Source organism: Heterodontus francisci, chromosome 12, assembly GCF_036365525.1.
Source record: "Heterodontus francisci isolate sHetFra1 chromosome 12, sHetFra1.hap1, whole genome shotgun sequence".
Taxonomy (NCBI): Eukaryota; Metazoa; Chordata; class Chondrichthyes; order Heterodontiformes; family Heterodontidae; genus Heterodontus; species Heterodontus francisci.
In genome coordinates this window covers 76,482,860-76,543,807 of record NC_090382.1, presented here as the reverse complement: position 1 = coordinate 76,543,807, position 60,948 = coordinate 76,482,860, and the positions used below count along the sequence as shown (strand labels likewise).

The window sequence follows — 60,948 nt, the reverse complement described above, 5'->3', positions numbered from 1 at the left end:
TAACCAATAATGGAAAATAAAGGCGTGGACAAATGGATTTGTATTGTATAAACATGAACTGAATATGTTGATCGGTGTGCCTGCTTGTAGGACACCCGATCTTGCAAGAACGTTAAATAAACTTACTTCTTCAGAGTTTGACTTGGTGTAAATTATTATTAAGTGGGCTACGTTTCTCACAAAGGCCACTGCAATACCAAAAAAAGGAACATTTAACAGTGTTGGGGAACTAATGTGGCCGCCAAAACTTCAGTAGGCTTGACTACATCAAAAACTTTCTATTTAGTTGGCTGAATTTTCATCTTTACAACATTTTCCTTAGGTTGCAACAGACTTTTGAATCTGAGAGAAATGTCAGCATAAAAAGAGGGTTAAATGTAGCAATCTCTCAGAATCTCAGATTTGTATCGGGACATTGCTGTACAGCAGCATCGTTCAGAGGTAGTGCCACTTCCGTGCTTTGTGCTTGACCTACACTATCTGTTCTTGTTTCCCCTTTCCATGCATACTTTAAATGCCTATGAAGTGGTTTAGTTAATTATTTCTGGGGGGAGGTTATTCCAGTCTCTTATGGTATTTAGTGTGAAGCTGTTCAGATATGCTTGTGTGCGATACTGGAGAGGTACAAACCGGTTGGTGTATTCTCTCCTGCTTGTTTAACATATGGCAGATTATCAATAACTTCATGGCGAACTGCTTTGTGGAACAGTGTCAGCTGTCTTCGTTGTTGCAGTGTAGGCCACTCCAGCATCGATTTCACACCGGATGTTCTAGCCTAGTCGTCATAGACGAACCGTTCTGCATGTCTTTGAACCATTTCCAGTTTGTTTACAAATTAGGCTTGGTAAGTCCCAGATCGTTGCTGCATACTCCAGTTTAGGACGTACCAAAGCCTTGTATGCAGCAATCTTGACTGTTTTGTCGCATTTGGTTAGATTTCTTCCTCCGAACCCGAGGATTTTGTTTGCGTCATTTACAGCAGTTTATATGGTGTACCCATGTCATACCTCTTGATAGGAGGATACCAGAATACACGGTTTGCTTAAATAATAACAGAAAGTGCTGGAAATACTCAGCAGGTCAGGCGGTATCTGTGGAAAGAGCAGAATTAACGTTTCAGGTGTGTGGCCTTTCATCAGAACATCAAGCAGGCTCTGCTCGACATTTATAAGGTTGACTCCAAGTGTGCTATATGTATGATACTCACGAACAACTGATTTTTAAATATTTTCTGGGGGTTTCAGGGATTGCTTTAGAAATCCTTTACTGTTTTCTCAAATCAGGAATAAACTATGTAGGACGATAACTATATATCTATATTCTAATTAAAATGCGTATTTATTTGGACATAAGCTCAACATAACAATGAACTGCTAGTGACAATCGCAGTTTGCACCGCGGGGTTCAGCCACGTGACTGCTCCACTGGCGCCGTTGCATTGTGGGATTGTAGTTGATTAAAATAATTTATCGCAGTGTCCGTTGGGATTTAGACTACAACTCCCACAGTGCATTGTGCTTCCCACTCTGCTCCTTCTCCTCTCGTCATTGGTAACTGCTTCTCACCGGCCCTGGTAAGTCGAGACTTCTCATTGGTTAATTCATATGTCAATCATTACCAAACGGCTTTCTGAGTCAAACGTTCCATTTTGATGAAAAACAGAAAGTGCTAGAAATATTTAGCAGCTCTGGCAGCATGTGTGGAGAGAGAAACACAGTTTCTGGCAGCATGTGTTGCTACACCTGCTGAGTATTTCCAGCACTTTCTGTTTTTATTTCAGATTTCCAGCCTCCGCAGTGTTTTGCGTTTTGATTGGTTCGCGAGTTGATGGGGGTCACAGTAGTGTTATACCCGCCTATGCGGCATGTGGATTGGTTGCTCCTTTTCCAGTCCGTCTCTGAATGGCTGGTTCTCACGTCAAACAGAATGATTGACGTGGGGGTGGAGGCCGGCGGATCTGTTTAGAAGTAAGTGTAAATAACCGTTGTAAGGTGGCGCAGGATATAGGACAGTAAGTAGGAAAATAATTACTATTGTTATTAATGATAATTAACTAGTTTATGGTTTTCTAAAGGAGGAGGGGGAGGTCTTGATGTGTTAGATTCGGAAGTGCGTGTGGGGTTGGAATATGGGTTCTGGGCCTTGCGTTCTTGTAGACCCCCGACCGGTAAGAACCGAGTCGACTGCGGAGTGTGAAGCTGAAGGCTTCCGAAGAGTTTGTTGCGCAGCATATATTTGCACCAAGTTGCCTGGGTGGGCTTTGATGAATCGAAAGTTTAAATAAGCTGTGGTGTGGTTGGTAGCTACCTCCCAGCGTTGCCATGATTACTCAGGATGTCAATCATCAGACAGGTTTGTAGAGGGAAAACTAAGCTTGGGTTGTATGCTGTCCAGAATCACTAATCCTTAATGCAACCTTCATACAAACCATTTTGACGTGGTTGCATTTATTGCATTTGGGCTGGTAATGTGCCATAATCCAGCGCTGTCTCACTACTGACAAGTCTTCTATAGACATTTAAGTAGTAAAAAGATGGTGAAAGGAGGAATGGGGCTGATGAGGGGCCTAAAAAGGGAATTTATGCATGGAGGCAGAGGGCATGGATGTGGAACTAAATTAGTACTTTGCACCTATCTTTACCAAAGAAGAAAATGTTGCTCATGCCATGGTGAAAGAGGAGGTAGTTGAGACACTGGATGGGCCAAAAATTGAAAGGGGTACTAGTTGGCTGACTGTACTTAAAGTTGCTAAGTTACCAGGGCCAGATGAGCTGTATCCAAGGATACTTGGGGAAGTAAGAGTGGAAATTGCGGAGGCACTGTCTAGAATCTTTCAGACCTCTCTAGCTATAGATGTGGTGCCGCAGGAGTGGAGAATTTCGGATGTTACACCCTTATTCAAAAAAGGGTGTAGGGACAAGCCCAGCAACTACAGGCCAATCAGCTTAACCTCTGGTGATGGGAAAGCTTTTAGAAACAATAATTTGGGACAAAATTAATAGTCACTTGGACAAGTGTGGATCAGTTAAGTAAAGATAGCACTGATTTATCAAGGGCAATTAGGGATGGGTAATAAATGGCCCAGCCAGCAAAGCCTACATCTCATGAATAAATTAAAAAGAGCAAATCGTACTTAACTAACTTGCTTCAGTTTTTTGATGAAGTAACAGAGAGGATTGATGAGGGTAATGTGGTTGATGTGGTGTACATGGACTTCAAAAGGCATTTCATAAAGTGCCATATAGCAGGCTTGTCAGCAAAGCTAGAGCCCATGGAATAAAAGGGACAGTAGCAGTGTGGATATGAAATTGGCTGAATGACAGGAAACAAAGTAGTTGTTTTACAGATTGGAGGAAGGTAGGTAGTGGGGTTCCCCAGAGGTTGGTGTTAGGAAAAAAACAAGAAATGCTGGAAATACTCAGCAGGTCTGCCAGCATTTGTGGAGAGAGAAGCAGAGTTAATGTTCAGGTCAGTGACCCTTCTTCAGAACTGGCAATGTTAGAAATGTAATAGGTTTTAAGCAAATAGGAGCAAAGGCAAACGGTATGTTAGTAGTGTGCTAAAAGACAAAGAGTTCGTGCAGAGAGGGTGTTAATTGACAAAAATGAACACGAATGCTTTGTGGAAGTATTGCGAACTGAGGAGGATAGTGATGAACATAGACAAGCTGGTGGAATGAGCATGACAGATGAAATTTAATGCAGAGAATTGTGAAGTTATTCACTTTGTTGGGAGAACAAAGAGGCAATATAAATTAAAGATACAATTCTAAAGGGGTGCAGGAGCAGAGGGGTTGTATGTGCACAAATCATTGGGCGGGTTGAGAGAGTGGCTAATGAAGCGTATGGGTTCCTGGGCCTTATAAGTAAAGGCAGATTACAAGAACAAGAAAGATATGATTTATCTGTATAAAAGACTGGTTTGGCCAATTCTGGGCACCACACTCGAGGAAGGACATGAAGGCATTAGCGAGGGCACAGGTAAGAGTCACGAAAATGGTCCCAGGGATGAGGAACTTCAATTACGTGGATAGGTTTGAGAAGCTGAGGCTATTCCCCTTGGAGAAGAGAAGATTTAAAAGGGGATTTGACACAGATGCTCCAAATCATGAGGGGTATGGACAGAGTCGATAGGGAGAAACCGTTCCCGTTGGTGGAAGGATCCAGAACCTGAAGACGCCGATTTAAGGTGATCGGCAAAAGAAACAACAGTGACATGAGGGAAAACATTTTTACACGGGGAGTGGATAGGATCTAGAATGCAGTGCCTGAGAGTGCGATGTAGGCAGATTCAATTGAGGCCTTCAAAAGAGAATTGGGTAATTATCGGAGGAGAAAAAATTTGCAGGGCTATGGCGAAAAGGTGGGGGAGTGGGACTAGGCAAGTTGCACTTGCAGAGAGCCTGCACAGGCATGACGGGCTGAATTGCCTCCTCCTATGCTGGAACCATTCTATGAATCTAAGTGTCCTTTTTTAGGGAGGAAAAACATGTATGCCACTTTAATGTTTGTATCTTGAGTTTTTTCTGAATTATGTAGGTCCATGAGTTTTTCCTGATTGCAGGTCATCACTTGTTAAAATGCCCTGTCACACTGCTTACAAAAGCCAAATACTGCAGATGCTGAAAATCTGACATTAAAAAACCAGAAGTGCTGGAAATACTCAGCAGGTCTGGCAGCATCTGCAGAGAGAGAAACTGAGTTAACATTTCAGGTCAGTGTCCCTTCACACTGCTTAGCCTTTGGGCATGATCATTATCACCAGTTTGTCAAGGACATTCCGAGTAAAAAAAAAAATGAAATGAAACTACTGTGCAGCATATGCTTTTAATTGTCAAGGTGCTTAACTGGCAGATGAATCTGAACTTCCTCAAATTGAATATTGGGAAGACTGAAGTTTTCACTTTTGACCCCTGATGCACACTCTGCTTGCTTCCTTAGTGCTGATTTCATTCACCTCACTGGCCACTCTCTTAGGCTGAACCAATATTTGTAAACCTTTGGGTCAAACAGAACACCAAGTTGAACTTCAAATGCCCTATCCTGTTTATATTTGCTGGGCACCCATCCTGTACCTCACAAAATCCAACTTGTCTAAAAATCACCGACCACTGCAGATGAGATGAAACTTGGAAGCATTGTGAACTGTAAGGATAGTGATAGACTTCAATAAAATATAGTGGAATGATGAAGGTGGAATGGGTGGACATATGGCAGATGAAGTTTAGTGCAGTGAAGTGTGAAATTATACAGTTTAGTAGGAAGAATGAGGAGAGGCGATATAAAATAAAAGATACAATTCTAAAAGGGCATACTGGAGCAGAGGGACCTGACCTGAGTCTTTGCGCACAAGTCATAGTAGGTGGCAGGGCAGGTTGAAAGAGCAGTTAATAAAACATATGGGATTCTGGGCTTTATAATAGGGGCATAGAGCACAAAAGCAAGGAGCTTATGGTTAACCTTTATTAAAAAAAAACTGGTTTGGCCTCATCTGGAGTATAGTGTCCAATTTAGGAAAGATGCGTTGGAGAGGGTGCAGAAAAGATTTGCGAGAATAATTTGGGCTTGAGGGACTTCAGGTACAAGGATAGATGGAAGAAGCTGGGGCTGTACTTAAAGAAGGGAAGATTGAGAGGAAATTTGACAGATGTTCAAAATCGTGGGGGATCTGGACAGAGTAGATGGGAGAAACTGTTACCATTGAAGGAAGGGTTGAGATCCAGAGGACGCCGATTTAAGGTGAATAGCAAAAGAACCAGTGGTGTCATGAGGAAAACATTTTTGCGCAGCAAGTGGTTAGGATCTGAGCTGGATTGACCGACAATGCGATGGAGGCAGATTCAGGCATGACTTTTCAAAAGGGTATTGGATAATTATCTGAAGAGAAAAATTTGTGCAGAAAAGGCCTGGGAGTGGGAGTAGCTGAGTTGCTGTTGCAGAGAGCTAGCATGGACAAGACTGGCCAAATGGCGTCCTGTATTGTAACCATTTTGTGATAGCCTACCTCATGAATATTAGGACTGGTAATGAAAATTTTAAGGTTTTAAAGAGTGTCTGAGGTAGAGATTTAGGGAGGGAATTCAAGCCTTTAGAGCTGAGCAGCTGAAAGCACAGCTGCCAGTGGCGGAGCAGAGAAAATCAGGGGAAAAATAGGAGCAAGAGTAGGAAATTCAGCCCTGTCATTCATTTAAATTGTGGCTGATCTGTACTGTTAACGACTAGGTGAGAAAGAGGTCTAGGGTTCCCTTTCAGCCTTCACCTGGTCTTGCTGTAACAGGGTTTTATTTTTAAACACATCATGTTTTTAGCTCCCCCCTTGGTGAATCCTTGTTCACTGCTTTCCAAACAGGCTTTCTTAGGTTTAAAGAAGAAAGGTGAAATTTTATTAAACTTAAACTCTAATTCGGTTGACGCCTAAGGATGCGCGACGTGCTCACGCAAGCATGCATACGTGATACACACATGCAAATAGAGACTAAAAAGAGGAGAAATTTAGTGGAAAAGTTTGAGGCAATATCTGAAGAGTTTTTGTGACGGGTCTTCGAGCTCACTGTAGAATCCTTGATTGTAGGTAGATCTTGCTTTTCGTTGGGGCTCAGTATTCTTAAAGCTTGTTCGCTGTAGGAGACTTTTCTCTCTTGGGGTTCATGTGTCTTCAGTGGATTCAGAGGCTTTTGAGAAAGAGATGGGAGCAGGCAGAATAGATCTTCTCAGTCTAGGAGCAAACAGACACTCAACCTTAACACTCTCTGCCTAGTTCAAAAGAAAACCCTGGAACAGCTAGGTAGCCATGTGACCAGCTGCTCTAACTGGTCCTGACCCTTGTGGATTGTATCCTCAGCAGGACCTGGAATGTGCTTTCTCACCTTTCATGTCTGTTAGTAATTTTTTTTTCTCAGCCCCGGCTGATCTATTGAACAAGTCATTTCCTTGCTCCAAGAACAGTTTAAAAATCAATGTTCATGACAAAATGAATCTGCCTCGTTCTTGGCAGGTGAGGGTCTAGCATGACACCTCCACACCCAGCCGATTTGAGAAAAGCGCATTTCATTAAAAGGGTCGAGAAAAAAATGAGAGAAAAAAAAATGCATTTCTCTGAATCATTCACGAATCCTAAAACTTATTAAAACCGTCCCTTTTTTGGCATCCCAATAAACATGTGGTTCTTTTTTGGGGAAGTTTCTCTTCCGTTTGCCCATTTCCGTGGCTGCCTAGGGTCTTTGTTCCTGCTGAGGTAATTTTTTTCCCAGGAGAGTCAGTAGTGGGCGGATCTATCCTGAACTCTCTTTCAGTGCTTTGCTGAGTCGTGCAAAGGCTTTTGACTTTGGGGGAATGGGTGGTTTTCTTTGGTTCTGACTGTGAGGGAGGATTCTTTGCTAATCTCAGCTTTGTCCCAGAGGACACTCCTGCCTGCAGGTATTTGTGCAGACTCTACTGCACACTGCTGTGGCACTTTGACTGGGTGAGGCATCACCCTCATGGTTTCTGTGTCCCCTCGAGGTCTTTCTTTGTCTCTGCAGGTTCCTGTAAATGCTGTTAGCAACTCTGGTGGGGTGCTTCTTAGAGTCATAGAGTTTTACAGCAAAGAAACAGGCCCTTCAGCCCAACGTGCCTGCGCCAACCATCAAACACCCAACCTAACTAATCCCATTTCTCTGCATTTGGCCTGTAGCCTTGTATGTTATGGTGTTTCAAGTGTTCATCTAAATACTTCTTGAATGTCGTGAGTGTTCCTGCCTCTACCACCTCTTCAGGCAGTGTGTTCCAGATTCCAACCACCTGCTGGGTGAAAATTTTTTTCCTCAACTCCCCTCTAACCCTTCTGCCTCTTAACTTAAATCTATGCCCCCTAGTTATTGACCTGTCCGCTAAGGGAAAAAGTTTCTTCCTGTCTATCCTATCAATGCCCCTCATAATTTTCTATACCTCAATCAGGTCTCCCCTCAGCCTTCTCTACTCCAAGGAAAACAACCCCAGCCTATCCAGTCTGTTTTCATAACTGAAATGCTCCAGCCCAGGCAACATCCTGGTGAATCTCTTCTGCACCCTCTCCATTGCAATCACATCCTTCCTATAGCGTGGTGACCAGAACTGTACACAGTGCTTCAGCTGTGGCCTAACTAGCGTTTTATACAGCTCCATGTAAAATTAAAGCGCATGGGATTTGGGATAGTGTATTGCGATGGATAGAAAATTGGTTGGCGGACAGGAAACAAAGAGTAGTCCTTTTCTGAATGGCAGGCAGTGACTAGTGGGGTACCGCAGGGATCGGTGCTCGGATCCCAGCTATTCACAATATACATTAATGATTTAGATGAGGGGATTAAATGTAATATCTCCAAATTTGCAGGTGACACAAAACTGTTGTGAGGAGGATGCAGAGAGGCTTCAGGGTGATTTGGACAAGTTGAGTGAGTGGGCTAATGCATGGCAGATGCTGTATAATGTGGATAAATGTGAGGCTATCCACTTTGGTAGCAAAAACGGGAAGGCAGATTATTATCTGAATGGCTATAAAATGAGAGAGGGGAATATGCAGCGAGACCTGGGTGTTCTCGTACACCAGTCGCTGAAGATAAGCATGCAGGTGCAACACGTGGTAAAAAAAGGCAAATGGTATGTTGGCCTTCATAGCGAGAGGATTTGAGTATGGGAGCAGGGATGTCTTGCTGCAATTATACAGGGCCTTGATGAGGCCACACCTGGAATATTGTATGCAGTTTTGGTCTCCTTATCTGAGGTAGGATGTTCTTGCTATAGAGGGAGTGCAGCAAAGGTTTACCAGACTGATTCCTGGGATGGCGGGACTGATGTATGAGGAGAGATTGAGTCGGTTAGGATTATATTCACTAGAGTTCAGAAGAGTGAGGGGGGGGATCTCATAGAAACCTATAAAATTCTAACAAGACTTGACAGGGTAGATGCAGGAAGGATGTTCCTGATGGTGGGGGAGTCCAGAACCAGGGGTCATAGTCTCAGGATACAGGGTAAACCTTTCAGGACTGAGATGAGAAATTTCTTCACCCAGAGAGTGGTGAGCCTGTGAAATTCGCTACCACAGAAAGCAGTTGAGGCCAAAACATTGTATGTTTTCAAAAAGGAGTTAGATATAGCTCTTGGGTCTAAAGGGATCAAAGGGTATGGGGTGAAAGTCGGAACAGGCTACTGAGTTGGATGATCAGCCATGATCATAAATGAATGGCGGAGCAGGCTCGTAGGGCCAAATGGCCTACTGCTCCTATTTTCTATGTTTCCATCATAACCTCCTTGCTCTTAGATTCTATGCCTCAGCTAATCAAGGCAAGAATCCCGTATGCCTTTCTAACCACCTTATCTACCTGTGCTGCTGCCTTCAGTGATCTGTGGACAAGCACCCCAAGGTCCCTCTGACCTTCTGTACTCCCGAGGGTCCTAACATCCATTGTATATTCCATTGCCTTGTTAGACCTCCCAAAGTGCATCACCTCTCACTTCTCAGGATTAAACTCCATTTGCCACTGCTCTGCCGATCTTGCCAGCCCATCTGTATCGTCTTGTAGTCTAAGGCTTTCCTCCTCACTATTTACGACGCCACCAATTTTCGTGTCGTCTGCGAACTTAATGATCAGACCTCCTATATTCACGTCTAAATCATTAATGTACACTACAAAAATAACGATCCCAGCACCGATCCCTGCAGTACCCACTGGTCACAGGCTTCTATTCACAAAAACAACCCTCTACCATCACCCTCTGCCTCCTTCCACTAAGCCAATTTTGAATCCAATTTACCAAATTGCCCTGGATCCCATGGGCTTTTACTTTCTTAACCAATCTCCCATGCGGGACCTTATCAAAAGCCTTACTGAAGTCCATGTAGACTACATCGACTGCTTTACCCTCATCTACATATCTAGTTACCGCCTCGAAATATTCAAATTTAAATAGTAGCAATCAGGGACTGCTTCACTTTCAGACTCGGCAGCCTGTGCTAACTCTCGCAATACTGGGTTGGCTCGCTGAGCCTCAGCTGGGGACAATCCATTTAATTCATTCCCTGGGTCCCCTAACTTTCCAAAGAAAGTCTCAGACAAGCAGACCTCATGGTCATCTGCCTGTAGTGCCAGTGCAGTCGCCTCTGGGGGAGCTGGGTTGATCATTGCCTGATCCACTACGCATTCAGGGAAACTGCAGGGGTCCGTCTCCCACCACTGTCTTGTCTATCTGATCTCTTGTCGTCTTTCACTACTGAGGGGGCTTCCACCTCATCCCCACCAGATCATTACTGAGAAGCAGGTCAACCCCGTCCACAGGCAAACTAGGGACAATCCCTATGGTCATCAGTCCCGAACCTAGGTTGCACTCCAGGTATAGGCATACACTGCTCTCCAATACCATTCACCACCATTTTGGTGTTTGCTGCACTCTCTGTGGAAAAAGGGTCAGGCCTTTTCTCAGTAAAAGGGATCTAGCGGCCCCCGTGTCCCTGAGAATCACTATGGCTTGCTTGCCCCACTTGAGGGATATGGGGTTACTTTCCCTTCAGACACAAAACACTGAAAACCTTCAGAAATCCTATTAAATTTTCCTGTGCTTGCAGCCGTAAGCTTCCTTGGGTCTCGCTCCAACTGCAGTTAAAGCCACAGCTTGTTCTGCTGTGTTTTCCATCAGGTTCACTTCTTCACTGAGCGGATGTGCTCTGATTAACTCTACCGGCTTTCCCTTTAGTTTCCAGCAGTCAGCTTTTAAAAGCCCCGCTTTATTACATTGGAAGCGCACAGGTCTCCGGGTCTCACTCTTGCTCACAGCACCTTCCTTTTTAGCTAGAGGAGGGCCACCTGTGTCTGCTGCTTTCCTCTCTCTCAGGACTGCTTGGGCTCTATCACCTTCCTGCCTTTTGTCCTTTTCAGATGTGTGAGGGTGACAAGGCAGGGTTCTCCCCTGGGAAACTGACTTATAAATTAAAGCAAACTCATCAGCCAGAATGGCCGCTTGCCAGGCTCTCTGAACCAGCTGCTCCTCTGCATGTGTGTTTATGGAGAGTGGGAGAGAGTTTTAAAATTCCTCTAACAGAACTACCTCTCTGAGATTCTTATAGCTGAGCTGTACTTTAAGAGCCCTCAGCCACTGGTCAAAAGCCAGCTGTTTACTTTCAAACTCCAGATAAGTTTGATTAGCTTGCTTTTTGAGGGTTCTAAACTTTAGGCGATAGGCTTCAGGTACTAATTCATATGCTCCGAGGATAGCATTTTTGGTCAGTTCATAATTTGATGAGCTCCCATCTTGCAACAGGGAGTAAACCTCATGGGCTTTTCCAGTTAGCTTGCCTTGTAGTAAAAGAGACTAGGTCTCAGCTGGCCATTTTAGCTACCTTGCCAGTTTCTCGAAGGACACAAAAAAGTCTTCTACATCTTCCTCATTGAATTTTGGGATTATATGAGCTTTTAACAATTCAGTACCCAGTCCAGAATTATGCTTCTCCATATTGGCCATGTTTTCACTGGGGTTACTCTGCCGCCCCCAAGTTAACTCGAGCACTTCAACTGTCTTCGCATTCTTTCTAGAATATCCCCTCTCCCGCTCTCCCCTCTGTCATTTTCTTCCTGTTCCTTCTGGAAGGCTCTTTTTTTCTCCCGGTCCTATCTCTCTTTCTCTTCCCCTGTCTTTTTTTTTTAAGAGATACAGCACTGAAACAGGCCCTTCGGCCCACCGAGTCTGTGCCAACCATTAACCACCCATTTATACTAATCCTACACTAATCCCATATTCCTACCACATCCTCACCTGTCTCTATATTCCCCTACCACCTACCTATACAAGGGGCAGTTTCTAATGGCCAATTTACCTATCAACCTGCAAGTCTTTTGGCTGTGGGAGGAAACCCACGCAGACACAGGGAGAACTTGCAAACTTCACACAGGCAGTACCCAGAAGTGAACCCGGGTCGCTGGAGCTGTGAGGCTGCGGTGCTAACCACTGCGCCACTGTGCCGCCCTCAAGTTTCCTTTGTTCCAGTTGTATCTTTGCTAGCAGTACCCTGTCTGGGTCTGCTTCTAACCCTGTTTCTGCTTTTTCAGATTTAAGGGAGAGATGGTTGGCCACTACCCTTAAGAGTTCAGACTTACTAGCCTTGCCAAGTACAGTGATCCCACACTGCTCAGCCATTTTTCTCAGCTCCTCCATAGACAGTGCTCTTAACTTATCTCAAATTACTTCACCCTGACTTGAGCCACTAGCTTCAGTTGCAGACATCTTGGTATTCAAGTACACACAACCACAAGAAAACCTGTATTGAAATCTTGCTCTTTTTGATGAGGAACAGTTTGGCTTCCCACATCCAATTTCTCCCATTTGTCTGCAGGTAAAATCCTGGACGTGAGCACCCAAATTTCTGTTACGACCAGGTGAGAAAGAGGTCTAGGGTTCCCTTTCAGCCTTCACCTGGTCTTAATGTAACAGGGTTTTATTTTTAAACGTACCATGTTTTTAGCTCTCCCTTGCTGAATCCTTGTTCACCGCTTTCCAATTTATAAGGCAAAGAAACCAGCATAAACAGGATTTCTTAGGTTTAAAGAAGATAGGTGAAATTTTATTGAACTTTAATTCGGTTGATGCCTACGGATACATGACGCGCCCACGCTAGCGTTACACACATGCAAATAGAGACAGAAAAGAGCAGAAGACATTAAGTGCAAAAGTTTGAGGCAATATCTGAAGAGTTTTTGTTACGGGTCTTCAAGCTCACTGTAGAGTCCTTGATTGTAGGTAGATCTTGCTTTTTGTTGGGGCCCAGTATTCCTCTTAAACCTTGTTTGCTGTAGGAGACTTTTCTCTCTTGAGGTTCATGTGTCTTCAGTGGATTCAGAAGCTTGTGAGAAAGAGATGGGAGTAGGCAGAAGAGATCTTCTCAGTCTAGGAGCAATCAGACACTCTGCCTTCAAACTCTCTCTGTGGTCAGTTCAAAAGAAAACCCTGGAACAGCCAGGTGGTCATGTGACCAGCTGGTCTAACCAGTCCTGGCCCTTGTGGATTGTATCCCCTTAGCAGGCCCTGGAATGCACTTCCCCCATCTTCGATGTCTGTTAGTATGTCATTTTTTTTTTTACAAGTCATTTGCTTGCTCCAACAACAGTTAAAAATCAGTGTTCATGCCAAAGTTAATGTGCCTCATTCTCGGCAGGTGGGGGCCTAGCATGACAGTACTCTATTCCATTTACCCACCTTTACTCCATATCGATTGATATTATTACTTCACAGAAATATCAGTCTTGAAATTTCAGTTGACCCAGCATCTACAGCCTTTTTAAGGAAAAGAATCCCAGATTTTGTCTACCCTTTTTGAGGAGAAAAAATGCTTTTCTCACTTTTCTAAATGACCTAGTTCAAGTTTTAAGATGGTGCCCCCATTCCCCCTTAGGTTCTGGACTCCCCCCACCCGAAGAAACAGTTTCTCAGAATCTACCCTATTGAATCCCTTTATCATTTTACAGATCTCAATTAGATCACCCCTTAAGCTTTTAAACTCAGGATTCCAAACCAAGTTCAGACAACCTGCTGCCTTTATTTAAATCTTTAGGTCCTGCTACCATTCTGTTCTGTACCCAGTTCAAGGCCAATGTATCTTTCCTAAGATTTGGTGTCCAAAACTGTACAGCTGGTATCTGGCCAAGGCTGTATTATCTGAAGCATAACTTCCTCCCCTTTGTATTCAAGCCCATTGAGATAAAAGGTTAACATTCCATTAGAATTTTTGATTACTTTTTGTACCTGTGCACTAGCTTTGTGATTTGCATATGTGGACAAGTTTTTTGTTATTCATTCATGGGATGTGGGCATCGCTGGCCAGGCCAGCATTTATTGCTCATCCCTAATTGCCCTTGAGAAGGTGATGGTTAGCTGCCTTCTTGAACCGCTGCAGTCCATGTGAGGTAGGTACACCCACAGTGCTGTTAGGAAGGGAGTTCCAGGATTTTCACCCAACGACAGTGAAGGAACGGTGATATAGTTCCAAGTCAGGATGGTGTGTGACTTGGACAGGAACTTGCAGGTGGTGATGTTCCCATTCATCTGCTGCTCTTGTCCTTCGAGGTGGTAGAGGTCGCGGGTTTGGAAGGTGCTGTCGAAGGAGCCTTGGTGCATTGCTGCAGTGCATCTTGTAGATGGTACACACTGCTGCCACTGTGCGTCGGTGGAGGGAGTGAATGTTTGTGGATGGTGTGCCAATCAAGCGGGCTGCTTTGTCCTGGATGATGTTGAGCTTCTTGAGTTGGAGCTGCAGTTCCATCACACTCCTGACTTGTGCCTTGGAGATGGTGGATGGGCTTTGGGGAGTCAGGAGGTGAGTTACTCGCCACAGGATTCCTAGCCTCTGACCTGCTCTTATAGCCATGGTATTTATATGGCTACTCCAGTTCAGTTTCTGGTCAATGGTAGCCCCCAGGAGGTTGATAGTGGGGGGATTCAGCGATGGTAATGCCATTGGATGTCAAGAGGAGATGGTTAGATTCTCTCTTGTTGGAGATGGTCATTGCCTGCCACTTGTGTGATGCAAATGTAAAACCCTCGTTGCTCCTCTTCGAGTTCTTGATCTCTCACCATTGAGAACCTATTCTGCATTATCTTTCTCAGTCCAAAATGGATAATTTCGTACCTGCTCTCATTGAAATTCATCTGTATTTCACTAAGTTTCTCCTTTTTTTTCTCTTTCTCCCCCCATATTTTCTCTTCTGGGTGTCTCCTACCTATGTACTGTCTCTCTCACATTTCCCCTGTTTGTGTGGTCTCTTTCATGCTTCCTATGAAGACTTGGATCGAGACTCTTATTTCTCCGGCCATTAGAAGATCAAAAGGAAGGGGGTGAAGAAGGGGTTTGAAAGGAGAGTGATTTAAAGGGGTACTAGCTAAAGTTGGAATTCATCTGTATCCCAGATTGGATGGTCATTGTTCGACTGTTGCATTATATCTGGAACCAAAGGTTACTGCTAATGTGGCCATTCCAAGAACTAGTGCAGTATGTTCAAATGAGACAATATTTGGAGGGCTCATACCTTGGACTGGAAGAAAACTGATTTTGAGGGAAGGACCAGTGAAGTGACTGGGATGGGCTCCTGGGGTAATAGGAGGGAGCAGCAAAAACTGGGATGGTGTCCACAGAAAGAAATTTGCCTAGATTTATCCTAACAGTGCGATTGTGGAATAGTCAGTAGTGCCATTATTTCCATTGTCTAATTGTGTGTGATATATGCTAGTCGTGTGATTCCCATGTTCAGATGTTTGGAAACAACATAGATTAGTTTATTTCTCCAGACACATCACTTTACTTCTCCCATTACCACTCCCTTTGGCCTTGCACCGCTCATCCTTTTGTCATTTAATTTTTCCTGTCTTCTGCCCTATCACAGACTGTTCTTTTTCCTACCCTCTCCCTTTCACTTGTATAAAACCTATTACATTTCTAACTTTTCCCAGTTCTGACAAAAGATTAATGACCTGAAACACTGTTTCTATCTCCAAAAATGCTGCCAGACCTGCTGAGTATTTCCAGCATTTTCTGTTTTTATTAGTAATCAAGGCCACTTATTTACTTTCCATACAATAACAGAATTTGATCCTGAAGATATTCGTACTCTTACACTGCAATAGAATGATTAAGTTACATTGTCTATCACTGTAAATCAGTGATTCTGATACAATGTACCTTACATAACTTAAAAAATATTCACCAGTGAATGTACATATAATGTACAGTAAATTATCATTGAGAAATATCATGGGGAATTCATTATTATATAGATAAAATTGTATGTGTGTCCAGTTCATGCATATGATAAAGACTTTTAAGAAACCCTTCAAAAAAAATCAACTGCTAGAAAATGTTTTTTCAGGGACACCCACTCCAATATGCAGCACCAGGTTGGAGCTGGGTTAAAGGGGAGATTGGGAAGATTTTCTTTACGTAGGGCGGTTAGAATGTTTAATTCTTTGACACAACTCACTGATCAGAATCCATCAATTGCTTTAAAAGGGAATAAGAGTAAAAGAGGAAAGTGCAACAGCTTGGGGGTCAAGCAGGTGAATGGAATTTCACTAGATGGCTTAATGCAGCTTAATGACCTGTTAATGTTTCTATTGAAACTGCTTTAATGTAACTAAAGCATTATTAATTGCACTCCCTCTTGAAAGCTGCAGAGTAATTTTGTGGTATAGACTTGTGGGGGATAGAGACAACTACTGGGGATATACTGTGACTTAGAGCTTCAGTCCGATAATGACTTTTTGTGGGTGTGCTTGTGTCTTGAAGTATATGTGCATAGTAAGTTCTCTTTGGTCAGGAGGGATTTGGTGCGGGGCGGGTGGGGAAGGTTGCGGTGGTGTGTGAAACTGAAACATTACCCGAGTTGTCTTTATAATTAAAGGAAGTGAATTGATTTCATTGTGTTATTGTCTTGTGTAAATAATAACTTGCATGCAGTTATTTCATTAACATTTAAGAATTGGTAAAATTTTACAAATTTAATACCATAGTATACTAAAGATTTGAATGAGATGAACATTAATTTTAAGTTTTGGATTTTGGATTAACTGCTCTTGCTCATGATATTTGAGCCTTTTACCCTCTGTACGCCCCGCTTGAGTTAGAGGCCATTACCTGTTTTTGTTTGGCAGTGCTTGATTATCAAAGTTTGGAGGATCTGGGAGGAATTTCTTCTCCCTTCAGTCACTGAAACTGCCTTAGGCCAAAATAGTGTACTTTTATAATTTTGTCTTATAGCATATAAAAAATTCCGTGTTTAACTCACTGGCAGTCTAAATGCGAATATATTCTAAATGCAGCAGTTTAAAAAGGAACAAATGAGGAGTGTGTCCCTGTTGCAACATTGCTGATGGCACTGATTTTGTAATGTTCAGAATGGGGGTGTGGAAGTAGAAATCTATGTTATCTCTGTGACCAGTTATTAAAGTATACAATTGTTGGGGCTGTAATTTCCTGAAATTTCTAACTTTAATCCCTGCTAACAGAATTTTCAAGATGGCGGAGAATCTTCTGGAGAAAATTGAAAGCTTCATCACATAAAGACTTGGGAGGTATTAAGCACTTTAATAATAGTCCACCCTAAAGTACAGCTAATGTAATTTTTTTTGTGAATGATTTTATATCACATTAGCAGAATAAACTATAAACTATTGAATGTGGAGTTTATCTTGCTTCCAAGTACAACTTATGCCTGTAGAATTTATTTTTCTTGCTTTGTTTCTGGCATGAATCCTGTACTAATGTCTTGCTGTGGATTTTCATCTCTCTTACCTTAATTTTGTTTAGAAATTAAGTTAATTTCTTTTGTCACTTAATGTGGCATCGAATGGCATATTTTCCACAAAGTGAAATATATGTACATTATACAATACATGGACTGAGATTTAAACGTAGTTTATTTACAGCTTTAATTTTTGGGGAGGGGAACTTAATTGGCATTCTGTAGTCAGCGACTTTTGCACACCACATGTTGAATTCTGAGCTGTTTTTGTTGGTTGAAAGCTGGAAGCTAAAACATTAAACATTTTTGGTAACTTTTTTTTACCTTTTCCATTTTTTGGCAAGCTGCTCATTTGAAGTTAATCTATGCAATAACACCTTGTAGTTACAAGTTGAAGCTAAATTGGTGCTCAGAACTTTAATGCATCTTGACATGCACAGTTTTTGTTTTGAAAAAATCTTAAAGTCTGGTGGAGATAAGTCATTGATTATAAATTTATCAAGCGTCTATATTCTAAAGTTAGAATATTTTTTCTAAATTTTAAACAAAGTAATTCCTACTGCAAACCACTTGTTACCTCCTGAAGGAGTGAAAAATTCAGAAATTACTGACAGTAATAATGCTTAATACTTTGAATATTTTTGGCAGGAATCTCATTGTAGTTTTTTTTATATTCCTTGAAAGAATAAATGACTTTTATTTGATTTTTAGTTCATGTTCTAGTTTAAAAAACATACTTATGCCTAAAGTTAGACTGGCTCTGGAGCTGAAGTAACATTGTTGGCAAGATCTATATGCCTTAAGTAAAATTGTTGGCAGTAGAATCATTAACATTCTGAAATTGAAATATGTAAGCAATTAATAATTGTCTTCAGGCAGAATAATACTCCTCGCTTGTCATGGCTGTCACTCAAAGAATGGACAGATTACAGCTAAATTTTCTGTAACGTGATCCTGTAACCAGACAACCAGTGATTAAGGTAACATACACAATGGCTTGTCATTATTGACATGTTTGATTGACATGGTACTGTTCTTTGAAATAAAGTTTGATGCAGTCCTTTAAACATTTATTTTCTTGGTAGATGATGGGAAATTTGGCAAATAATGGCATGCATCTAAAATCAAGCTAGGATCTTGAGTGCAAGGATTTAAAAAAAAAAATGCCTAAGCAGATTGTGAAAGAAACTGTTTATCTGTTGGTGCTGTTGTTTTGGGGACAAGCAGTGAAGTTATTCAGTCCATTCCTATGTAGATGCATAAAAATGCCCAAGACTGACATGGTTTGATCTGTGATGTTACTACTTAATTTTCATAGTTCTGGCTTTGGATTGACCTAAAATGGTATTCAGAGAGATTTTTTTATAGCCAAACAAGTCTAGTTTTTCTATTAAGGTTCCTTCAATCAAGGATGGGAGTTAGAATGAAAAAAGCAAGTTTCTTTTGAGATTGATTAGAATAAAAGTTTTTAAAAAGCAGATCAGAGTTTGGGTTGAAAGTGGCACAAAATGTGAAGAATTTAGTTTTTTTTCCCCAATTAAAAATGTATAATTGAAGTAATGAATTGAATTCTGACCATTTCATAGTTTTATTCATATCTGCTTCAGCATCAAAGTGTGTGAACTAAAAAATTTTAAATCCTGCCGAGAACTAAGTTTCCTTGACTTGTTAAATGGAGTGTTAGATTTCAAATCTCTGAAAATATTTTTTGTCTCTTGGAAATAAATTTCACACATCAAATTTCTGTTAAATGTGGATGTGCTTAGTAATGATGCATATTGTTACAGCCAGGTGATAAGGGATGTGGGTGGTTTCCAGTGTTCACCTCCCAACTGACCACCTTCATGTTTTGTTTAAAATGATGAGTTAGCTCCTGAGTGTTTTACTTGCCAAATAAACAGATAGTGACAGCTTTTCTTGTAGGTTTAACACAGAAGATTGACTGTTGAACAATATTCCATTCCTGAAATATATTCGCAACATGCACTCTCGCGTGCACTCTCAAAGATAGATAGAAGGCAAAGGGTACAAGGTGTGGTAGATGTTCACGGTTTACGGTAAACCTGTTGAGTCTACTGAGTAGAAAAGTCTATTTTTAAAGCCGCAGGCCTGAGTTGTTTTGTAGTCGTGACTTGTTGAGGTGTTCTAAATTTCTGGTGGGTCACTTTCAGTTCTATGCTGCACCATGTTGAAGTGTAGAATTAGCAGCAGGGTTGCTTCCTTGTTTTAGCTGGATCTTTTCCACAGCTAACTGGACTGCTTTTTTGTGATGTTGCTGTGATCACTCTTCTCTCTTTCCCCCCCCCCCCCCCCTTTACAATGCACTTACAATGATTTAAAGTGGTAATTATTTGCTTCCATAAAATTTCTTCCCACAACTACATATAACCAACCCTTGCTCTCAAACCCTGTAAATAGTATAACTCCCAAGTTGGCTATTAATTAGTAAATTTGTATTCGTAACCATTGACTAATTTGAAATTTAGTTATGGCAGCAATTTCATTAAAGGAGAGCACTGTAAGAAATTGCATGCTGCTTCTGCAACTAATGGAAAAAAATGAATGCTATGGAATTTATAAGGCTTGGAGCAAAGATGTGCTGTTAACCTTGTTTTGACTGAAAATAGATTTGGAATGACGTTACACTTTTTTTTACAGTGCTGCTGTTGGAGATCTGCTGTACTTTAAATATAAATAATAGATGGTAAAACTGAAAATCTATCTATTCATTTTTTTTGTATTGTTAAAATTTAAGAAAATGTTCATTCTTTTCAAAATAAAACCACAGGATGTTGTTTGTAGATGTTGATAATGTGATGAGCATGTGTTTCTGAATGAATTCAGTGTAATAAAAAGGATAGCTTACAAATGCCTTTGGATTACAGTTTCTAGTAAATTATGGTGAGGTATAATTATTTAATAGGCTTTTAGCAGCTGTTCTATTTGCAACATAGGCTAAAAATTAGGTAAATGGTTTAATTGCAGCCATAGGCCATGCAAATGCTCATCTGGCTATAACGTGGATTTACATTGTTTGCTTTACAAATTTCCATTTCAGACAAATTTGCAGGAAATATTTAGTTGGCATTATTTAGAGATAAGACCATTATTGGTGGTGGTGATGTATTCAATCATATAGCTTCATGGACATACGAGATTGAAAGTTAAAGCAGGAAACTCTTTACATTCTTCCATGCAAGAATATGTAAATGTAAATTTGAGAGCATAGTAACAGATAAAATGTTCATACAGTTTCTAGTTTGATGTACAGATGTGTATTGAGTGCCGAGTTGGTTTCGGGTGAGTCGCTAGTCGTAAGCGTGCAAAAGTTTCAGATCAAGGCTTTTCATATAAGTTTTGTTTTTTTCGTATTTATATTCTGACGTTAAACCTGCAAGCATTATTCAACTGGTATTTGTCCTTGTTTAAAAAGTAATGAGCTTGAACAGATTAATTCAGTATCTCAGTTTGGGGTTTGATTGCTGTAGATGACGACATTTTCTAAATTCTGTTCAATGGAAGTGAAGCGGAATAGTGACTGCCATAGTACGAACTATCATTGGAGCATTGAAAAGTAGGCTGAAATGGAGTTTTGAAGTTTTAGATCTTGAGCTTGTTTTTTAAAAATAATTATAAGAGATTTATTGTACTAAATTTAAAAAAAAAGCTTTTGATCTTCACATATAACTATAGCCTTTCATGCTCCAAGATTAAAAATATTTGGTAATTTTTTTTTTGCTGAAACCAGAAAGCAGGAACAGTATAGCAACTCTCATCTGTCCATGTCCTTTAAAGAGTTACTTTAGAACAAATAAAACTTGACCTGCAGTAGTGTTTCCTCAATTTATTTGCAAACGATCACACTAAACTCAAAGTTATGTGAAGAAAATCATTCTTAAATTCTGTTTGTTTACTTGCTGATTTCATCTGAATCCAGAAGTGATGCAAGTCAAGGAGTTTGTTCTGATGTTGTCATGATGTAGCATGCCTGTATTAATTTAAAAAAAACTTTTTGTGTTTCTATTAAGATTGTTTAGTCTGAGAAAGGCTGTAGCATTTCTGGTTTATTATAGCATTCTGATTTTGGGATCATAGAACATAGAACAGTACAGCACATTATAGGCCCTTTGGCCCACGATGTTGTGCCGAACCTTTAACCTACTCTAGGATCAAACTACCTACATACCCTTCATAGTACTATCATCCATGTACCTATCCAAGAGTCGCTTAAATGTCCCTAATGTATCTGCTTCTACTACCACCACTGGCAGTGCATTCCACGCACCCACCACTCTCTGTGTAATGGGGCGGCACAGTGGTTAGCACCGCAGCCTCACAGTTCCAGGGACCCGGGTTCGATTCCGGGTACTGCCTGTGTGGAGTTTGCAAGTTCTCCCTGTGTCTGCGTGGGTTTTCTCCGGGTGCTCCGGTTTCCTCCCACAAGCCAAAAGACTTGCAGGTTGATAGGTAAATTGGCCATTATAAATTGTCACTAGTATAGGTAGGTGGTAGGGAAATATAGGGACAGGTGGGGATGTTTGGTAGGAATATGGGATTAGTATAAATGGGTGGTTGATGTTCGGCACAGGCTCGGTGGGCCGAAGGGCCTGTTTCAGTGCTGTATCTCTAATCTAATCTAATCTAAAGAACCTACCTCTGACATTTCCCCGAAACCTTCCTCCAATCACCTTAAAATTATGCCTCCTGGTGATAGCCCTTTCCACCCTGGGGAAAAGTCTCTGGGTGTCCACTCTATCTATGCCTCTCATCATCTTGTACCCCTCTATCAAGTCACCTCTCATCCTTCTTCGCTCCAATGAGAAAAGCCCTAGCTCCCTCAATCTTTCTTCGTAAGACATGCCCTCCAGTCCAGGCAGCATCCTGGTAAATCTCCTCTGCACTCTCTCTAAAGCTTCCACATCCTTCCTATAATGAGGCGACCAGAACTGAACACAATGTTCCAAGTGTGGTCTAACCAGGGCTTTATAGAGCTGCAGCATAACCTCGCGGCTCTTAAATCCCCCTGTTAATGAAAGCTAACACACCATACGCTTTCTTAACCCTATCAACTTGGGTGGCAACTTTGAGCGATCTATGGACATGGACCCCGATCCCTCTGTTCCTCCACGCAACCAAGAATCCTGTCTTTAAGCCTGTATTCTGCATTGAAATTCGACCTTCCAAAATGAATCACTTCACACTTTTCCAGGTTGAACTCCATCTGCCAATTCTCAGCCCAGCTCTGCATCCTGTCAATGTCCCGTTGCAACCTACAACAGCCTTCCACACTATCCACAGCTCCAGCAACCTTCGTGTCATCGGCAAACTTGCTAACCCAGCCTTCCACTTCCTCATCCAAGTCATTTATAAAAATCACAAAGAGCAGAGGTCCCAGAACAGATCCCTGCGGAACACCACTGGTCACCGAGCTCCAGGCTGAATACTTTCCATCTACTACCACCCTCTGTCTTCTATGGGCCAGCCAATTCTGTATCCAGACAGCCAACTTTCCCTGTATCCCATGCCTCCTTACTTTCTGAATGAGCCTACCATGGGGAACCTTATCAAACACCTTGCTAAAATCCATATACACCACATCCACTGCTCTGCCTTCATCAACGTGTTTTGTCACATCTTCAAAGAAATCACTAAGGCTTGTGAGGCATGACCTGCCCCTCACAAAGTCATGCTGACTGTCTCTAATCAAACTATGCTTTTCCAAATAATCATAAATCCTGTCTCTCAGAATCCTCTCCAATAATTTGCCCACTACTGACCTAAGACTGACTGGTCTATAATTCCCATGGTTATCCCTATTCCCTTTCTTGAACAAGGGAATAACATTTGCCACCCTCCAATCATCTGGTACTACTCCAGTGGACAGTGAGGACGCAAAGATCATCGCCAAAGGCGCGGCAATCTCTTCCCTTGCTTCCCGTAATAACCTTGGGTAAATCCCGTCTGGCCCCGGGGACTTATCTGTCCTCATGTCTTTCAAAATTTCCAGCACATCCTCCCTCTTAACATCATCCAACATCCATTCCTGTCCCTGTGATATCCAAGTCTCCGTAATGGCCACAACATTGTAGCTCCAAGTACTGATCCATGCTCTAAGTTCACCACCCTTATTCCTGACACTTCTTGCATTAAAATAGACACACTTCAACCCATAATACTGGCTGCAACTTTGCCCTGTCAACTGTCTAACCTTCCTCACAGACACTCTGCACTCTGTATCTGCCTGTTCAACAGCTACCCCATCCACTGATCCGTAGCTCCGGTTCCCATCCCCCTGCCAAACTAGTTTAAACCCTCCCGAAGAGCGCTAGCAAACCTCCCGCCCAGGATATTGGTGCCCCTCCAGTTCAGATGCAACCCGTCCTTCTTGTACAGGTCCCACCTTCCCCAGAAGGTATCCCAATGATCCACATATCTGAAGCCCTCCCTCCTACACCAGCTCTGTAGCCACGTATTCAGCTGCACTCGCTCTCTGTTTCTAGCCTCACTAGCACGTGGCACCGGTATCAATCCTGAGATTACTATCCTGCTCGTCCTGCCTTTTAGCTTCCAACCTAACTTCCTATATTCGCTTTTCAGGTTCTCATCTTTTCCTAGCTATGTCATTGGTACCGATGTGTACCACGACTTCTGGCTGCTCCCCCTCCCCCTTAAGAATCCCGTAGACTCGATCCGAGACATCCCTGACCCTGGCACCTGGGAGGCAACATACCATCCGGGAGTCTAGTTCGCGACCACAGAATCTCCTGTCTGTTCCTCTAACCATTGAATCTCCTATCACTATCGCTCTCCTATTCTCCCCCCTTCCCTTCTGAGCGACAGAGCCAGGCTCATTGCCAGAGACCTGGCCGCTGTGGCTTTCCCCTGGTAGGTCGTCCAACCGTATCCAAAACGGTATACTTATTAATGAGGGGAATGGCCACAGGGGGTCCCTGCACTGTGCGCCTGTTCCCTTTCCCTCCCCTGACGGTCACCCAGCTACCTTTATCCTGTAACTTAGGTGTCACTACTTCCCTATAACTGCTCTCTATCACCCCATCAGCCGCCTGAATGATCCGAAGTTCATCCAGCTCCAGTTCCCTAACACGGTCTGTGAGGAGCTGGAGTTGGGTGCACTTCTCACAGGTGAAGTCAGCAGGGACACAAGTGGTGACCCTTACCTCCCACATCCTGCAAGAGGAGCATGCAACTGCCCTAGCTTCCATCCCCTCTGCTCTAAATTGACAGAGATTAAGTAAAAATAAAGGAAAACCTTACCTTACCAAACCCTCCACACAAGAGTCCTTTTTTTTTGGTTAGAGGAAGAGGATGGGTGGGAGACACTACAGGTGTAGTGTTTCGGGTTTAGCCACTGCCCGAATATATAAGTTCACTTACCCAGCAGTCCCCGTGTCCGCGTCCGCCGAATCGCGAGGTAAGTACTTTATAGTGAAACTTACCTTCCCAGCTGCCTCCTGGCTCGCACTCTCACTGCTACCGCTGTTCAAAAAGAAGCTGCCGAATCGCGAGGTAAGTACTTTATACTGAAACTTACCTTCCCAGCTGCCCCCTGGCTCGCACTCTCACTGCTACCGCTGTGATCAAAAGTATTGTTTGCATAGAATTAGCTGTGCAACATGTAGTGAATTTAGACGAGTTAACTTATCAATAAAAAAGGCAGAAAAATAAAATAGAAGTGCAGTGAGATTTGCTTAGTACAGAATTGCATGATGTTGAATGTTACTGAGTGATTAGCCCTAATTGGCTTAGGCAGACCTCACTATATAAATTCCAGGTCTTGCTGCATGCAAGACCTGGACACCATCCAGGTGGTTGGGCTGATAAATGGCAAGAAACTTCCATGTCGCACAAGTGCCAGACAATGACCCTGTGCAACAAGAGAGTCTAACTAGCTTTCCTTGGCATTCAGTGGGATTACCATTGCAGGATTTATGATGATGTTGACTTTCTTTGATTAATACAGATGTAAGATAAACATTTCTCAGAAGATTATTGTGGATAATTATTAGCATGTTTCAAAATAAATGTCTTTTGTATGGACATTTTCATAATATACACATTATTACTTTTGTTTCTGGTATGAATTAATAATTTACTTAATTCAAATTTATGTGCAATAATTTTTCACTTAGCGAGAAAGCAGCAACATTTATAGTTTCCATAAGCGTATACGCTATGGCTGGTCAGATTGTGTGATGTCACCTAGCATCCTCTGGCCTCCCCAGGGCTTTGCCAACGTGTCCAAGCATGGTTGTGGAACCGATGCTTTCAGTCAGCTGCATTAAGCTGTTTACCCTGTGTTTTGATTTTTGACTGTGCTTCAACAGTTGTAAATTTTTGTGTAGATTTAATGCTTTGACTGCAACTCCCAGAATATCCCAGTTTGAAAGTAAGTTTTCTAAAAACTCAGTATTAAGAGTTAATATGAATCATTGGTTTAAATCTCGGACTCTGAAGCGCAAATCCAGCAAGGTTTGTGATAGTGTGTGTGTGAGCAAGGTGCAAAATAGTTGTGATAATGAGAATAAAGCGAGTAAGCTGGAGAGTGAACACATGTAACTTCTTTTCCATACTGAAGTTTGCTGGTTGTCGCGAGGCAAAGTACTCTCTCACCTTGAACAGTGCGAGGAGGTCAAAATCTACCTGCAGGACACTGACTGTCGAGGGTGTGACCTCTCAGACCACGTGCATGATTTCTCATGGCTTGCCCAACTAGCATACTAGGCTGATATTTTCAGCATCTTGAATGAGCTTAAACTTCCTTGCAGGGAAAAGCTGCCACTGTCTTCAATGTCCAGGTCAAAGTAAAAGCTTTACGTATAAAGATGGAGCTACGGCCACCTTGAACACCAAGAATTTGACTTTCACACTCTTACCTATTGCCTGCTTATGTCTGAGGAAGAAGTTGAAGTACAGATTGTTGAAGACTTCATCGCACATCTACAGGGCCTCCATGAGCAATGCAGGAAGTATTTCCCAGACGCAGAGATGGGATTTGAGTGGATCATAAATCCATTTGCAAATTGGGCTGCATGGAAGAGATCGATGTCAAGCTTCCATCAAAAGAAGTGGACAATCTTTGAAGCTTGTATCAGATGGCTTACTGAAGCTGGTAGTTGGCAAGAAAAGTTTGATGGACTTTTAGTTCTACGTACAGTCCAAGTACTGTGGGCATGCCGACGCAGCTCTGAAGCTCCTGCTGCTATTCCCAACAACATGCAACTGCGAGGTCAGATTTTCAACACGTGGCTGAAAACAAAAAGGAGGACCTGACTGAACATGGCACCTGACATAAGATTGAAGCTCTCCAGCTTGGAACCAGACATCTCATTGGTGTCTCATCAAAAGTAGTGCCATTCTTCTCATTAATTCAGAGTTGTTTTTGCAGTGGCAAGCAAAGTAAGTGGGATAGGACTGGTAGGTCGTCCGCGAACGAAGAAGTTTCAGAACCACTGATCTGGTCTAAATGGACAGTATGCTAAAAATTATAGTTGATAACACACTGGCCAAATGCTGAAGCTTTAATTGAAGAATTGCTGCATGGTTGCCAGGAAATGTTATGGGTCATATTGGGTGCATCCTTTTTAGAGCTGAATGTGCAACTGTTTTGTCATGTACTTTGATATCCGTAACAGAATCCCAGTTTGGATTACTCTTTGAATAACTACTCTGCTGTTCCCTGAAACAATGAAACAAAAATATATGTTGGCTAGACGTCTCTGTGATCATACTTTTTGCATGAGTCCTACACCAGTTCTCATCTGATCATAACTCTGGATGTTGTTCATCTCAGCAGTCTCCACTTCTTCCTCCTCACTGGTATCTGGTGCTCCTTCCTGATTCCTCCTCTGGTTCAAACAAAATGAATACATTTGTGTGGTTGTTTGCCGTCTGGAATGCTTGATGGATGCTTGTAATGGGAGAATTTCCTTATCTTAAGATACCTAGACGGAGAATATGTGTATGCAACCAGTGGCTCTGCACGCAGGAGAAGGCCACGATGGTGCCTTTCAGCAGAAGAGCAGATATGACTGTTTGTTTTAGGTGTTACGAAGAGGATATTTGGCATGAACTTACCTTGTTGGGCTGGCACAAAGCCACGTAACTTCCTCGCCCAATCCCTCTGTGGCTTCCTACACATAACTGGTGTATGCTCCTACGCAATTGTTGAGGCAGTCTGGGATAAGTTTATTTTATTAATTTTGTCTCTCTTGTAAAGATTATGGTTGGTCTTCTCTTGCTAAAACAGTAAGCATATCGAGGTACATTAGCTAGTGATTCCATTACTGGACTGGTGATCCAGGGTCCTGGTCTAATAACCCAGAGAGCACTATGGTAATTTGTGAATTTGAATTCAAGAAATAAAAAAAAAAACTGTTGGTGAAAGTGGCCATGAAAATGGTACATTGTCATTTAAAAACCCAACTCTCCCAGCCGATATGTAATCTCTCAGTCCTACAGCTCTCTTGAGACAAAGAACAAAGAACAGTACAGCACAGGAACAGGCCATTCGGCCCTCCAAGCCTGCGCCGATCTTGATGCCTGCCTAAACTAAAACCTTCTGCATTTCCGGAGACCGTATCCCTCTATTCCCATCCTATTCATGTATTTGGCAAGATGCCTCTTAAACGTCGCTATTGTACCTGCTTCCACCACCTCCCCCAGCAGCAAGTTTCAGGCACTCACCACCCTCTGTGTAAAGAACTTGCCTCGCACATCCCCTCTAAACTTTGCCCCTCGCACCTTAAACCTATGTCCCCTAGTAACTGACTCTTCCACCCTGGGAAAAAGCTTCTGATGATCCACTCTGTCCATGCCGCTCATAACTTTGTAAACCTCTATCATGTCGCCCCTCCACCTTCGTCGTCCCAGTGAAAACAATCCAAGTTTATCCAACCTCTCCTCAGAACTAATGCCCTCCAGACCAGGCAACATCCTAGTAAACCTCTTCTTCTGTACCTTCTCCAAAGCCTCCACGTCCTTCTGGTAGTGTGGAGACCAGAATTGCACGCAATATTCCAAGTGTTGCCGAACTAAAGTTCTGTACAGCTGCAGCATGACTTGCCAAATTTTATATGCTGTGACCCGACCAATGAAGGCAAGCATGCCGTATGCCTTCTTGACTACCTTATCCACCTGCGTTGCCACTTTCAGTGATCTGTGGACCTGCACGCCGAGATCTCTCTGCTTGTCAATACAAGGGTTCTGCCATTTACTGTATACTTCCCACCTGCATTAGACCTTCCAAAATGCATTACCTCACATTTGTCCGGATTAAACACCATCTGCCATTTCTCCGCCCAAGTCTCCAACCGATCTATATCCTGCTGTATCCTCTGACAATCCTCATCACTATCTGCAACTCCACCAACCTTTTGTGTTGTCTGCAAACTTACTAATCAGACCAGCTACATTTTCCTCCAAATCATTTATATATACGACAAACAGCAAAGGTCCCAGCACTGACCCCTGCGAAACACCACTAATCACAGCCCTCCATTCAGAAAAGCACCCATCCACTGCTACCCTCTGTCTTCTATGACCGAGCCAGTTCTGTATCCATCTTGCCAGCTCACCTCTGATCCCGTGTGACTTCACCTTTTGTACCAGTCTGCCATGAGGGACCTTGTCAGAGGCTTTATTGAAGTCTATATAGACAACATCCACTGCCCTTCCTTCATCAATCATCTTCGTCACTTCTTCAAAAAACTCAATCAAGTTGGTGAGAGCCGACCTCCCCTTCACAAAACCATGCTGCCTCTCACGAATAAGTTTGTTTGTTTCCAAATGGGAGTAAATCCTGTCCCGAAGAATCCTCTCTAATAATTTCCCTACCACTGACGTAAGGCTCACCGGCCTATGATTTCCTGGATTATCCTTGCTACCCTTCTTAAACAAAGGAACAACATTGGCTATTCTCCAGTCCTATGGGACCTCACCTGCAGCTAATGAGGATACAAAGATTTCTGTCAAGGCCCCAGCAGTTTCTTCCCTTGCCTCCCTCAGTATTCTGCGGTAGATCCCATCAGGCCCTGGGGACTTATCTACCTTAATGCTTTGCAAGACACCCAACACCTCCTTTTTGATAACTACATGACTGAAACTATCTACACTCCCTTCCTAGACTCTTCATCCACCAAGTCCTTCTCTTTGGTGAATACTGATGCAAAGTACTCATTTCGTACCTCGTCCATTTCCTCTGGCTCCACACATAGATTCCCTCCTATGTCCTTGAGTGGGCCAACCCTTTCCCTGGTTATCCTCTAGCTCTTTATATACGTATGAAAAGCCTTGGGATTTTCCTTAACCCTGTTTGCCAATGACTTTTCATGACCCCTTTTAGTTCTCCTGACTCCTTAAGTTCCTTCCTACTGTCTTTATATTCCTCAAGGGATTCGTCTGTTCCCAGCCTTCCAGCCCTTACGAATGCTTCCTTTTTACTTTTTGACTAGGCTCACAATATCCCACGTTATCCAAGGTTCCCGAAACTTTCCAAGCTTATCCTTCCTCACAGGAACATGCTGGTCCTGGATTCTTATCAACTGATGTTTGAAAGACTCCCACATGTCAGATGTTGATTTACCCTCAAACAGCCGCCCCTAATCTAAATTCTTCAGTTCCTGCCTAATATTATAATGCACCTTCACCCGAGGACTACTCTTATCCTTATCCACAAGTACCTTAAAACGTATGGAATTATGGTCACTGTTCCCGAAATGCTCCCCTACTGAAACTTCGACCACCTGGCCGGGTTCATTCCCCAATACCACGTCCAGTACGGCCCCATCCCGAGTTGGACTATCTGCATATTGTTTCAAGAAGTCTTCCTGGATGCTCCTTACAAATTCTGCCCCAACCAAGCCCCTAGCACTAAGTGAGTCCTAGTCAATATCGGGGAAGTTAAAATCACCCACCACTACAACCCTGTTAACTTTACATCTTTCCAAAATCTGTCTACATATCTGCTCCTCTACCTCACGCTGGCTGTTGGGAGGCCTGTAGTAAACCCCCAACATTGTGACTGCACCCTTCCTATTCCTGAGCTCCACCCATATTGCCTCGCTGCATGACCCCTCCGAGGTGTCCTCCCGCAGTACAGCTGTGATATTCTCCTTAACCAGTAATGTAACTCCCCCACCCCTTTTACATCCCCCTCTATCCTGCCTGAAGCTTCTAAATCCTGGAACATTTAGCTGCCAATCCTGTCCTTCCCTCAACCAAGTCTCTAATAGCAACAACATCATAGTTCCAAGTACTAATCCAAGCTCTAAGTTCATCTGTCTTACCTATTATCCTTCTCGCATTGAAACAAATGCACTTCAGACCACCAGTCCTGCTGTGCTCCGCAACATCTCCCTGCCTGCTCTTCCTCTTAGGCTTACTGGCCTTATTTACTAGTTCCCCCTCATTTATTTCACCTGCTGTCCTACTGCTCTGGTTCCCACCCCCCTGCCACAGAGTTTAAACCCTCCCGAGTGACGCTAGCAAACCTCGCAGCCAGAATATTTGTGCCCCTCCAGTTTCGATGCAACCCGTCCTTCTTGTTCAGGTCCCACCTGTCCCTGAAGAGATCCCAATAATCCAGATATCTGAAATCCTCCCTCCTACACGATCTGTTCAGCCACGTGTTTAGCTGCACTATCTTCCTATTTCTAGCCTCACTGGCACGTGGCACAGGGAGTAATCCTGAGATTACAACCCTAGAGGTCCTGTCTTTTAACTTACTACCTAACTCCCTGAACTCCCCCTGCAGGACCACGTCACTCTTCCTGCCTATTTCGTTGGTACCGATGTGGACCACAATCTCTGGCTGTTCACCCTCCCCCTTCAGAATGCCCCCTGTCCGTTCAGAGACATCCTTGACCCTGGCACCAGGGAAGCAACATGCCATCCTGGAGTCTCTTTCACGTCCACAGAAGCGCCTATCTGTGCCCCTGACTGTAGAGTCCCCTATAAATATTGCTCTTCTGCGCTTTGTCCCTTCCTGCTGAATAACAGTGCCAGCCGTGGTGCCACTGCTCTGGCTGCTGCTGTTGTTTTCCCCTGACAGGCCATCCCCCCCAACAGTATCCAAAACGGTATACTTGTTAGAGGGGGGGATAGCCACAGGGGATTCCTGCACTGACTGCCTGCCCCTTCTAGCGGTCACCCATCTATCTGCCTGCATCTTGGGTGTAACCACTTCTCTAAAACTCCTGTCTATGACGCTTTCTGCCACCTGCATGCTCCTAAGTGCATCCAGTTGCTGCTCCAACCGATCCATGTGGTCTGTGAGGAGCTGCAACTGGGTACGCTTCCTGCAGATGTAGTTGTCCGGAACGCTGGAAGCGTCACGGACCTCCCACATCTCACAGGTGAAGCACTTTACCCCTCGAACTGACATTTCTATCACTAATTAATATATTAATTTAAAATAAATAAATACTTATTAAATCCTTACTAAATTATGTTACAATTAACTATATGGTCCCTAGTGCTGGATTTATTTATTTTTTTATTTAGAGATACAGCACTGAAACCGGCCCTTCGGCCCACCGAGTCTGTGCCGACCAGCAACCACCCATTTATACTAATCCTACACTATTCCCATATTCCTACCACATCCCCACCTGTCCCGATATTTCCCTGCCACCTATCTATACTAGGGGCAATTTATAATGGCCAATTTCCCTACCAACCTGCAAGTCTTTTGGCTGTGGGAGGAAACCGGAGCACCCGGAGAAAACCCACGCAGACACAGGGAGAACTTGCAAACTCCACACAGGCAGTACCCAGAATTGAACCCGGGTCGCTGGAGCTGTGAGGATGCGGTGCTAACCATTTCTACGAGAAATATTAAATGCTAACTAAATACAGTAATCTCCTTCCTCTGGTTTAGTTACTCTACTTATTAATTAGTTAATTAGGGTTTTAATCAATTTTTATCTATGTTTTATTTTCAAATTCAGTACATATTCCCTACCAGCCAATCAGGCCACAGCTTTCCTGTGACGTCACTTTTTCAGTTTTTTTTTACCAAAGTTAAGTTTTTTTTTTAATACTTGCAGGTCCGGAACTCCGCCCAAAGAGTCTTCTCCCTGGATGAAGGCTGCGAATCCCCGAGGTAAGTTTTTTATACTTACAGGTCTGGAACTCCGCCCTCCGAGTCTTCTCCGTGGATGAGACCTCTGTGTTCTTCCAATTGTTGCTTCTTGCATGCCCCTGATTTTAATTGCTCCACCATTGGTTGCAATGTGTTCTGCTGCCTAGGCCTTGAACACTGGTATTGCCTCCGTAAACCTCTCCATCCCTTTAACTCTTCTCCTTTAAGACGACCAAAATTTTGGTCACCTGCCCTAATAGCTCCTACGTAGCTTGGTGTCACTTTTTCTCAATTTACATTCCTTGGGATGTTTTACTGTATTAAAGGCTCTGTATAAATGCAAGTTGTTGTTGGTGACCACACACTTTAATGACAGATGCCTTGGCCTTTGTTTGCTATCAAGTTGGAACTGCATTTTCGCTGACATAGTAGTGAAGGAATTTAGAATGAGTGGGTTCGACAAGTGCTTGGCAGGCTGTATTGCTAATATGGCATTGTGTTATGGTCTGTGTGCATCTGCCTCCAAAATACAGGTATTCCATTTTTTTTTCCTTTCAGTGGACAGCATTTATTGAAGCATACTGTTGCCATCTTCCTTAGTCGCATAAGCTATTTGCAGATTTACTCTTGTGACATGTTCACTTTGCTGTGTCCTGCCATTTGGCTTAAAATTGGAGCTCTCTTGTATGGTACCTGTCATCCATTGTTTTCAGATTAGCCAACCCAGCATGATGGTAGGCTTTTTTTTTGGGCCCATGGCAGAACCAATCCTAGTGCCCCAACTTCTACAGTTGATTCAGTTTTTCTCTCCTCTGCACCTCATGGAAATATTTTGTCTTGGATGAATAATTACTTTTCCTATTTCATATTATTTTCCGAGTAGTGACAGAAAATATGACATGTTTTGTAACTTTGTAATATTTATTATAACAAATGCTTAAAATATACACCTGTACAATTGTTTTATTTTTGATCACAAAATTATAGCAGGAAATCTTATCCAAGATTGCTGTCCAAATGTTACAAGATAACTGGAGTTGGGGGAATGATCAGAATTTGACCAGCAAATAAATCATTTGAACAATATTTGTGACTTTTAATTTTAAGGACCTCGGTGATCATCTTGCTTCTGGCTAAATTTGGGTCTAAGTGATAAAGTATAATGAGTTGGATTTTGTGGTCAGTGGCAAAGCAACATGCTCGCCGCTGTCCTTGAAGAAAGTTATCTACAAGATCTAGCAATCTCTGGTGTGGATTTCCTCTTACCTGATGTCAGTTAAAATCTGGTACCTAGTTAAGGGGATCTCCAGACATCCAGTAGTAGTGATGTCAGCAAGCAGGGTAAGCAGCCAATCACATTGAACTAGTCGCATAGACCGCAAAGTTAAAAGCGCTGATCGACATTCATTTTAATCTATATTAAAATGTGAAATTTCTTATGGAGAAACTTGTCATTTTAAAAATATAATATTCAGGGCCAGTGAGTGTGACCAGTAATTATGAACTTAATATGCCATTAAAAATCCAGTCAAACCTCATTCAACAACTTGTGACTTTTTCAAAGATTTTTACAGTGAGACTAAAGGGCAAGTTTTCATCAATTCAGTGATTGCACTCTGGGAGACCTCAACAGCACAAGTTGTGGAGGAGTGTAGAATTACTGACAGCAAATTCTAGATTTTTGTGTTATGTGCATGTTGGACTACAGAAATTGCTGTCAATTTCAGTGGAGTAATGATGGCAAATGGCAAATTCCGTGCTAGTAATCTTTTTATATTGGTTATGGATTTCTGTGAGTCTTTGTGTGAGATGTAAATCTGTCTCTGCATGTTTGGATGGGCTGTTGAGCGAAGGGCAATGAGTTCTTCTGCTATCCTGACCTAAGTTTCAAACAAGTTTTTAAAAAATGTGTTTCTGGGATGTAGAATATGGGGGGGAAAGCAGCATCTATTGCACATCCCTAGTTGTCCTAAGAAGGTGGCAGTGGGCCTTCTCTTTGAACTAGTGGTGATGTTTGTTTGTGGGACTTTGCTGGACCCAAATTGCACTTGCCTACAACAACAGGGATTGCATTTCTTAAAATGCTGCACTGGCTGTACAGCACATTGGGACATCCTGAGATTCTTGATAAGGGTTTGTATCAATGCAAGCAATTTTTATTGTCAAGCACATTGCAAAATAAACTGGAAACTATTAGACATGTCATTCAAGCAATAATTAATTAATCTTGAGTATTTGAAAGGTGGAAAGTCCATGTTTAGCATATTTATCTCCTTTCAGGATTTATCTTCTTATGTTGCCAGTTTCTCCGATGAGTTAAACCTTGAAATTCTGGAAACATTTATCAGATTAGTCAACAGAACAGAGCAATTGGTGTATCCAGCACAGTACTTGTTAATTGCAGTTTTTCTGGCACTAATAATATTAACAGAATGAATGCTATCTACAGATTTAAAGATAAAGTTTTCAGTATCAACAGTTTTGACAGCACCTTCCACACCCATGACCTTTACCACCTAGAAAGAAAAGGGCAGCAGATGCATGGGAACACTGCAACCTCCAAGTTGCTGGGTCAAGATCCTGGAACTCCTTTCCTAATAGCACTGTTGGTGTACCTGTACCCCAGGAACTGCAGTGGTTCAAGAAGGCAGTTCACCACCACCTTCTCGAGGGCAATTAGGGATGGGCAATAAATGCTGGCCCTGCCAGCGACGTCCACGTCCCCTGAACAAATCAAAAAAAGTTTGTTATTGCGTCAACATTTCTGCTTTTTTTCGTCTGTCCAATCCATAGTTTTAGTTGTAATGTTCTAACCTTGATCTTCGTCCTTTAATATTTGAATTCATATATCATTTAACTGAACCAATGGATGTTTATAAGAATTTGTACCCTTTTGACTCTTTCAAATGTTGATCTAGTTTTGGGTCTCGGCACTGTTTGTTGAGCCATCACTGTGAAGGGCCAAATTGTCAGTAGAGCAAAATGCATGTATTAACTGTTGAAATTTTTTCTGTTAATATTCTTTCAGCCTTATAGTAATTTTAGCTGCCTTGCAGTATTGTGAATAATTAATTCCCCCCAGCCAGTATCCCATATGAAACCAAAAGGAATAAACTTACTATTTCAATATGGCATCAGAGGGAAGAAAAATCAGACAAATTTGAAAAGATTCTTTTGAAATTACATTTTAACGTACACCTTTGGGTTGTGATTTTGTCACATTTACCCATCTTTACCTTATTAAACTGCGTAATCCCATAAACTAGTTGATTTTATTCAAATGCAGTGCTAGGTTCGAACCTGCAACCAACATTTAATAATTATAATTGCTCACTTTCAACAAAAATAACATCTCCTTTTGTTCACTGTTTTTCAGAATGAAGCAAAATAGAGTAAACCAACAAGTTGAAACCCAGTCTGCTTCAGATGTTAATAAAGGGAAAAAAAGACAGAAGACCAGTTCAGCTCAAGCCAATGAGACTTTGAGTGCTTCTAATGTAGACTGGGGAAACTTGCACTATGATGTGATTCTGCTCATCTTTCAGTACTTGCCATTGGTGGATCGGGCTTACGCATCATCAGTATGTAGAACATGGAATGAAGTCTTTCACATGCCTGAACTGTGGAGACGATTTGAGTTTGAACTGAGCCAGCCAGCCACCTCCTATTTGAAATCAACCCATCCAGATCTGGTCCAACAGATAATCAAAAAGCATGCTGATCATCTGCAGTATGTCAGTTTTAAGGTTAAAAAAAAAAGCATGAGAGTAAAAATAATAGTATACGGCTAATATTTCTTTTGATATGGGTAATTCTTCCTTTTTCTCCCACCCCACCCAACACCTTAAGAGTCAATTATGATCTCCATCTTGAAATTTCCAGTTAATCCTTTGGAGGAAGAGTTCCATATTTCCACTACCCTTGTGTAAAAGTCCCCTAGTTCCAATTTGAAGATTATTCCCCCTTCTGGAATTCCCCATCAGAGGAAGTAGATCAGGAGATTAGTTTCTCTACATTTACCCATTAAAGTCAGTTTAAAGACTTAGAGGCACAATCACAGAACAAAAACCAGGAGTGTGGTTAACTGTGCAGAAGACTAAATGACTTGAGGAGGAGAAAGGTTAGTAAATTGAACAGACAAGTATCACATAAAATGTAATGCAGAGAAATGTGAGGTGATAAATTTGGGAGAGGATGAATAAGTAAAGGACAATCACTATAATCAGACGAGCAGAAACCCTTGCAGTTGAGATATATAAAACTTCAAAAATACTGATTAAGCTGATTTTTAAAATTAAATGTAGCACATCTGGTACTGTAGGTTTTACAAAGGCCTACAGTACAACAGCGAAGAATGTCATACCTATTCAAATCATTGCAGTTAGAATATTGTGTTCACTTTTGGGTGCTCTACTAAGATGTGACGGCTGTGGAATGGTTGCAGAAGAGATTCATTTACTAAGATGATGGCATGCATCAGAGGCTTTAGCTATGAGGAAAGAGTAGAGAAACTGGCGCTGTTTTCATTGAAACAAAGATGATTACGAGGAAATCTAATGGAGGTATTCAAAATTATGAAAGGATTGATTGATCAAAGTAAATCAGGAAGACCTATTTCAAAGTTGGTGACACAGTTGAAACAAAAGCAAAGTACTGAGGATGCTGGATCTCTGAAACAAAAACAGAAAATGCTGGAAATATGCAGCAGGTCAGGCAGCCTGTCCTGTCCCACCTCCGCTTCTTCCGATTTATTTTGCCAGCATCCTGTTAGTACACGCTGATACTAAGTACTCATTAAGTATTCTAGCCTTGCCTTGTCCCTTGACTCATATTATCACTCTCTTTGTCCCTAATGGGCTGTACCCCACCTCTTCCTACCTGCTTACTATTTGCATGCGATAGAAGATTTTTGGGTTCCCTTTTATGTTAACTGCCATTCTATTTTCATATCCTCTTTTTGATACTTATTTTCCTCCACGCTTTTCCTCTCAACTTATTTTATTTGGTTGTTTCTCACTTGAAGAATTCACCTGATATACATCATTCACTGTCTTTTTTTCTGTTTCATTATATTCTTTACTTCCTTTGTCATCCAAGGAGCCCTGGCTTTGGTTCCCTTGGAATGTACCAAGCCTGGACCTGAAACAACTCCTTAAAGATCATAAAAGCAAAATACTGCAGATGCTGGAAATCTGAAATAAAAACAAGAAATGCTGGAACCACTCAGCAGGTCTGGCAGCATCTGTGGAAAGAGAAGCAGAGTTAACGTATTTATTTCTAATATTTGCTAGTTCTGAAGAAGGGTCACTGACCCGAAACGTTAACTCTGCTTCTCTTTCCACAGATGCTGCCAGACCTGCTGAGTGGTTCCAGCATTTCTTGTTTTTATTCCTTAAAGATCATGCATTGTTCCATTATGGTTCATCCCGTCAATCTTTTGTTCCATTTTACCCTGGCTAGATCCCCCCTCATCCCATTGAAGTTAGCCCTCTTCCAATTTAGAAGTTCTACTTCAGATTGTTCCTTGCTCATCTCAACTACTAATCTAATCTTATGACACCATCACTCTTACCCAAGTGTTTCTCCCAGATCATTTGGTCCGCCTCATTCCCCTGCACCAGATCCAGCAATGCTTCCTTCCTCGTTGGACTGAGACCTACTGGTCAAGGAAGTTCTCCTAATCAAAATTAGAAATTTGTCCTCATCCTTTCCCTTTACTGTAACATTTTCCCAATTGATATTTGGGTAATTTAAAGTGTCCCAATATCACCACTTTCACAGTTCTGTGATTTCCCTAAAGATTTGCTCCTCTATCTCTTTCACTATTTGGAGGCCTATAGAATACCCCCAGCAGCATGATTATACCTTTCTTCCTTCTCAACTCTAACCAGATTGATTCTGTCCTTGCCCTGTCAGAGCTATTCCAAGACTGCAATGTCTCCTTGAGCAGTACTGCCACTGCACCTCCTTTTTCTTTCCCTTTCCCATCTTTTCTAAACACTTTGTATCCCTGTTGCCCTTGTCTTTCTAGGTTGTTGAGGTCGCTGGTTTGGAAGGTGCTGTTGAAGCCTTGGTGAGTTGCGGCAGTACATCTTGTAGATGGTACACGCTGCACCAGTGGTACGTTGGTGTTGGAGTGAGTGAATGCTTGAAGTGACGGATAGGCCAAGTGGGTTGCTTTGTCCTGGATGGTGTCAAACTGCACTCATCCGGGCAAGTGAGCATTCCATCACATCTCTGACTTGTGCCATATAGATGGTAGACAGGCTTTAGGGAGCCAGGAGGTGAGTTGCTTGATGCAAAATGCCCAGTTTCTGACCTCTTATCACCACAGTATTTGTGGCTGGACCAGTTAAGTTTCAAGTGGATGTTTATACCGTTGAACGTCAACGGGGAAAGGTTAGACTCTCTTGTTGGAGATGATCATTACCAGGCATTTGTGTGGCATGAGTATTACTTGTTACTTAACAGCCTAAGCCTGAATGTTGTCTGGGTCTTGCTGCATGCATGCACGGGCTGCATTGTTATCTGAGGAGTTGAGAATGGAACTGAATATTGTGTAATCATTAGCGAAAGCCTCCACTTCTGACATAATAGAGGGAAGGTCATTGATGAAGGAGTTGAAGATGATTGGGCTTCGGATACTGCCTTCGGGACCTCCTGGGGCTGAGATGTTTGGCCTCCCAACAATTACAACCATCTTCCTTTTGTGTTGGGCATGACTCCAGCATTGGAGAGTTTTCCCCTGATTTTAGCACATTCCCTATTTTAATTTCTCCACCATTTCTGACTTTTAGCTGCCTGGGCTTTAGGCTCTGTAATTGCCTCCCTAAACCTTGCCACCTCTCCTCCTTTAAGACTCTCCTTTAAAACAGCACAGTGGTGCAGTGGTTAGCACCGCAGCCTCACCGCTGCAGGGACCCGGGTTCAATTCTGGGTACTGCCTGTGCGGAGTTTGCAAGTTCTCCCTGTGACTGCGTGGGTTTTCGCCGCGTTTCCTCCCACCGCCAAAGACTTGCAGGTGATAGGTAAATTGGCCATTGTAAATTCCCCCTAGTGTAGGTAGGTGGTAGGGAATATGGGATTACTGTAGGGTTAGTATAAATAGGTGGTTCTTGGTTGGCACAGACTCGGTGGGCCGAAGGGCCTGTTTCAGTGCTGTATCTCTAAATAAATAAAATAAAAACCTACCTCTTTGACTTAGGTTTTGGCTAACTGTCCTAAAATTTCAGGTAATTCAGTGACAAGTTTGTTTGATAATGTTCCTGTGAAGCACATTGGGACATGTTACTACATTTAGGTGCTCTATAAATGCAAATAGTTATTAATGTTGAAGTGGGACAGGATTGAAATTGATCATGCTTTTTGGACAATTAAGATTGGTGGATGATACAGTTTGCAATCAGTGCATTTTGTGGAAGTTAACATTGGGCTGCATAAAAGCCATTTGAAGCATCTCTCTGAAGGAATCAGTAATGCAATAGGCAGTTCCTTCAGACAAACTGCATGTAAAGCATAAAAGTAAATTCAACTTTTTTTCCTTGGTATCTTAATCATCTTTTCATATTCATTTGTATAAGATCAAGGTACCACAAAATTGCTAGTTCAGACAATGTATCCAGTTCATCTAATAAGCAATACTAGCAAAAGCCTCAATATTATCCAGAGAAGTGCTTCGAACATTTTTGTCCTTCCTTTAAAGATTACCAGAAACCTATCTGGTTGTACTATAAATTGCAGAGTTGATAGCAGTGTTCAACTTAATTTCCATCATTTAAATCTCCTTTCTTGCCTTTTTCAGGTTGATAGTAGCACTGAGTCAGCAGAGGCAGCCTGTGATATTCTTTCACAACTGGTCAACTGTTCCATAAAGACCTTAGGGCTGATCTCCACAGCAAGACCTAGTTTCATGAATTTGTCAAAGGTAACTTTTAAATTTTTTTTAAAAATCCAACTTAACTATCATGAAGGAGCAAAAGATTTTTTTTGACCTGAATTACACTATATTCATTATCTTATTTGCTTTCGCAGTCGCGTTTTGTGTCTGCTCTGACTGTGGTATTTGTGAATTCAAAGTCACTGTCATCAATCAAGATCGATGATACACCAGTAGATGACCCATCTCTTAAAGTTTTGGTGGCTAATAACAGTGACACTTTGAAATTGTTGAAAATGAGCAGTTGTCCTCATGTTTCACCTGCAGGTAAATCCACGTGTGCTCATAATGTAATTTGCAATTCAGCAAGAAATCTTTTAGAAGTACTGAAATGATGTGCCTAGTGTGTGTCTGTGGCAGTGTATTGATATTAGGAAGTCAATACAGAGGAGCTTATGGAATCTATGTCAACTCTTTTTCATGGAGCCTTACTAGAGGCCTACTCGGGTCAGGAAAAAAGAACCCGAGCGCGACCCCGACCCGGCCCCTCTGATTTTGTCCCAAGCCCAGCCTGACCCGAGCCCGACCCGACCATCCGTTTACTCACCTTCGGACTCGGAATCTCCATGAACCTGCAGCACCTGCGTGATGACGTCATCGTGACGTCACTCACACTGCGCAGTCTCAGTTTCATTCTGGTCTCCAAGCTCAGGTAAGTTTTTTTTTCTTTTAAATTTCAGAGCACTTACTGCGTGTGTCTGACCCGACTCGGACTCGGACTCTGCACGGCCCAGCCCAACCCGAACCCGACACATGTCGTCAGGTTCGGGTCGAGTAGCAGGCCTCTAAGCCTTACTACATCAGGTCATCTAATATTTATTGAATAATTGGAAGTTTCCATTTTCCTAATTTAGTTCATTTAAAAATTGCATTACATTTGTGCAATAATTGTATTGTTCTGAGGAGAGCTGTCATGTTTTGCGTTAGACTATGGATAGCAAACTCAAGCTATTTGAGGGGCTCTGATGATCCACAAAAATGTGTAGTTGGATTAATACAGCTTTGGAATCTTGTGTAGTTGAGTTGAATAAATTCAAGTGCGATTTTTTTTTTTACAGTGATTTGATTTTAGTTTGCCTTCAGAATTTTTGTGTCTTTAATATTTTAAGTAATGTTGGTACCGCTTTTCTGCTCTCATCTTTGTTGTTTAACAACATTATGCTAGCAAAGAGTTGTAATTAGAGTTCATTGTCTGGTTTTACTGAGAAGTAAAACTATTCTCTAGATTGTGATCTAAAAATGTTAAATGTTCCTTCTCTTGGTTTGATGCCACATTGAAAAAGCTGCAGGGGTTTGTGTGTTAGTGAGGTTTTTCACTGATGATCTCCTTTCATCCTGGAAACTAATGAAGGGCATTGTCCATTCCTGAATTCAGTACTGACCAAGTCCTACTATATGATAGAGGAAGCGACTAAATTTCTGTGTACTTTGCTGATGCAATTGAGATTATCTATGCTAATATGACTACGTTTGTCAGAATGTAGGGAAACATTCTTTAGCTTGATTACATATCTATTCCTCCCCGAACAAAACCTTTTAATTAAATCAACTTTATTTTTTGTACAAGTATTTATGAACAATGACGACTTTTGAAAAATCTTCCTTTTGCACTGAAGTAATGTTTCCATTTCTGGCCATTATTTGTATCTCAGGGGGATTGCTGATTTTATTTTTGTTTAATTTTGAAAATATGGGCTATTCCCAACCGGAACTGAATTAAAATTAGCAAAGTTCATTTCACTTGAAACCTTCTAGTTAGCAGAGAAAGGAGAATTTAATCTTGATCAATCCTAAGTCTACAAAGTAAAAAAGATGCAGTGATTCTGTCTCTCTTGCCATCCAGTTCAAATTACCAGTGACTAAATTATAAATTTATTTGTCTATTTTTGTTGGACATGCCAACAGAAAATGTTAAATAGGTTTTAAATTTTATTTCCCATGCAGGTATTCTCTGTGTGGCAGATCAGTGCTATGGCCTCAGAGAGCTGGCACTAAACTATTACCTTCTGAGTGATGAGTTGCTGTTGGCTTTATCCAGCGAGAAGCATGTTCATCTGGAACACCTTCGCATTGATGTGGTGAGTGAGAACCCTGGACAGACCCAGTTCCACAGCATCAAAAAGAGTAGCTGGGATGCTCTTGTGAAACATTCTCCAAAAGTCAACATTGTCATGTACTTCTTCCTGTATGAAGAAGAGTTTGACCCATTTTTTCGTGATGAAACTCCAGTCACGCACATCTATTTTGGCCGTGCAGTCAGTAAGGAGATGTTGGGTCGTATTGGAATGAACTGCCCAAGATTGATTGAACTGGTTGTTTGTGCAAACGGTCTTCAGCCTCTGGATGATGAATTAATTTGCATTGCAGAGCGTTGCAAAAACCTAACTGCCATGGGTCTGGGTGAATGTGAGGTATCTTGCAGCGCATTTGTGGAATTTGTGAAGATGTGTGGAGGACGACTGACTCAGCTATCCATTATGGAGGAAGTGCTGATACCAGATCAGAAATATAACTTGGAGCAAATCCACTGGGAGGTTTCCAAGTATCTGGGAAGGGTATGGTTCCCAGATATGATGCCCACCTGGTAAATTTGATGCATATTATTTAAGTTTAGAGAATGAGGAACTCAGCAGGATCAAGGGGATGGTTCATGATGCTTTCATCAATGAATAAACCATACAGATAAACAGATGTTAAATCAGAATACTGAATAACTATTAACACAACTAAACCTTTACAAAGTCTAAGCTCTATTTGATTGCACTTTTCAGTCTTGTTTGTCAGGATTCAGATGTTGATTACTGTGATTGTGACTGTGTATCTACTTACAGATAGTATCTTAACATTTTCAAAGCATGAAATGTTGGCTTATTTTTAACCACATCTTATGTGTCTTCTGTTCTTGGACTGGGCTGCTTTGAGTAAAGAATTGTGACTTTGGAGAAAGTCCACTTACTAATCACAGAAATGAACGGAATATTTTGGAGTGATCAAGTCCATGGGGCCTACAGCTTAATTTATTTTATTTCAGTTTAAGGGGACAAATTAAGCTGACAAATTAACTGTTGTTCATTTGTGACTGGTATCCAATAAATACCCTTTTAAATGTGTACATTTTTACATTGAACCAGAAACATAGGGAGGAGTTTTAACTTACCTGACCTGCTTGAAGCAGGAAGGGGTAGACTGCATAAAACTGCAAGAGGGGTCTGGTCCCGTTTTGGGGGGAGGGGTGGGAGAAGTCAGTCAGTCAGGCCTTGGGAAATCAGAGACCTTGGGTGGGTGGGGTGGAGGAGGGTTGGAGAGGTGGGGCTGTTAGCTTTATGATTGAGGGTCTCATTGTTGGGAGGTGCTGGGGAGCTGGAGTGCTTCTCAGAGGCCTCAGTGGGGATGGGGTTGGAAGGGAAGAGATTTTGGGGTGGAGCGGGGTGGTGAATTGGGAAGGTAATGGGGATGGTCAGGCAGGCAGTTTGGATCCAGCAAGTGGGTGGAAAGGCACTTGCATCCTGAACCAGCAGTCCCTTACCTCAGTTTAGCTGGCAGGTTAAATATCAAATGATGAATACAAACGAGGCTCGCAGCCTCATTGAAATATTTTAAAGTGAAAACTTGCCTCCTTGGAGCGGGTTGGTTGCCTGCCCCCCTTCCCCCCCCCCCCCCCCCCCCCCCCAAATAAAGCTGGAAGTATGTGGATTGGGGGCAGGAGTCAGACTTTTAACCATTTAACCCCCACATCCGACCCAAATCTACCCATTTTTGAGATTTACTATCTCCCCCACAATGAAGCATTAGCTTACTTGGAGGTGGGGAAAACTTTTTGACTCCATGGCAGTGTTTCCATTGTTGTGTATATATAAGCAATAGTGTACTGACTAAAATGTACAGGCCTTGATGCCAATAGGAAACATCAGAAGAACTGAAACACTGAAAACCCTACTGCATTTTGGATGTCTCATCCCATCTGAGTATCCTTGAATAAGTGGCCCAGTTTATGTTTTTTATATAATTTTTTTTTCAGAAAATTCTAGATGAGCATTATCCTACTGTGGAATCTTAGTTATTTTGTTGTATGCTAGAAATATCGGTTAAATCTTAAGGCAATTTTTATCCTGGTGTTCAACTTCAAAATAAGCTGCAGCATTTACACAAGCTGCATTTAGGCAGATTTTAATCTATTCAATTTTGGTGCATTTATCCAAAATAGGAAGTACAATACTACCTAGTCAAGCTGCCCTATTTACATGTGTTGAAGAAGTTAACTTTGTTATATTCTAAGTTGATGTTATTTGAGGTCCACTTGCATCTGATAAATATATGGATTTTCAACTCCATCCTGAGATTGTATCTTGAAAGCATGTAAAAGCAGCTAAATAATATTGTGGGTGTAAATAGAAATCAGTAATTGATGTGGGGCAGCACTCAAAGTTGTAATTCCTGCATATGCTATATATTGGAGTTTTGATTTGAAATAATTACAGTGTGGTTGAAAAATTTTACTAAATGTTGTGGACAATGATCTGAGTTATTGATTAAAATAAAAATGGCTGGGCTGAAATTTGAAAACATCACTGTATTTGAAAGCAAAACATTTAGGAATTCATTTGAAATAAGATTTTTAATTCATTTTGAGTTTTTTGGAAATTGTAAGGTTGTTATTGTTTCCTCAACATTTCTATTGTTGAGACCTATTTGGAAATATTGGTTGAGTTTTAATCTGTTAACCTAGTGTTATTGTGCAGGAATCTGACACGAATTTTACTCCAGAGTAAATCTGATCGTTAAATAACTTTCACTGCACACCACCACCCCCCCCCCCCCCCCCCAAACAAAAAAATTCCCAGATATTGGCAGCCTATTTAAAATTCAGTTGTACTCGTAGAATGTGATACTATGGATGCTGGTCCAGTTTAAACGAATGCCTGATTCATGTCCACAGGAACCTTTAACCTGCCATGTGTCTGGGCAATAGTAATGAAAATTTGGTGGCCTTTATACTTTGGTAGTATCCATATTGCCCATGGACTTGCCTGAATTTGAAAAGTTGGAGCCAGGCTGCTCTCTGGATCTGAATCCAAGCAGCTATGTCGTACCTTTCTAGCTGAAAATACTGACAGCACAGAGTAAAGCTCACCTTGGTATAGCTTAACCTCAGTGATTACGAGATGAAGTTCATAAATTGAGTCTCATCATTCATACAAGAATGGAAAGGATTGCAGTGATGTTGTTCAGTATACTGATTTAGGTTTCACCGGTGACTTGCAAAATAATGTTGAATTGACAAACTAAAAATATGTTTCAGAAGCACAAGAGTAACCTATAAAGAACTGTGTACATCATTGCTTATTGAAGATGTTGAGGCACAAATTTATTTGTGTGTTGTATGAACAACATAGGGCGGCACAGTGGTTAGCACCACAGCCTCACAGCTCCAGCGACCCGGGTTCAATTCTGGGTACTGCCTGTGTGGAGTTTGCAAGTTCTCCCTGTGTCTGCGTGGGTTTCCTCCGGGTGCTCCGGTTTCCTCCCACATGCCAAAGACTTGCAGGTTGATAGGTTAATTGGCCATTATAAATTGCCCCTAGTATAGGTAGGTGGTAGGGAAATATAGGGACAGGTGGGGATGTGGTAAGGAATATGGGATTAGTGTAGGATTAGTATAAATGGGTGGTTGATGGTCGGCACAGACTCGGTGGGCCGAAGGGCCTGTTTCAGTGCTGTATCTCTAAACTAAACGTTGGTAATGTAGCTATACTGCAGGTTGTGAAGCATGGTTGAGCAATTTTAAAATAAATCAATTAGGAAGTTAATTTTATTTGTGTATTCTACACTAAAAGTGGACATATCTTTCTCGTAGTTAGGCTTTCCATTTCTTTTGTACTATGGTTGAACCCTTGTATTTGTTTTTTTTTTACAAAAAGGCTTAACTTTGATTCAGGAACCCATTCCAAAGGCACTTTTGGAGACTTTGGAGAACTGAAGTGATTAAAGATAACTGACATTCAAATCCATTTTTCTAAAAAAAAACAATGTGTTCATTACCAAGTGGTTTAGTTGGAGATCTTGAAGCAGGTTTAAGTTTATTAATTTTGCATTAGATGTCTGAATTTACAATAAAGCATTTTCCTGAAAGTTGTGTTGTTTATACTTTGCTTATTACATACAGATTAGGAGCAGTAGGCCACTTGGCCCCTCGAGCCTGCTCCGTCATTCAACAAGATCATGGCTGATCTGATTGTAGCCTCAACTCCACATTCCCGCCTACCCCCAGTAACTTTTCACCCCGTTGCTTATCAATAATCTATCTCTGCCTTAAAAATATTCAAAGACTCTGCTTCCACTGTCTTTTGAGGAAGAGAGTTCCAAAGACTCGAGCCCCTCAGAGAAAAAATTTCTTCTCATCTGTCTTAAATGGGTGACCCCATATTTTTAAAGTGACCCCTAGTTCTTGATTCTCCTACAAGAGGAAACATCCTTTCCACATCCACCCTGTCAAGACCCCTCAGGATCTTGTATGTTTCAATCAAATCGCCTGTTACTCTTCTAAAGTCCAGCAGACACAAGCCTAGCCTGTCCAACCTTTCCTCATAAGACAGCCTGCCCATTCCAGGTATTAGTCTAGTAAACATTCTCTGAACTGCTTCTAATGCATTTACATCCTTCCTTAAATAAGATCAGTACTATACACAGTACTCCAGATGTGGTTTCACCAATGCCCTGTATTACTGAAGCATAACCTTCCTACTTTTGTATTCAATTCCCCTTGCAATAAATGATAACATTCTATTAGCTTTCCTAATTACTTGCTGTACCTGCATACTAATTCATGCACGAGGACCCCCAGATCCCTCTGCATTTCAGAGCTCTGAAATCTCTCACCATTTAGATAATATGCTTTTGTTATTCTTCCTGCCAAAGTGGACAATTTCACATTTTCCCACATTATCCTCCATTTGCCAAATCTTTGCCCACCCACTTAACCTATCTATATCCCTATGTCAACTCCTTCTGTCCTCTTCACAACTTATTTTCCTATTTTGTGTCATCAGCAAATTTAGCAACCGTGTCTTCGGTCCCTTCATCCAAGTCATTTATATAAATTGTAAAAAAAACATTGAGGCCCCAGTACTGATCCCTGTGGCACAGCACTTGTTGCATCCTGCCAACCAGAAGATTACCTATTTATGCCTGTTAACTAGCCAATCTTCTATCCATGCCAATATATTGCCCCCTGTACCATGAGCTTTTATTTTCTGCAATAACCTTTCATGTGGCACCTTTATTAAATGCCTTTTGGAAATCTAAGTACAGTACATTCACTGGTTCCCCTTTATCCACAGCACATGTTATTTCTTTAAAGAACTCCAATAAATTGGTTAAACATGATTTCCCTTTCATAAAGTTGTTTTACAAAGTATATTTTATGTATTTTCTTACTGTGATATAAAATTCAGATATTAAAAAGTTAATGTTTTTACTGTGTAATTGTTTTATGACTGGTACAGGTATCCAAAATTGAATATTTGGAATACTTCAGATCATTAAAGCAAATTATTCCTTTTTTGCTGTATTTTTATTTAATCAAGAATACAGGTGATAGCATTTTGTTTCCTAACGTGAAGTTTGAGCATTTTCTATCACATAATCTGTTTTAGTAACAGTTTTTGGTGAAGGATGTTCAGCAGTGCACTTGAAGTGGATGAAATGAGGCCAACTGGTAGGAGTGATGGATTAATGCACTCTTTTTTTTTCATATCTGAAACCTAGTTCAAATGCAGCCCAGAAAAGCAGTGAAAGTTTCTGTTGCCTGGAAGGTTCCATGCAATTGAGTTTGTAGCAGTCTCTACATTGTACCAAGATGTGTAAGTACAAAGTTATGCCCCAAAGTTATTGACCAACTATTTGGTCAATGTTCCACAACCTTCAATTTTGTTACAACAGGTGAACAAACTATACCTCTGTACATACATATTAACAGTTTCAGATAGGATAAGACCTTTGGGCCACCTAGCTCAGCTGACCACAGTATTCCCTTGATGTATTTTCAGTAACTCTGAATCCTTGCTGTTGACAAGAACTTGTCTAGTTCTTCCTTCAAGCCCATTCAAGCTTTTTTATTCCACCACCCATACTGTTAACATAGTGACAGAGAACCAACAAGGATGATTGTTGCCTGAATTCTGAGCTGCTGCTTTCCTGTTGGCCATATAAATGGACAACCTTCTCTGCCTTTAGCACAAGAGCACACTATAATACAAGCATAGGCATCTAATGCTGTGGGCTACATAACCTGCCTGAGGTAAATGAAATGTGTCATGGAGCTGGGAGCACTAACTGTGTCTGAACAACCTATTGGGGATTATTTCCAGTCAATAACACACTATTACAGCCTATTAGAAAGTTTTCCTGACAGCTTGCAATTAATTGTATGGTTACAGGAGCTGTATGTTATTTAACATGGGCGGCACAGTGGCGCAGTGATTACCACCGCAGCCTCACAGCTCCAGGGACCCGGGTTCGATTCTGGGTACTGCCCGTGCGGAGTTTGCAAGTTCTCCCTGTGCCTGCGTGGGTTTTCGCCGGGTGCTCCGGTTTCCTCCCACAGCCAAAGACTTGCAGGTGGTAGGTAAATTGGCCATTGTAAATTGCCCCTAGTGTAGGTAGGTGATGGGGAATATGGGATTACTGTAGGGTTAGTATAAATGGGTGGTTGTTGGTCGGCACAGACTCGGTGGGCCGAAGGGCCTGTTTCAGTGCTGTATCTCTAAATAAATGAAAAAATAAATAACATTAAGTCACAACCTGCTGGTGATTTGCTCATTAATTAAGGCAATTGGTATGAAAAGAATGTAACTACATGGATGGGGACACAAAATAGGGGTAGATTGATTTTTTTTTGGTTTAGCAAGATGTTTGAAATGACTCCTCAATGGTCCTGAGGTAGCACATCTTGGTTTCAATTTATGTAAATAAACAGACGAGTAATGGTATGAAAGTTTGCTAGCACTACCAAATTATGAGGCATGGCAAAGTAAGAATGCAGGAGGATATAAGAAGGAGGGTGGTAGAATGGCTAATAAAAACAAGAAATGTTGGAAATCATCAGATCTGGCAGCATCTGTGGAGAGAGAAGCAGAGTTAATGTTTTGGGTCAGTGACCCTTCATCAGAACTGGCAAATGTTAGAAATGTAATAGGTTTTAAGCAAATAAAGCGAATGTGGGCCGAGAGATAACAAAAGGCAAGGTGTTGATAGAACAGAGGGTCACTGAGAATAATTGACCAGAAGGTCATGGAGCAAAGGCAAATGGTATGTTAATGGTGTGGTGAAAGACAAAGCATTAGTGCAGAGAGGGTGTTAATTGCCGGAAAATAAGAAACCCTTGCCCAAAGCACAAACATAAAATAAACAGTGGGTAGGCACATGATTTAAAAAAAAAAATTATGAAACAAACTAAAATAAAACAAAGAAAAAAAAAAAGGCGGCCCATGATGCTCTGAAATTATTGAACTCTACGTTCAGTCCAGCAGGCTGTAGCGTGCCTAATCGGTAAATGAGATGCTGTTCTTCGAGCTTGCGTTGATGTTCACTGGAACACTGCGGCAAGCCCAGGACAGATGTATGAGCATAAGAGTTGGGGCGGGGTGGGGGGCGGGTGGTGAAATGGCTAACAACCGGAAGCTCGGAGTCATGCTTTTGGACTGAGCAGAGGTGTTCTACAAAGCGTTTACCCAATCTGCGTTTGGTCTCCCCCAATGGTAGAATGGCTAGATCAAATTCCATGGAAAGAATTTGATGTCTTTCATTTTGGTAAAGTGTAGTGAAAGGAGGTACCCTAGTGCAAAGCCTCTTAATGGAATGAAGGACTCGGGTCTGGGTGCTGATAGATGAAAAGAACAAAGAAAATTACAGCACAGGAACAGGCCCTTCGGCCCTCCAAGCCTACGCCAATCCAAATCCTCTATCTAAACCTGTCGCCTATTTTCTAAGGATCTGTATCTCTTTACTTCCTGCCCATTCATGTATCTGTCTAGATACATCTCAAAAGACGCTATCGTGCCCGCGTCTACCACATCCGCTGGCAATGCGTTCCATGCACCCACCACCCTCTGCGTAAAGAACTTTCCACGCATATCCCCCCTAAACTTTTCCCCTTTCACTTTGAACTCATGTCCCCTTGTAATTGAATCCCCCACTCTAGGGGGGAAAAAGCTTCTTGCTATCCACCCTGTCTATACCTCTCATGATTTTGTACACAAAGATTGATCTTTTAAGGTGAGATTGCTGGTGGAAAAGACCATAAAAGCAAATAGGATTCTGGCTATAGAAGTAAGGAAATGATTTTGAATTTGTGCAATTTATTAGTTAGACAATACTTGCAATATTGGGTGCAGTTTGGGCATCCATAAAAAATACATTAGACCCATTGAAAGTGTACAGTGAAGATTTGCTCGAATTATATCAGCAATGAGAGATTACTATTGTGAAGAAAAGGTCAAAATATTGGCAACATAAAATGTTGGAAAATTCAGGTTAGTCATCCTCTGTGAAGAGGACAAACAGTGTTTCAGGTACAAAGGCCAGAGAGCTGCAAAGTGCCTAATAGATAAGGTGCTCTTCCAACTGATGAGTTCCGTTGTTTTTGACATTCCATACTGTTCCACAGGTCAGAGCAGGGGATCACTGGGGAATTGAGTGTTAATTGACAGTGTACAAAATTGGATGCCAATGAGCACATAAAGTCTTAAATTAATGGAATAGTATAGAAATAGCTCTCTCCCTTTATTAAATAATATTTTATAGCAGCCTGCCAGGCTAACAGAGACAGTGTAGGCCTGCTATCTCTCCCAAGGGCATGACTAGTACAAGCCCTGGTAGAAGACATTTTAAGCCTGATGAGGTGGGATCTCAGGCCCCATATCTAAACTAATTGTCTGAGTAAGATAAACAGGATGTCCTAGCAAGAGATGAGCCACGGGATGATGTCATAGACTGGTGGATGGAAATAGGTATTTACCTTGGGTAATTGATTTGCATGAGACACCCACCAGCCACCTAGAAGTAATGCACATAAATGGGCATACGGGTGGAGGGAAAAACACTTCAAACAGAAAAGAACTTTCCAAGACTGAGAGCAGAAGGGACTGCAGCTGCCAGCTACAGAGATCGGCATCCCTCTGCTTCCCCCATTGGTTCGTCTGATCTGGAATTGGTAAACAATTGTCACCTGTTGGGGTCATGTGTCTTTTCTGTATATTTAGCATATTATCATATCTAAACTTGCTTCTTAATAAACTGCTTTAAAACCATCAATTACCTCAACCCCCTTTTTGGTAATTGGTGATTCCTAGATCAAATCTTATATCTGGGAGTCCGTAGCTGAACTTGGCATAGCAGATAGAACAGAAGTCAGAGGCTAAGTAATTACCTAATCGAAATATTGGGCTGTTTTCCCCACTGAAACAGAAGAATGGGGCAGGAGCAAAGGAATTTTTTTTTAAACTAGGAAGGATTTTGAGAAGGTATGTTAGTAGGGGTATTCCTATTTATAATTTACTCCAAATCAATAGGATTTTTAATAAGTCTGTGATACATGATATTCAGTGTTTAAGTATCCTGTACATGCATAACAGTACATAAATATACACTTTAAAAAGAAGTACTTGCAGCAAAGCTTTGCTGGATTAGTTGAAGGAGTCAAACACGTAACAGTGCCGAGCTCGATATGCAGGCTGATCAGACCTTTTATCAGATATCTAAAGTGGTCTCATGACCCACCCAGTTACAAAACAATTGCTACAATATTTAATAAGAAAATTGAATGTATATATTGGCTACAATCTAGATATTGTGCCAGGCCAAGCACCAGCAGAATCGTCCTAGCATTTCAGAACTGGTTGCAGAAGTTGGGAGCTGTCAACTGACAAGCTAAAGTCCAACATAGATATTCTGTTAGTATAATTATCAGCTGACATTCCAGATTCCTACGTTACCTGTGCATGTCCTTGTCCCACTGTTGAATTGAAGTGACCCTGGGAATTCTTGATGTTGACTGAACCCCATGACGTCTTGTGGCTTTAGCTCAAATGGGCACAGAAACTTTGCTGATCACTTGATATTCCTCCCATAACTAATGAATTAGTACTGCCAAGTATTCAACAACACTTGGAAGCACTGAGGAAATCAACGGTTCAGAATAAACTTGGAGTGGGGAATTTAATGTCCATTAATAAATGACTAAGCTGGCTAAATCCTGCAAATGTGATAACCAACTATTTGACTTTGTCCTCATCAACCTAGCATAGACACAACTGTCCACAAGAGCATTGATAGGAGTATCCATTGCACAGTTCTTTTGAAGATATAGAGATCTTGCTATCATACAGTCTTTGGCCTCCTTGTCTCGAGACAATGGGTAAGCGCCTAGAGGTGGTCAGTGGCTTGTGAAGCAGCGCCTGGAGTGGCTATAAAGGCCAATTCTAGAGTGACAGACTTCCATAGGCGCTGCAGATAAAATTGGTTGTCGCGGCTGCTACACAGTTGGCTCTCTCCTTGCGCTTGTGCCTTTTTTCCTGTCAACTGCTAAGTCTCTTCGACTCGCTACCTTTTAGCCCTGCCAGTATATCATACAGTATTGCATAACTAATGTGAAGAGACTTAGTAGTTGGCAGGAAAAAAGACAGAGGCGCAAGGGGAGAGCCAACTGTGCAACAGCCCCAACAAACAAATTTCTCTGCAGCACCTGTGGAAGAGCCTGTCACTCCAGAATTGGCCTTTATAGCCACTCCAGGCGCTGCTTCACAAACCACTGACCACCTCCAGGCGCGTATCCATTGTCTCTCGAGATAAGGAGGCCCAAAAGAATTGCATAACTAATGTGCTCAGTGGGGCAAAACTGGAATTGTATCCACTTCCATATGAAACCTCATGGCTTGTCACAACCCCCCCTTGCCCCCATCACCATTGAACTGAGACCCCAATCCTGGATCAAAGGGGCATGACCAAACTGATGAAGCTGCAACACAGGATTACATACATGCTATATGTTTTTCAGAGAGATAATTTGTGCTGTAGTCAATGAAACAATGCAAACTTTGTAGTTATAATACAGCATTGAAAAATCCAGTGGAAAATATGGCAAATTATGGGGTATCCCTATCCTCAACCATGGTTTAGAACAATGCTTTAATGGGAGAAGCAATATTGAAGTGTTTGGAAACATCTTCAGCCTAAATTACCTGGTGGATAATCCTACTTGGCCTTTTAGTTGCCAATGAACAGCCAATTCAGTTCCCAACATGTGATATTGAGAAGTGGTTAAGGAAGGCTATGGGTCCTAACAACATGTCATAAAGATAGTTGATTTGATATTTGTATAGTTCTAACCTGACACATATAGCTATCTGATTGCCAATGATATGTTTACCAAGAAGCCTTGGCGATTTGGCTGTTTTACTGATATTCTATCGATATTGCCTGTTTTAGCAAATTTCTGAAGAGATTGTCTTGAACTACAAGATAGAATCCTGAACATAAAATAAGTTCTTTATTGCAACCTTTCCTTCTAGCATTCCTCGCAAAAAATATGCCAAGGCATCAGACAAATCCTTAACACCATGACCTTTCTCCTCATTAAGGAACCATCTGGGTTTTACCACCTCATTTTCAGTCTAGGAATGAGTGATGCCTGAGTTGTGACACCGTATGGTCCTTACACTAACCAGTTTGGATTAAATTTAAGTTTGTTTTCAATCCTTGATTTAGGTAACGAGTGAATGAATTGAATAGAAAATTATTCATAGACACCAAAATTAGTAGCGTACGTTTTATAGATAATTCAGTATATTACTGAATATTAATCTACCCCTATGTGCCCAAGATCAGAGAAAGATGAGAGCAAAGTCAGCTCAGGTACTGTCACTTGTGTAAGGTGGGTTCAGCCCAAACAAAAGATGCAGGTGGAACTGAACGTTGATGAGGTTAGATAAAGGAGGGTGGGAGGAGGCTCATTTGGAGCAGAAAAACCAGCATAGACTTGTTGGATTGAATTGGTCGTTTCTGTGCCATAAATATTTTATAACTTTGTAATGCCATAATTCATTATTAGCAGATGCTGAGTATTAATGATAACAGTAATCAGAGTCTGAGATTATTACAGATGTGATAGCCAATGAGTTTTGGACAGCTAATGTGCAGATTATTATCTAGATGCTTGAGGTTAGTAATGTTTCAGACCTTAAACAGCCTCATCTTTAGGAGCAACATGATTGAGCCAATCTCTTTTCCCTGAGATGCAGGTATTATCTTCAAGAGCGTCGAGTCGAGAAATCCCCTTTTGACAGGGTGGTTATCTGTTCCACTTGGATCTTCTGTTTTGGCTGAACACACCTTACATGAGTGACAGTATCTAAGCTGGTTTTGCTCTCACATTTCTCTGATCTAAGACACAAAAGAATATCTGGACTCATGTGAAAATATAAAATGGATGATAGCAAGTCAGCAGCCCATTTTGTATTGCTCTGATTGTTAATTCCATTGACTGAACAGCAGTTCAGGCAGAGGTCTTGAGAGCTAATCACTTGGAGGTTGTCTCACTGTCAGTGACACTTCACAAATTGAGGAGAGGTAACAATAAACACTACATCACACCAGTGCCAAAAGTGTAGAATAAAGATGGCCTAAAATAACCAATGATTTTTCTTTTGTGATTCAGTTGACATGATCTTAAAAACACTATAGCTGAGTGAAGGCAATGACATGGAGCTTAAAATTATACTTTGTGCATCAAAGCTTTACTAATGAACTTGCCTGTCACTTGTTTACACAGACCTAGTACGACTAAGTTTTTCATTGCATTTTCATTCCTTTATGGTATATATATCTCTCATACATGTCCATTAACTAACTGTGGGACAGTGTGAGGAAGAAAAAATACAAAAAATAAGGGTGATGCTTACTGTTATCACTATCATTATTTTCAATGAGCAGGACTATGAATTGTCTCTGTGGAAATCACTGTTGTATTACCCAACAAATTAGGGAGATAAAAGGGCAACTAATGCAAAACAACTATTGATTGAGGTGGAGTCTGGACATTTTAGGCAGATTGCAGAAGGGCCTTACTTTTACCAGTTATTTGTCATTGTTTTCAAATCACATCAGTCAATAATATGTAAATATGGTTACTTACAAATTGCCTAGTTTATTGCATATGACAGTGCCTAATGCTATTTATAACATCATAAACCAAATACTTGTAAAATTAGAAAAAAAATTAAAAAGTAATTTTCATTGAAAAAGCATTTTGCAAATAAACAAAATTACCAACATAAATTTTTTGCTCATAATCAATTTCAGAATATTAAGTTGTTACACTTTCCTTGTAATTCCCTTTCATTGTTCACAATGAAAACTATTCAATTCTGTGAGTGCCTTCCACTGCTGTATGATGCATTTTTCCTTATTCATTAGGGGTTTCTGTGCATACTTCATTCATTGGTACAGCAAGTTCATAGTTTGATGTGCTATATGATGCATGCTGCAGAGGAAAATCCACATGTTAAATCATTCATATAAATTGCTATTTAATTTTCTGACTGGTAAAGCCAATTTACCTTTCCCTGACAAACTCAAAATAAAGCCAGATCTCTTTTTTAAAAAAAAAACTATCCACTGCTAAAGGAACCAGTAATAATAAAATGGGACTTAGGCCCGAGACTGGGACAGAGGCCCAAGCCAAGGGGAGTAAAATCTGCTCAGGGTGTATAGGTCACTGGAACTGATTTATACCTCTGACTTAATGTCAGTGTCTGTCCAGTGTAAGTTGTTATCCAAAAGCATGTTGAATTTTAATGGTAAAGAACAAATGGGATACTTGGCTCTTTTAACCACGCTTTTCATGTTGGTGGTTTCCCAGCAATAGATCACTCCTGGGATATCTCATTGGTTACGTTTAATAGAGTGACTTATTCTGACCTTTACCGTCACGCATTGCCCAGTCTCTTGGTTGCAAAGTAAGGAAAAAGTACGGACTCTGATTTTAAGGTCTTCCATTGTTTTACATTCAGCCAGGATTTCCCAGGATGTGGGGGGAAGTTTAAGGGGTGGGGAGCACAGTTTACAATGGCAGCATGACAGACAGAGGCTTTCCTGGCATCCCTACCTCATTTTTTTTTCTCATCCACTTTAATGACACCACAGGACAGAGGGCTGAAGAATATGGCTGTACAGCCTACCCCTGAGATAGTCAGTGAACATCCTTAGGGTAGGCTGAAGTTTTAAAGATGATCACTGTTCCAATTTTTGAAATTACCTCCCACCATTTTAAAACTTCAGTTAGGGTGATATGGCTGCTGATCTCTATTGGTAGCCAGTAAGTCCTGATCTACCAACGCAGCACATAGCTGCTGCTTGTCGTCTTGTCGCTTTTGTCAGTGTTGAAAGGTGGTACCTCCGACATTGCAAATTTCCCTCAATATTGCACAGGGTTATGAAACTAGATGAGGCGCTCATTTCCATAGTGGAGATTGAACATTAAACCTTCTAACTCAATTGTTAAAGTGCTACAAACTGAGCCAAGCCCACCGCTTAGGAAAATTAGGTGCAACAATGCCCAGCTAATATTTCCTGTAAAGTATTTTTCCACAAATAACAGAGTGCAGCCAAATGGAGCATAGGCAGGGGGATGAGAGTTGTGTGATTGCGAGAGGAAAAAACAAGAAAAAGCTTACATTTTTTATAACCCCTCTTACATCCTCATGGTATTGCCAAAGTGTTTTATAGCCTATGAATTACTTTTGGATTGTAGTCATTGTTGCAATGTAGGCAAACCCAGCAGCCGATTTGCGCTCAGCCAATCCCATAAATAACAAATGATGGAAATGCCCAATTAATCTGTTCTGATGCTGTTTATTGAGGGATAAGTGTTGGCCAGAGGATGGGAGAACTTTGTGTATCATCTTTAATATCCTCTTGAACCGGAAAATGAGGTCTCAATTTAATATTCCATCTGAAGGATGGCACCTCAGACAATGACACATTCCGACAGTACTGGACTGAAAATTCTGCCCAGATTAGATGGAGGAAAAGGGATGGAAATTGAGAGGGTTGGTTGATTTGTGGAAGTAGACTATGAAGTAGCTGTAGCAAAAGTGGGTGGGGGCTTGGGAATAGGACATCTGCCCAATTTCGTAGATAGAAATTGGTGTATGTTCTGGGGTGGGGGGAACCTACAGAAGGGAAAAAGTTATTGAAACTAATTAACTAGAAAAAGAACTTACTTTTCCTTTTCGAGTGAAGCAGAATATTACCGCAATTACAATGATTATAGTCAGTACAATGACAATAATGATGGCGACAAGAACTCCTAGAAAAAGAAATGTTATGTTATGATTCTGTCTGAAACAATCCATAAGCCAGGCAAATAAAATTTATCCAATACTGTCATCATTTTATCAATCAGAAGGAGATAAGTGATTTGTCAATCTTTAGTGCTGAGCAGGACTAGGTCAAGACTTTTTAATGACAAAGAATTTTACTGTGCCTTCAGTGCATAAGAAGGATAAACGTGACTCAACAACAACAACCACTTATATAGTACCTTTAAAATAATAAAACATCCTAAGGTGCTTCACAGGGAGATTATAAGGCAAAATATGACACTGAGCCACATGAGATACTAGGGCACATGATCAAAAGCTTTGTCAAATAGGTAGGTTTTAAGGAGTGCCTTAAAAGAGGAAAGTGAGGTAGAGAGGCATTGAAGTTTAGAAACAGAAAAATAGGAGCAGGAGTAGGCCATTTGGCCCTTCGAGCCGGCTCTGCCATTCAGTACGATCGATCATGGCTGATCATCCAAACTCCGTAGACTGTTCCTGCTTTCTCCCCGTACCCCTTTAGCCCTAAGAACTGTATAGGAACAGGAGTAGGCCATTCAGCCCCTCGAGCCTGTCCCGCCATTCAATGAGATTATGGCTGATCTGCGGCCTAACTCCATATCCCTTAATATCTTAACAAAAATCTATCTATTTCAGATTTAAAATTAACAACTGTTCTAGATTCAACTGCTGTTTGTGGGAGAGTGTTGCAAACCTCTACCACCCTTTGCGTGAAGAAGTGCTTCCTAACATCTCTCCTGAATGGTCTGGTCCTAATTTATAGACACTGCCCCCTAGTTTTAGAATCTCCAACCAGTGGGAATAGTTTATCTAGCCTGTCTTTTCCTGTTAATATCTTGAAGACTTTGATCAGATCACCCCTTAACCTTCTAAATTCTAGCGAAAATAGCCTAATTTGTGTAATCTCTCCTCGTAACTTAACCCCTGTAGTCCAGGTATCATTCTTGAAAACCTACGTTGCACTCCCTCCAAGGCCAATATATCCTTCCTAAGGTGTGGTGCCCAGAACTGCTCACAGTACTCCAAGTGGGATCTAACCAGGGTTTTGTACAGCTGCAGCATAACCTCTGTGTCTTCATACTCGAATCCTCTAGATATAAAGGCTAGCATTCCATTAGCCTTTTTGATTATTTTTTGCACTTGCTCAACCAACTTCCTAACCATGTCAATAATTTGCCCTCAACTCCATGGACTTCCACCTTAGTTAACAGTCTCTTATGTGGGACTTTATTAAATGTCTTCTGAAAGTCCATATAAATAACACCCGTAGACATTCCCCTGTCCACTACTTTAGTCACCTCTTTTAAAAATTCAATGAGATTTGTGAGGCGTGACCTTCCCGTCATGAATCCATGCTGGCTGTCCCTGATTAACTGAAATTTTTCTAGGTGTTCAGTCACCCTATCCTTGATTATAGACTCCAGCAACTTGCCCACCACAGATGTCAGGCTAACTGTTCTGTAATTTCCTTGGTTCCCCCTTTGACACTTCTTTAAAAGTGGAGTGACATGTGCAACTTTCCAATCCAGAGGGACCACTCCTGAATCTAGGGAACTCTGAAAGACTATAGTTAGGGCATCTACAATGTGCTCCCCTACTTCCTTTAACACCCTCGGATGGAAACTGTCAGGTCCTGGGGATCTCTCACTCTTTAGTTCCATTAATTTCCTTGTTGCTGATTTACTTACGTTAATTGTATTAAGTCCCTGCCCCCTATCGGCTATTAATTGTTTTCGGGACTTCCGGCAAGTTATCCTCCTTTTCAACTTTAAATACTGAGGCAAAGTAATTGTTCAACATGTCTGCCATTTCCCCATTATCAATGACACTATCTCCATTTTCAGCTTTTAGTGGGCCTACATTGCTCTTGACCACCCGCTTTCTATTTTTGATGTCCCTTGCAAGTTTCCTTTCATAATCTCTTTTAGTAGCTCCTATAAGCTGCTTTGTGACCCTTTGCTGGTCTTTGTATTGATCCCATTCGGCTGGATCTGTGTTGTATTTTGCATTTTTGTAAGCCCTTTCTTTTACTTTTATGCTATCCCTAATCTCTTTAGTTGTCCATGGCTGTTTTTTCTGTGAAGTGGAGCTTTTTCCTCTCAGGGGTATATACTCGCTCTGTATTTCATTAAATGTTTCTTTAAATATTCTCCACTGTTCTTCAGTCGTTTGACCCATTAACTGATCTACCCAGTTGACCGTGGACAGTCTCTCTCTCTCATCCCGGTAAAGTCAGCCTTACCCAAGTCTAAAATTCTAGCAGCTGATTTGTGCTTTTCACTTTCAAACGCTATCTTGAATTCGATCATGTTGTGATTATTATTTGATAAATGTTCATGCACAGTTAGGCTACTAATTAACTTTGGCTCATTACTCATAACTAAATCTAATATTGCCTGTCCCCTTGTTACATCTAGGACATATTGCAGTTGGAAACTATCCCGGACACATTCCAGAAATTCACTACCTTTCTGACCGGTGCTAGTCTGTCTCTCCCAATCTATGTGTAAGTTAAAATCCCCCATTAATACTACTCTGCTGTTGTTACACACTTTTCTAATTTGTGCATTTATACAATCTAACACCTCAGAGCTGTTTCTGTTCCTCAGTTCCACCCATAAGGTCTCCACTGGATGCTTTCCCCTCATTATATCCTCCCTCACCAATGAGGTGATATTTCTAATCAGTAAGGCTACTCCACCCCCTCTGCCATTTTCCCTGTCCCTCCTGTAAACTTTATAACCAGGTATATTTTGTTCCCAGTCCCGACTATCCTGCAGCCACGTCTCCGCAATGGCCACCACATCATATTTTTCCATTTGAATTTGCGTCTGCAGTTCATCTAGTATATTCCTTACACTCTGTGCATTTGTATGTAGAACTCTTATTTGGGCTATACCCCTAACTTGTCCTTCAGCTGATGTTTTATTCGCCTGTTTATTATTTCTCTCTTCTGGTTTAACCAGTGTACTTCTTGCAGTTTGGTTACAATCAGGCTCACCACTAACTTGCACTCCTACCTTCTCCTTTAACTTCCTGTTTTTTCCATGCAGCTGAACCCTTCCCCCCCCTCCCTCCCCCCCTCCACCCCCACTATTTCATTTAAAGCCCTATCTATAGCCCGAGTTATGCGATTCGCTTGGACCCTGGTCCCAGCATCATTCAGGTGGAGCCCGGCCTATCGGAACAGCTCCCTCCTTCCCCAGTACTGGTGCCAATGTCCAACGAATTCGAACCCATTTCTCCAACACCAATCTTTGAACCAAGCATTACCTCTTTAATCTTC

General features: G+C 41.6%; 2 protein-coding genes across 17 annotated transcripts in view; one reads left to right on the top strand and one right to left on the bottom strand.

Moving 5' to 3' along the window:
* Window positions 1–603: 603 nt before the first annotated feature.
* On the top strand, window positions 604–47,827 carry LOC137375933 (F-box/LRR-repeat protein 3-like). Of its 16 annotated transcripts, none has more exons than XM_068043670.1 (8): window positions 1,020–1,120; window positions 16,998–17,063; window positions 18,109–18,213; window positions 32,299–32,354; window positions 35,710–36,079; window positions 40,135–40,257; window positions 40,365–40,536; window positions 42,214–47,827. In XM_068043670.1, the coding sequence occupies exons 5-8, from the start codon at window positions 35,711–35,713 to the stop codon at window positions 42,855–42,857; spliced, it is 1,308 nt and encodes a 435-aa protein (XP_067899771.1). In that variant the 5' UTR covers window positions 1,020–1,120; window positions 16,998–17,063; window positions 18,109–18,213; window positions 32,299–32,354; window position 35,710; the 3' UTR covers window positions 42,858–47,827. The 16 variants fall into 16 exon arrangements, with proteins under 16 accessions (XP_067899769.1, XP_067899764.1, XP_067899775.1 ...); XM_068043669.1 differs by lacking the exon at window positions 1,020–1,120 and adding an exon at window positions 1,907–1,967; XM_068043661.1 differs by lacking the exon at window positions 1,020–1,120 and adding an exon at window positions 1,909–2,011.
* A 7,282-nt stretch (window positions 47,828–55,109) lies between these two features.
* The window catches only part of LOC137375934 (uncharacterized), a 17,722-nt gene continuing 11,883 nt past the window's right edge, over window positions 55,110–60,948 (bottom strand). Inside the window, exons 3-4 of the mRNA XM_068043677.1 lie at window positions 57,546–57,631; window positions 55,110–55,804 (exon numbers count right to left, since the gene is read on the bottom strand). Coding sequence (XP_067899778.1) covers window positions 55,727–55,804; window positions 57,546–57,631 — 164 coding nt within the window. The 3' untranslated portion in view covers window positions 55,110–55,726. The remainder of the gene's footprint in view (window positions 55,805–57,545; window positions 57,632–60,948) is intronic.

Bases quoted from the DNA above. Each gene is read 5' to 3' on its own strand.
- LOC137375933 (XM_068043668.1), top strand. From the start codon at position 35,711: ATGAAGCAAAATAGAGTAAACCAACAAGTTGAAACCCAGTCTGCTTCA. The intron at 40,258-40,364 runs GTAACTTTTAAA...TTGCTTTCGCAG, and splicing joins GTTTCATGAATTTGTCAAAG to TCGCGTTTTGTGTCTGCTCT. The intron at 40,537-42,213 runs GTAAATCCACGT...TTTCCCATGCAG, and splicing joins TCCTCATGTTTCACCTGCAG to GTATTCTCTGTGTGGCAGAT.